The sequence below is a fragment of the Anomaloglossus baeobatrachus genome, chromosome 4 (genome assembly GCF_048569485.1).
Source record: "Anomaloglossus baeobatrachus isolate aAnoBae1 chromosome 4, aAnoBae1.hap1, whole genome shotgun sequence".
In the NCBI taxonomy this organism is placed as follows: Eukaryota; Metazoa; Chordata; class Amphibia; order Anura; family Aromobatidae; genus Anomaloglossus; species Anomaloglossus baeobatrachus.
Window position 1 is genome coordinate 143803837 of NC_134356.1, and position 72089 is coordinate 143875925.

The following is a 72089-nucleotide window of genomic DNA, read 5'->3' on the forward strand; positions in this document are numbered from 1 at the left end:
AGGACTGCCGCGGAAACAGTGTATCTGTCATAGTGAGTACAACAGTGCCCTCGGGCCGCGCAGCGCACCATCTTATCCGCACGTCACAACCACCAGGCCCTGGGACCATCCCCCCTGCCCACGAAGGGGTCAACACCAGGCTGCATAACATCGTCCCCAGGAACCTAGTTAACAGCAGCGGTGGTGTCCACATTCACCACAACCCGTGGGTGGGCGTCACAAACTTACATCACTAAACTCCACGGCCTCGGCTGTGAACCTTCCTCACTGAAATCCCTACACGTAGCGACGTGACCCCCGGGTCCGGGAGGAGCTCGAGGACCTCGAGCCACCCACCGTCGAGCATGGACCTGAGCAGCTCGGCAGCCGGCCAAGCCCCAGGACGGTACATATACATTTTTTTACCTTTCCTTCTATATATTTGTTGAGTACAAAGTTAAAAGACAGCTAAGCATGAGGAATCACAACAGATTTATTACAGCAAACTCCTTTATTAACGTGATGCAGTCTATTCAATAAAGAGTTACTTAGCCCAGTTTGCATATACCAAGAGTAAATATGACTATGATGTGCACTTTATAATAGATAGAAAAAAGACTATAGACTAGTTAGCTACATTTGTCAGATAACATGAATATTGCTTTGTAGCTTTGCAGCTAACTATTTTCAATACAACCAACAACTAACTACAATTTTCTTATATCAAACCCTATAGGATTTTTCGTGCAGTTAATTTAACAGCATAATCACAGATCTAAAATAGTCATGCTGCTTCAAGCATGGTTTCACACCTACGTGTATGACACTCTATTCTAGGTCCACATTGCATAGACTGGCCGCAGGTCTCCTGACCTAAAGTCATCAAGCCACATAGTCTGAAACCTATTTATTGCAAAATTCTAAAAGATACCAAATTCATAAATGTATTTTCAACACCACAATGTTTTGGGTCACAGACAATTTATCAAGCAAGAGGCAAGATAAATCATATGTAGTGTGAGACAGGGGATATAGCTCAGCTGGGATCTTTGCTTTGGTCCAAGCGAGTGGCTATAAATTTACAGATGACAGCAGCAGACTGGCAGGTTCCACACAGGTAAGGCCACTGCCGTGCTTATTATGTACACTTATCACTCAGTGTTACACATGCAAAAACAAGAAAATAAATGTCTAAGACCGTCTGGCCACTAACAACAGAATGCTAACTACAAAATAAACCTATGTAACAAACAAAACAGCATTCTCTTACTGTGTTGGTTCCTCAGCACAACAAGCGGAGGTATGGAGTCTCAGCACCAGCAGCCATGAGCCTGTACTGCTCTCCTCAGCAGTCTCCTTGTAATGAATGCCTCCTGATTATTTCAGCTGATCCAGTGAGGAATCAAAACCTGGATTGAATGTGGAGAAGGGAGCAATCAGTCCCACTACCATTCCTACTGATTGCTCCAGGAAAAACCGAGCCCAAAATTAAACTGAAATAAGTAGGTGTCATGGGAGGAGAAGGGGACGCTGCGCTCTCCCACTGCTCGGGTCTGGCTGCTGCTGCCGCTGCTCTGTGGTGGCTCGAGTGGTGGGCCGGATTCCGGGAACTCGAGCGGCGTTCCTCGCCCGTGAGTGAAAAGGGTGGGAATTTGATTGTGGGGATTTGGTATTGTCCGTGACGCCACCCACGGTTGTGGTGATATTGGTGACACCACCGCTGCTCTAGACGGGGATCCCGGGAGCGGTGACAGGGAGCAGCTTTGTTGTTAGTTCTCCCCTCTGTGGGTAGGGGGTTGGTTGTCCCGGGGCCCGGTGATGGGGTAGGGATGGATGGCAGGCGGGTTATGGGGCCTGGTGATGTGCAGGGTCGCGGGGGCAACGCTGTGCCGTACGGCACGGTGGTACTCACTCAGCCAATGATGAGAACACAGTTCTCGGTAAAACACACGGCTGGATGGACGGGTCCCACAGACGGCTGCGGTGTTGTTTCTCCCGGCAGGTTGATGGTGACTGCCTTTCCCTGCACCTGTGTTGTGTTTCCCACAGGCTCTGGCCCTGGGAACGGTAGCCTTGGCGGTGGCTGTGTTTCCCTCTCACGGTTGGACTGTTGCCTTCTGTCGGGACTTGGCTGCTGGGAAACCCAGGAGGTTCACTTCGCTGACGGATGTGGCAAATTCACGGCAACTCCTAGCCTTGCCGGGGTCCGTAAGCCCCTGCCAGATGGTGCTGACTTCTCTTTGTGTATCGGTCCGGTACCGCCGGGCCACCACCCGTCCACGGTCCTTACGGTAGACTCCGATAGGCCACTCCTGCAGACGGTCACCACCGTCTGCCAATCTTGCTGTACCACCCGGGCCACACACCCGGACGCTGTCAGTTAGTTGCTCCACTACATAGAACACAACACATGGGAAAGAGTGGGCACAACTACACCAAACATGTACTGGAAAATCCAGAATAATGGAATGAAGCAAGAGGAGTCCCTTGTTGCATGCAAAAAGTGTGAAAAAGTTTATTAATAACACAGAGAAATATTATTAAGAATAACCGTGTTGGTAGAGGAACCATTTTGAAGGGATCTTTTCCATGTGGACAGTGCTCCATTTGCCAATTCATTCCTCCTTTATCCAATTTTTTGAACCATCGTGACCAGAAATCGTATATATTACGGCATTATGTGAACTGTAGGTCCCAAAATGTAGTATACGCTCTTACCTGCCCTTGCCGACTCACTTACGTTGGACAGACCTCGCAGGAGCTGCGCCATCACATTCAGAAGCATTTCTCGGACATAGCGTTGGCATCTAAACATCTAAAACAGGGACGAACGATTTCTACAGTGGCACAACACTATCTCAGGCACCATGGTAGCAGAATTGGAAACACAACCGTGGTTGGCTTGGATAGAGTTTTGAGCAATATACGAGGTGGTAATCCTACTCCGGCACTCCTGAGAACTGAGTCTTGGTGGATCTTTCAGCTGGACACAGTTATGCCCAATGGCATCAACGAGAATCTTCTATTTACTGGCTACTATAAAAAATAGATACTTGTGTCCTGCAATTTGAATGGGCTTCCCTTCCCTCTTTCCTCTTTGGTTCACTATACACATGAGAATTCCATATAAAATCTCTTAAGGATGTTTTACTGTGTCTGTTATTAACTCACTCTCTGTTCTATTTGCATACCTGCTTGTTTGTTTACCCTTGTTGTTTTGCATCTATGCATTACATTGTATTTAAATGTGTATTGTCTTTGCAGAGAACTTATCAAGTCTTCCCATTGTTTTATTATATACTGTGGTGACCAGTTTCCTGTTTTGCACTAAAGGATTACATTACTATGGAACCAATAGATGTGCACATCTGCTATTCAGGGTCTTATCTGTGGTATCCTTAGTGATACCAGACTCTGAATGACTCTGAGATCTGCTTCCGCACTCCACAGGAGCTGAGGGGCGGGGCTTGACGTCACTCTGGTCACATGACCGGACCACATGGTGCTGCATTACACTGCTGAATGCACGCCCACAACCTGGTTCCAGCTTACATGGAGGTTACAGAGGATTCCACCCTCCTTGTTTGTTTGGTGAGCGGTATATTCAACACACCGGTCAGTAATTATCTATGGTCCTTTTGTATATATATATCTAGGCTCTGGTCACTACTTCATTTACCCCTGATGAAGCCACACATGGTGGCGTAATGCGTGGGGCAGGCGCACCCACACCTCCTCTCTCACTATTTACTCATCTGGTATTGTATTGGCTCTCTCTGATCTGTACCATAATTATGTTAGTCCTACATTTGGTGACTATGTATTGCTGTATTCTGTTCTCTGGTACTGTTATTTTTGAGCCTATGTGATTTATTCCATCTGTATTATTCCATGAAGTTTCAGTGGTGATGTGCTAAACTGTTCATGGGTGGATCACCCCTTTGATCTTTCCCAGTTTTAAGTGTTCTTAATAATATTTCTCTGTGTTATTAATAAACTTTTTCACACTTTTTGCATGCAACAAGGGACTCCTCTTGCTTCATTCCATTATTCTGGATTTTCCAGTACATGTTTGGTGTAGTTGTGCCCACTCTTTCCCATGTGTTGAGTTCTATGTTCTAATTATGGGTTGGAGCACACTTCCATAATCTATTTATTTAAGGTGGTGCCGTCCCCATTTGTTTCTTAGTTGCTCCACTACCACTGTCCTTCCTTCCACTTTCACCTCCAAAACTAATCTGCCTGCTTTTCCCGCCTCCAGGACTGTGAACTCCTCAGTGGGTGGGGCCAACTGCCTGGCCCACTCCCTGGTGTGGACATCAGCCCCTGGAGGAAGGCAACAAGGGTTTGTGTCTGACTTCGGTTTGCCTGACCGGGAGTGTGGGGTGTGTGGGTGTTGTTTTCTGTGGCCCCTGGCTTGTCCAGGGCGCCACATAGGCTTCAGTGACTAACTTATTGCTGAGCCAGATATAACTTTCTCAGCCTTTCCCAGCCCATTTGCATGGGCTGACCGCTCCACAATTAGTACATGGAGGCATATTAAATTAACTGAGGGGAAACATACCTGTTCTCTAGTACTTCTCCCTTCGGCATCTCACAGTAGAGATTAATTTATTTTGGAGGAATTGAACTTGAATATATTAAAAAAAATCAGCATGTCTCAGAATTCTGATTTTTGTGAATTCGCTTAAGGCCTCTATCACACGTCCGTGAAAATCACGCACATTTTTCACGGACGTGTCAAAGGTGCATATTGCCCTCCGTGTGCCGTGTTTATGGCACACATGTGTTCTCCGTGTGTTATCCGTGATAACACACGGAGAACGGGAACTTTGTTTTACTTGTCCCTGGTGTTGCTGGCCGTGGTGCTGATCTTCGGTCTCCAGTCCTGCTGACCCCCCGCTACTGCTGCATCTGGCCCGCAGTGGAGTGAATATGTGATGAGCATAATCAGCGGGGGTCAGAAGTAAGTGACAACAGCAGCAGAGATAGCAGGGCTGGAGAAGGTGAGTATATAAATTATTTTTATTTCACAGGTACGTGTGTTTTCTCCGGTGCGTGTCACATGGATCACATCCGTGCAGTCCGTGTGCGGTCCATGGGACACCCGTGATGCCGGAGAAAAACGGACATGTCTACGTATGGAGCACATGGGCACACGTATGCTCCACATGGACACACGGTCCATGGCAAAACACGCACGTGAGCGCAGACCCATTGATTTTAATGGGTCTACGTGTGCCCGTGTCTCCGGCACGTGAGGAAACGGACCAAACATGTACCGGAGACACGGACGGGTGAAGGAGGCCTTACACAGATTCAGCAAAAAGGTGTGCAGCAGGATGCCACTTTTCTGAATCGTAACCAGCTGACAGCAGCATGATGTAAGCACTAACACTTTGATTCCAATGATATATCACTCACTGGTCTGTTTTATCTGCTGCAAATCTAGCAGTGCTCACAATACTGAGACTTATATAACCCCATTCACAACGCTGATTGGCAGGTTTTTGTGTATACTATACATTTAAAGAAAATTATTAGTGGTGAAGATGATGATGGGGTTATACACCAATCCGTATGACATTTGACTAAGAAGCATGAGGTAGCTTGTCCTGAAGTGATAATTTCTTGCTGATAATACACTGAAATTGAAACAGCAACACACAGCATAGTAAGTGATACATTGCTGGAATTAGGCTCTCAGCCCCAATATTAAACTGCTCTCAGATTACACAGCAAACAACTGCTGACAGATCAGTAGTGAGGAGCGATTGAACTACTTTGCACCAAGCCACATAGTCCTGTAATGACAATCTGCTGATAAAACAATGATTTTTATAAAAACTACACTAAGCAAATCAGTAAGTGACACATCACTTGGATTGGCTAGCAAAAATCGGATGACTTTTGACGGATTACCTTGAACCGATTCATGATCAATGACATTCCGTTACTTCCCTTTGATGTGGGCTCACAAAGTGAATCCACGTTTCCTTGCACATGTAAGCTAATCTGATCAAATGATTTGCTTCTAACAGAGATCTGCCCACCTCCGTTAATTTGCTAAAACCCGCTGACAAACTCTGACAGTGGGATTTAACATGCGCTGGTGGGAAGTGCATAAATCCCCACCTCACTACCACCGTCAGCCCCATGATGTAATTGCAGGGCGCTGATTGGTTGTCATGACAACCGGAGGTCTGGTGATGATTCCTGTGTCTGTCATGACATTTTAGAAATGTCCAATCTATCAAAATCTAAAATAAATCTGATCAGTAAACAACATAATCAAAAAAATCAGAAGGCCAGAATAACGCCCTTTTGGCCATCGTAACATTGCAATAAAATGCAATAAAAGGCGATCAAAACATTGCATCAACCCAGATATGGTATTTATTAAAATGTCAGCTCAGGACAGAAGAAAGTCATCACTTAACCCCGTATCTCGAAAAATAAAAATGGTACAGTTCTCAGAAAATGGCACCAAAGTCGCCCCCTTTTTTTCACAGATTTCTGAAATTAAGAAATTTATTTATTTTTTTTAAAAAGCTATACGTTTTTGGTGTCTGCAACTTAAACTGACTTAGTAAATCTACTGCCAGGTCATTTTTACCATATAGTGAACATGGTAAATTAAAAAAAAAAAAAAAAGAATTTTGCAATTGCATTTTTTTTTGCAATTTCACCGCACTTGGAATTGTTTCCCTTTTTTTCTAGTACAATATATGGTAAAATTAATGGTTTCTTTTAAAAGCACAACACACCCTGCAAAAAAGCAAGCCCTCATATGGCTATATAGATGGAAAAATAAAAAAGTCATGGCTCTTGGAAGAAGGGGACTAGAAAACGAAAAATGATAAATTGCCGGTTAGTGACGGGGTTAATACTTAGACCATTGTGGTATAACCAGGAAGTATGTGTCTTATATGGTGATTGGTTTGCTAATTTTTTTGTAGTCCTGATGTGTGATGAAGGGGAGTATGTAAATGCTTGCTTTATTTAGAAGGCTTTTTTATATATTTGTTATATTAGCACAAATTTTCCCCTCCCACATTAGGCTCTCAGTAGACATTGTACATTAAGAATGAGGTGTCAATCACAGCAGGTGGTGTGTCACTCTGGCATGCAGGTAAGTTTCTAGTCCTGTAATTATAAGGGTATGTGCGCACGTTGCTTTTTACCTGCTTTTTACCTGCTTTTTTGCTGCTTTTTCTTCTGCGCTGTTTAATGCCAAAATGGATGTGTTCTTCTATTCAAGCAAAGTCTATGGGAATTTGGGTTTCTTGTTCACACTATGTTGTTCAAAATGCTGCCTTTTTGTGGCAGAACTTTGGTCAAAAACTCAGCTTTTCAAAGAAGCAACATGTCAATTGTTTTTGCCATTTGGGTTTTGCACTGCAAAGCTGAGTTTTTGACCAAAGTTCTGCCACAAAAAGGCAGCATTTTGAACAACATAGTGTGAACAAGAAACCCAAATTCCCATAGACTTTGCTTGAATAGAAGAACACATCCATTTTGGCATTAAACAGCGCAGAAGAAAAAGCAGCAAAAAAGCAGGTAAAAAGCAGGTAAAAAGCAACGTGCGCACATACCCTCACTGTGCTGCTGCTTAAACAAACATACCAAATAAACAAAATATCAGACTGTGACAACACAGGCTTCCCTGAAATTCATATATCAACCCTTGCAGCATGCTTACTGTAGCTGACATAGCAAAAACCTCCTGACAGATTCCCTTTAATTCTACTTCTATTGAAGGATTTTCTCTGACGTGCCTGTCATAGCTCTGTCCAAACTGTATAATTTGTCTGATGCCTGTTTTACAGCAGATGCTCAGATTTGATCACATAATTATGGCATCCACGATATGAGCTGATATATCTGTATTAGTTTTATTTATTGACTGATGCGATTATTACTGAATTATAAAACGTTATGGATATACATAATGTTATATCTACAGTATACATAGAATAGTTTTCTAGATCAGACATGTGATATATCGTTGACATAATAGTTTTGCTGATATTTAATTTGTAAGAACCTTTTAGAAGGTAAAAAAGTGCATCATTATCCATCGATGGACAAACTCTAGCGCCCTAAGGTGCTCTGTTTACATGAATAGGTTTTAATCTACTTGGCTGAGTTCTGTGAGTGGTCTGAATTAAACACATCATAACAAGCAGTAAATGTGAAGCAAATTTCATACAGCATGTTTCTTAATTACTCAGAGCATGTAAATGAAAGCCTAATGCTCTTACATTAAAAGCTTTTTTTGGCCTTGTTTTGAATATTCTGCATACAGGTCTATAATAAAACATCAGTGTCCAAGCACAACTTTGAGCTGATATTCATCTTTTAATTGCAGTAAAAGTAGAACGCATTATAATGGCTCAGGAAAAAAAGATTTTTTTTAATTGTATTCTCCAAGTCAAAAAAAGACCGAGGCCAGAGAAAACTCAACGTGCAATTTTATCTGACGCTACAAGTCCTTCTCAATAAATTAGAATATCATCAAAAAGTTAATTTATTTCAGTAATTCAATGCAAAAAGGGAAACGTATATATTGTATAGAGTTATTCCAGAGTTATCTACTGTATTTCAAGTGTTTATTTCTGTTAATGGTGATGATTAAGGCTTAAAGTCAATGAAAACCCAAATGTCATTATCATTATCTGAAAAAATGATTTTTAACTAAGAAATGTTGGCCTACTGAAAAGTATGTACACTAAATACACTCAATTATTGGTTGAGTCTCCTTTTACATGAATCACTACATCAATGGGGCATGACATGGAGGCGATCCACCTGTGGCACAGCTGAGGTGTTAGGGAAGTCCAGGTTGCTTTGATAGCAGCCTTCAGCTCATCTGCACTGTTGGGTCTGCTATCTCTTATCTTCCTCTTGACAATATCTTATAGATGAGGTTTAGGTCAGGAAAGTTTGCCGGCCAATCAAGCAAAGTGATACTGTGTTTAATAAACTGGGTATTGGTACTTTTGGCAGTGTGGACAGGTGCCAAGTCCTGCTGGAAAATGAAATTTCCATCTACAAAAAGCTAATTGGCAGAGGAAAGCATGAAGTGGTCTAAAATTTCCTGCACTGACTTTGGTCTTGTTAAAACACAGTGGACCTACACCAGCAGATGACATGGCTCCCTAAACCATCACTGATTGTGGTAACTTCACACTAGAGCTCAAGCCGCTTGGATTGTGGCCTCTCGACTCTTCCTTCAGACTCTGGGACCTTGATTTCCAAATGAAATGCAAAATTTACTTTCATCTGAAAACAACACCTTGGACTACTGAGCAATACTGTAGTCCAGTTCTTTATCTCCTTGGCCCAGGTAAAACGCTTCTGGCATTGTCTATTGGTTATGAGTGGCTTGACACAAGGAATGCGGCACCTGTAGCCCATGTCCTGAATACGTGTCTGTGTGGTGGCTCTTGAGGCACTGAATCCAGCAGCAGTCCACTCCTTGTGCATCTTCCCCAAATTTTGGAATGGCCTCTTCTTAACAATCCTATCAAAGCTGCGGTTATCCCAGTTGCTTGTGCATCTTTTTCTACCACACTTTTTCCTTCCACTCAACTTCCCATTAATATGGTTGGATACCACACTCCGTCAACAGCCAGCTTCTTTGGCAATTTTCTGCTATAACAACTTTTGGATTTTCATTGGCTGTAAGCCATAATCATCAACATTAACAGAAATAAACACTTGAAATAGATCATTCTGTTTGTAATGACTCTATATAATATATGCATTTCTCTTTTGGTATGGAATAACTGAAATAAATTAACTTTTTGATGAAATTATAAGTTATTGAGATGCACTTTTATTCATGTGAGGAATGTAGAGCCCCTTAACAACTGAGGGGACTAAAATGATGTCCTAGCAGTCATAGTATTAATCCCGCATAGTGCGCAATCCGCGCATATGTCAGCTAATTTGTACAGCTGACATGTGTGCATTGCAGTAGATATGAAAATCCGCCCATGCTTGTTAACCACCTTAAATAGTGCTGTTAAAATGTGACAGGGCCATTTAAATCAAGATCGTGGTAAAACGTTACTCACCGGCCGCCATCGGACATGATCACATGGAGTCGATGGTTGTCATGTAAGCACAGGGTCATGTGATAACTCTTGTAGCTCACAGGACTCACTTCGTGTTTCACCTGGCCGAGTGCTGGCAGTAACAGGAGATATTTCTGCAGATCTCAGTTGTGTAGCTGTGATCTGGAGAAATAAATGAGGCATCAGACAGCAGATCGTTATAGCCCCCTAGTGGGACTAGTAAAATTTAAAAAAAGTTTTGAAAAATTGAAAAAAATAAAAGTTCAAATGACCCCTATTTGCCCCATTGAAAAGTAAAGGGTTAATTTTTTTTAAAATATGCACACATTTGGTGTCGCCGCATTCAGAAAATTCCCAATATATCAGAATATAAAATCAGTTAATTTAATTGTTAAATGGTGTAGCAGAAAAGAAATTCCAAATGCCAAAATTACAGTTTTTTTTGTCACCGCAAATTTTGCACAAAACGCAATAACAGGCGATCAAAACATAGCATCTGCACAGAAATGGTACAATTAAAAATGTCAGCTCGAGATGCAAAAAATAATCTATCATTGAGCCATAGATCCCAAAAAATGAGAACGTTACAGGTAGCGGAAAATGGCGTAAAAACGTACTCCACTTTTTTGGGACAAACTTCTGAATTTTTTTAACCCCTTAACGACCCATGACGTACTAGATACGTCATGGATCGTTTTCCGGTAAGCCCCGCCCCCTGCCGCCGGCGGGCGGCGGCGATCGGCGCACATATCAGCTGTTATCAACAGCTGATATGTGTGCCTGCTAGCCGCGTGTGGAATCGCTTCCACCCGCGGCCATTAACCCCTTACATTTCGCTGCCAAAGTCTTGGCAGCGATATGTATATGGGCGCCGCCATTACAGTGACTTACCCCGCCCCCGCCGGAAGTCACGTGACATGATCACGTGACTTTCGGCGGTTGCCATGGTAGCACAGGGTCATGTGATGACGCCTGTGGCTAACATGAGTCACTTCCTCTCAATGCCGGAATACAGCCGGCATTGAAAGTGAAGCAGCAAATCTGCAGTTCTCAGCTCTGTAGCTGAGATCTGCAGATTGTGCAAAGCGATCAGATTGCTGATCGCAATAGCCCCCTAGGGGGACTAGTAAAATAAAAAAAAAAAGTAAAAAAAAAAGTTTTAAAAAATTAAAAAAGAATAAAAAAACCTAAAAGTTCAAATCACCCCCCTTTCACCCCATTGAAAATTAAAGGGTTAAAAAAATAAAAAATACACACATATTTGGTATCGCCGCGTTCAGAAATGCCCGATCTATCAAAATATAAAATCAATGAATCTGATCAGTAAACGGCGTAGCGGCAAAAAAATTCCAAACGCCAAAATTACGTTTTTTGGTCGCTGCAAATTTTGCGCAAAATGCAATAACAGGCGATCAAAACGTAGCATCTGCGCAAAAATGGTACCGTTAAGAACGTCAGGTCAAGACACAAAAAATAAGCCATCACTGAGCCTCAGATCCTGAAAAATGAGAACGCTACGGGTTTTGGAAAATGGCGCAAAACGTGCGCCACGTTTTTCGGACAAGCTTGTGAATTTTTTTTAACCCCTTAGATACAAGTAAACCTATACATGTTTGGTGTCTACAAACTCGCACCGACCTGAGGCATCATACCCACACATCAGTTTTACCATATAGTGAACACGGTGAATAAAATATCCCAAAAACTATTGTACAATCCCAGTTTTTTTGCAATTTTTCCGCACTTGGAATTTTTTTGCCATTTTCCAGTACACTATATGGTAAAACTTATGGTTTCATTTAAAAGTACAACTCGTCCCGCAAAAAACAAGCCCTCATATGGCAAGATTGATGGAAAAATAAAAAAGTTACGCCTCTCGGAAGAAGGGGAGCAAAAAACAAAAACGCAAAAACGGAAAGTGCCCGGGGGGCTGAAGGGGTTAATCTCTTAGATAAAAGTAAACCTATACATGTTTGGTGTCTATGAACTTGCACTGATCTGAGGCATCACACTGACACATCAATTTTACCATATATTGAACACAGTGAATAAAATATCTTAAAACTAATCTCGCAATCACACTTTTTTGTAATTTTTCCGCATTTGGAATTTTTTTTGCCATTTTCCAGTACACTATATTCGTTACACAAAAACAAGCCTTTACAATGGCAAGATTGACTGAAAAATAGAACCATGCTAAATTGAAAACTGTATGAACGTTTTAACAAAAATATCAGTACTACTTAACAATCAAATTGTAAGTGTAACTTAACATAGAAACACATTTTTGCTTCAGTTGTGCGGTTGTTTCAACAATGCAACATTACTTTCCTGGCACTACTAATCCAGAACCAGACAATATGTTTTATGCAGTGGGGATCAGAGAATTATAATACAAATGTTTAAATTAAGTCATAATATGAATGATTGAAACTTAAAGGGGGTTGCTCATGACATTGATATTAAAAATCCCTTTATCCTATATAAAAAGGCTAATGCTATTAAAGACCTGCAATAATTGGGGTCCCCATTGGAGGTTTTGCTTTGGGGCCCATGTGCTTCAAGTTGCGGCACTATGGAAGTCAAAATTCAGCAACTCTACACATCAAGTGTTGTATCTTTCTCGTGGTGGCCGAAAGTACACAACAGGAACATCACAGCTCTGTGCATTCTGTAGTGGTCATTAATGGGTTCTCAGCTCAGTCTCAACTGAAGTGAATAGCAGTTTTGTATCCTAGAATTTCCACTAAAAGATGAATGGAACTGTGGTGGTCCTGCTCTGTTTACTGTTTACTTACAACCACCATGGGAAATGTTGAAAGTTAATTGGTTAATGTACCTTGTGCTATTTATGAGATATTCAGAGAAGAAACCATCAATGTCAAAAGGTGGGACAAATCCATATTATGATAGATATTTGCCGTTAAATGTACAATATTAGGACACAGTATCATATTTAAAATATACTGTTGAGTTCCAGCTGAAAAAAAAATATATTTTCAGACATGACAAAACAAATCTGTTGCGGACTCTGTCTTGGATTTTGTTGCTGATTTAGGCCCCCTTCACACGTCCATGATACATGTGCGTGTTTGTTCTGTTTCCGTATATACCGGAGACACGGACAAACATGCACCAATGTTAATCTATGTTTGATGTCACACGTGCGTTATTTCATAATGTCCATGTGTGCGTGTCCGTGATCCGTATGTGTTTCCGTGTTGAGCGGAAGCATGTCCGTTTTCTGCACGGAGCACGCACACATGGACCCAATGAAAGTCTATGGGTATGTGCGCACACGTTAGTAAACACGCATGCATCTCCCTATGGTCCGTGTCCATTTGGTGGTTTTTTTCTAGCGATGGCGGTCATTCTTTCTATTTCTGTGTATGTCGGTCAATCTCCCTCAGTCCGTCGGTCGGTCTCTCTGTCTGTCTGTCGGTCAGTCTCTCTCTCTGTCTGTCCCTCTCTCACAGTCTGTCGGTCAGTCTCCCCCCTCTCTCATACTTACCGTTCCCCGATCACCGGCGTGGCGCTGCACAGCTGTAAAATAAACTCAGGCGGCTTTTACTATTTTGAAAAAGCCAACCGCTCATTAAACAATCACGTATTCCCTGCTTTCCCTGCCCACCGGCGCCTATGATTGGTTGCAGTGAGACACGCCCCCACGCTGAGTGACGGCTGTCTCACTGCAACCAATCACAGCAGCCGGTGGACGGGTCTGCAGTTAAAAAAATAAATAATTAAAAAAAAACGACGTGCGGTTCCCCCCCATTTTGATACCAGCCAGGGTAAAGCCACACGGCTGAAGGCTGGTATTCTCAGGATGGGGAGCTCCACATTATGGGGAGCACCCCAGCCTAACAATATCAGCCAGCAGCCACCCAGAATTGTCGCATCCATTCGATGCGACAGTTCTGGAACTCTACCCGGCTCTTCCCGATTTGCCCTGGTGCGGTGGCAATTGGGGTAATAAGGAGTTATTGGCAGCCCATAGCTGCCACTAAGTCCAAGATTAATCATTGCAGGCGTCTATGAGACACCCCCAATGATTAATCTGTAAGTTACAGTAAATAAACACACACAGTGGAAAAAAAACCTTTATTTGAAATAATAAACACTACAAAAAACCCGCGTTCACCAATTTATTATGCCCCAAATACCCATCCATGTCCGGCGTAATCCACAGAGGTCCCTCGTCGCTTACAGGTCTGCTACATGAAGGGGACAGGAGCTGCAGAAGAACACCGCCACTCCTGTCACCTCCACGCAGCAACTGAGGTGAGTATCGCGATCAGCTGTGCTGTCACTCAGGTTACTGGATCCTCCACCTGTGCAAGAAAGTCGCCCGAGTGACAGCGATGAAGTCACAGGTGAGTTGCGGTCACGAGTGGAGGATCCAGCTAGCCGCGGGTAACCTGAGTGACGGCAGTACTGATCGCGCTGCTCACTTCTGTCACTCAGGGGATTAGCGGTCACCAGTGAGTCCTTCACGGGTGACCGTTAATCAGGACACAACACAGACAGAGCCGTGGTATGACAACGAAGTCGGGTGAAGTTCACCCGAGTTCATTCTCAGCGCGCGACTCTGTCTGCTGTCAGCGGGTATGTAGCAACGACATGTTACATCACACACGGAACATTACACTCACATGTCCGTTATGTTTCACACGCACCCACAGACATTACACACGCACACACGGCTAGCATACGCCATTCACACAGATGCCACACGGACCATAAAAACGGACACAAAAACGGGACATGAACTCGAAAAATGACCCGTAACACACTTGCATGTATTTTCACGGACGTGTGAAGGGGGCCTTACTGTGTACTTCACTTTATTAGTTTTAAACGGTGAAATATGACAGTATAAAAGAAGTAGCGCAGATTAGTTTCCACATAAAAATTATTCACATCACGTTGATTAAAATCTTATTCACTTTGGTAATATTGATATCTGCTGTCTATTTTCCATCCAGGCTTGTAAGAAATACACCACGTCCTTAGGCTTTTCTCATATATGTTTTTTTTTACAGCATTTCTTTCCTTCATAAAAAACAAAAGAATATTACATTTTTTTGTGTCTTTTTTAATAATGTATGTGTTTATTTTTTCTAAGACCCATAACATTTTTATTTTTGGTTATTGGAGCCATGTGAAGGCTTATTTTTGCAAGACAAAACAACTTTTTTATTGATTCCATTTTGGGATATATATAATATCTTGATCGTTTGTTACAGCATTTTTTGTGGTATTACAGCCAGCCAAAAAACTTAATTTTGGTGTTCTTAAATTTATTTTGTTTACAGTGTTTACCGATCAAGTTAATTATTTTTATATTTTGATAGATTAGACTATTCTGAATGCAGTGATAGCACAAATGTATATTTTATTATTATTATTATTATTATTATTATTATTATTATTATTGCAAAAGGGTGGTGATTTGAACTTTGACATCTTTTTTATTTTTTTCATACTTTTTAAAAAAATTTTTTACTTATTACTATTTTTAATAGTCTTCTTAGGTTATTTTTAGCTGCAATCATCTGCTTACTTGTGCTAGACACAGCAATGTCACAGCATTGCTGCATATAGTGAAAATCAGAGTCTTCTATGAAGCCTCACCACAGGAAGGGGTACTTTGCACGCTGCGACATCGCAGGCCGATGCTGCGATGCCGAGCGCGATAGTACCCGCCCCCGTCGCAGCAGCGATTTCCTTGTGATAGCTGCCGTAGCGAACATTATCGCTACGGCAGCTTCACATGGACTCACCTGTCCTGCGACCGTCGCTCTGGCCGGCGACCCGCCTCCTTGTTAAGGGGGCGGGTAGTGCGGCGTCATAGCGACGTCACACGCCAGGCGGCCAATCGGAGCGGAGGGGCGGAGATGAGTGGGATGTAAACATCCCGCCCATCTCCTTCCTTCCGCATATCCTACGGAAGCCGCAGTGATGCCGATAGGAGATGTTCCTCGCTCCTGCGGCTTCACACACAGCGATGTGTGCTGCCGCAGGAGCGAGGAACAACATCGGACTGTCGCGTCAGCGTAATCATGGATTACGCCGACGCTGCACCGATGATACGATTATGACGCTTTTGCGCTCGTTAATCGTATCATCGAGCCTTTACACACTACGATGTCGCATGCGATGCCGGAAGTGCGTCATTTTCAATTTGACCCCACCGACATCGCACCTGCGATGTCGTAGTGTGCAAAGCCCGCCGAAGAGTTTGAGAGGAGTACTGCTAAGACAAGCACAGAGGTATTTCCTAGACACTCTGTTGTAAGAGCAACCCATCGGCGAACCACAATCATGTCATGGGTGCACCAATAGAAGCTTAGAATGGCTTATATTCCGGTGCCTGTTAGATTCTAATGTCAGAGTTTGACAGAAAGATTTAACAGGTTAACAATTGTGGGCAGAGCTCCACTCCATCTGCAATTTTTAGCAGCAGGTCTATGTTGTCATCCACAGCTATTACCTGCCGAGTATGGGATAAGCTCAGCCCATGAGCCCACTCAATTCACCTGCTTTGGTACTTTCACTGTTCATCTATGGCGCATGTAATGAAAAGTTTAAAGAGGCTATTTTTCTATTGTATTTTATGTTCTCCACTTATTTCATTAGCACCCCAAATGTTGTTTTTTTCATCAGCATAGCCATATGGGGATTTATTTTTTTTGGAATAAGTTTTAGTTTTGAATGAAATCAAAGACTTTACCATACTAAGTATAAAAACAAGGACAAAGATGTCAAGTGGAGCAAAACTGGGAGAAATATTACTGTTTAGGGGTAATTTTCGACAGTGGCAAACTTTGGTTTTGAACACAAATATAGAACTTATCTAATTCATAATCCTTAGCCTGCCAGAATAGCATTTTGCTTGAAATCTAACATATGATTGCAGAAAAGCTTCAATTACTACAAGAACTGTTCATAATTTTAATGAATTCCATACTCCAATCACATTATTTAAAACAAATAATCTAATTGTCCTATAGAAAACTTTAACATTTTTTTCTGTACTATTTTATGTCCAGTTGTATATAAATATGTGACTCTTCAGATTTTGTATTATACTGAGCTTGATGAAGAGAACTAAGTAGTCTCGAAAGCTTGCTATATATTACCATCTTTTCAGTTATCCATTAAAAGGTATCAACCACTGAGGACTTTCGTTTTTTTTAACAATTTTTTTCTATCTATTGGCTAACTGTCACATCCCCACCGGAGTCTGCTACTGCGATTTCTGCTCTGATCGCCAGACGATGCAATGTTCCCACCATGGATAGTGCTGATGATGGGAGAGGAGTCGGTGCCCATGGCTCTGCGGAGAGCAGGCTCCGCTCATCCACTAGGCTGGGTTTCCCTGGAATCTGCAGTACCACTGGCTGACTGTAGGTGGCGTGTGTCTTCCAGCTGAAGTGGCCAACATTCACCTGCAGCCAATGGGAAGACACGACACTCTTCTTATTCTGTACTGTACATGTTTGGCATTGCCATATCCGTAACAACCTGATCTATAAAACTTTAAAACTAATTAATCCCCTCAGTGAACACGGTAAAAAAAAAAAAAAAAAGTATAGTAAAAACTGTCTTTTCAACATACAGTTCACTAAAAAAGTGGAGTAAAATGCAATCAAAAAGCATATATAAATATAAAAGGTACCACTAAAAATCTCATCTTGCCCTGCAAAAAACAAGCCACCTTACAGATCAGTCAGCAGAAAAATAAAAAGAGCTATAGCTCTCAGAATACAGCAATGCTAAAACTATTTTTTCTAGAAAATTGTTTTTATAGTGTAAAAGCGTCAAAAGATAAAAAAAACCCCTATATAAATGTGGTATCTCAGTTATCATACTGACCGAAAGAAAAAAGCAGTCAGGGTTAATTGGTGCCTCAAAAACAAACAAAACATAATTCCTGAATTAACCCCTTCACCCCCGGGCGATTTTCCATTTTTCATTTGTAATTTTTGCTCCCTTTCTTCTGAGAGCCCTAACTTTTATATTTTTCTGTCAATTTTACAATATCAGGGCATGTTTTTTGTGGTATGAGTTGTGCTTTTGAAAGAGATGACTAGTTTTACCATATAGTGTACTGGAAAAGAAGATAAGAAGATAAAAATTCAAACTGAGCTTAAATTTCAAACAAAGGGCTATATTTTTGGATATTTTATTCACCGTGTTCATTATATGGTAAAACTGATGTGTCCATATGATGCTTAACGTCAGTGTAAGTTTGTAGATACCAAAGATGTATACTTTTACTTTTATCTAAGGGGTTAAAAAAAAATCAGAAGATTGGTCCAAAAAAGAATAGCGTGTTTTTGCACCATTTTCCGAAACCTGTAGTATTCTCATTTTTTGGGATCTGAGGCTCAGTAGTGGCTTATTTTTTGCATCCTAAGCTGATATTTTTAGTGATAATATTTTTGTGCAGATTCCACGTTTTATCGCTCACTATTGGATTTTTAAAAAAATGGTGGCGACCAAAAAGAACGTAATTTTGGCGTTTGTACCAATCAGATTAACTGATTTTATATTTTGATAGTTCGGGCACTTCTGAATGTGGCAATACCAAATATGTGTATATATATTTTTTTACCTGTTTTATTTTCAATGGGGTGAATTTGAACTTTTAGGTTTTTTTATTTTTTCATATTGTTTTCACTTTATTCTTTATTTTACTAGTCCTCCTAGGGAACTTTATCACTGCAGTGTCTGACAGTGTCTGATCGCTTGTGCAGTTCTGTTGATCAGAGCTGCACTGCTCTGATCAGGAAAAATGTTTATTTTCTGTGAGTGGCGGCACTCTGTTGGCTCTGACTGCAAATACATCATGATAGCGACAGAGGTCATGTCATGACTTGTCACTACAATGTCAATCATTGGCTCCCCATGCTCGTGCCATGAGTTCCCGCCGCGGCCATTTAAATCGCGTTGTCCCATTTTGAAAGCGTGGTCTAAGTGGTTAACAAGTGCGTGTGGATCGTATATCCACCTCCGCCTTTAAGCCACACATGTCTGCTGTTCAAATCAGCAATAATAATGCAATAACAGGCAATAAAAACATAGCAGCCACACAAAAAATGGAATGAGCAAAGACAACAGATCAAGATGCAAAAAATAAGCCATCACTGAGCCCCAGAATCTTAAAAATGAGAACACTATGGATCACAAAATATGGCGTCAAAAGTGCAATTCCTTTTTTGGACATGTGGTGAATTTTTTTTAACCCTTTAAAAAAAATTAAAAGTATACATGTTTGGTATCTAAGAACTTGTACCAACATGAGGCATTATTGCATATTTGTATCAGATTAATTAATTTTACAATCTGAAAGATCGGGCATTTCTGAATGCGGCGATACATAATGTGTATATATATATATATTTTTTTTTTAACTGTTTTATTTTCAATGGGTGGGGATTTGAACTTTTAGTTTTTTTTATTTTGTCCTTTTTTTAAAAACATTTTTTTTTACATTTTTTATTTAGTATGCTAGTCCCCCTAGGGGATTTAATAGATTAGCAGTTTGATTGTTTGTGCATTTCTGTTGATCAAAGCTGCACAGCTCTGATCAGCAAAGATGCACTGTTCTTATTTTTCCATCAATATTGACATATGGGGCTTATTTTTTGTGGGACAAGTTGTACTTGAATGAAATCATTAGTTTTACCATATAATGTACTGAAAAATGGGGGGAAAAATCCAAGTGCTGTGAAATTGCAAACAAAAAATGCATTGCACAATTGGTTTTGGGATATTTTATTCACCGTGTTCACTATATGGTAAAACAGATGTGTAGATGTGATGCCTCAGGTTGGTACGCATTTGTAGATACCAAACATGTATACTTTTACTTTTATCTAAGAGGTTAAAAAAGTTTGTCCAAAAAAAATGCGATTTTTGTGCCATTTTCTGAAAGCTAAAGCGTTTTCATTTTTCAGGTTCTGAACCTCCGTGATGACTTATTTTTTGGATCATGAGCTGACATTTTTAATTATTACATTTTTCTTCGGATGATACATTTTAATCGCCTTTAATTGCATTTTAAAACATTTTTGCGACATCAAAAAAACATTTTGGCGTTTGGAATTTTTTTCTTACCATGCCGTGTACTGATCAGATTAATTGATTTTATATTTTGATAAATCAGGCATTTCTGAACTTGGCAATACCAAATATGTGTATATTTTTTTTTGTATAACTGTTTTCTTTTTAATGGGTTGAATGGGGGGTGATTTTAACTATTAGTTTTTCTTTATATTTTCATCTTTTTTATATTTTATTTATTTTACTACTTCCAGTAGGGACCTTATGGATCAGCAGTCTGATTGCTTGTGCATTTTTGTTGCTCAGAGCTGCAGAGCTCGGATCAGCAAAAATTCAGTGTCCGTTTAAGACCCGCTGCTCTGTCCACTCTTACAAGAGGTATGTAATGATAGTGATAGGGGCCATCATATGGCCCACTATCATGGCAGCCATCAGCTGGTGGTGTACGGGGAACGGTGCGATCCCTGCATCCGCCATTTAAATTGCGCTGTCACATTTTGACAGTGCGATGTAAGTGGCTAGCAGGCATGGGTGGATCACAAATCCATGACTGTTAGCCCCACGTCTGCTGTTCAAATCAGCAGACGTGCGAAGATTACAGCTGGCTTACTGCAGCAGCCGACGGTGATCACCGCAACATGACAGATGACTTACCAGTATATCATCGGTCGTGTAGGGTTTAAGGGCATAAAATTCCAAAGTTTAAAAATTGCTAAATTTTAAAAAATGTTGCTAAGTTTGCTATATTTTTACAAACACAATTTTTTTTATTTTAAATTTACACAGTCATAAAGTAGAAAATGTCATAAAAATTAGTCTAATGCGGATGTCACACGAGACGATATATCGTGCGATATGTCAGCGGAGTCACGTCGTAAGTGATGCACATCCGGCATCGTTTGATATATCGTAGCGTGTGGAGCTATGAACGATCAGAAATACTCACCTTCTCGTTCATCGCTGACACGTCGCTCATTTTCTAAAAATCACACATCCTTTTGTTCATCTTTCCCGGGGCAGCACACGTCACTCTGTGTGACGCCCCGGGAACGATGAACACAGCTTACCTGCGTCCTGCCGGCAATGCTGAAGGAAGGAGGTGGGCGGGATGTTTACGTCCCGCTCATCTCCCCCCCTCCGCTTCTATTGGCCGGCCGCTGTGTGATGTCGCTGTGACGCCGAACGTCCCTCCCCCTTCAGGAAGTGGATGTTCGCTGCCCACAGCAACGTCGCTCAGCAGGTAAGTGCGCGTGACGGGGGTTTAACGACTTTGTGCGCCACGGGCAACTAATTGCCCGTGACGCACAAACAACGAGGGCAGGTATGATCGCTCGTGCGATCGCACGAAAGATCGTATCGTGTGACGCCCGCATTAGAATCATCAAGATCCATTGAAGCATTGCAGAGTTATAACCTGTGAAAGTGACACTGGTCAGAATTGCAAAAAATGGACTGGTCATGGAGGTGAAAACCAGGATTAGGAGTAACAAAAAAACCTATACATTTTTGGAATCTGTGCAATTATACTGACCTTTAAAATCATATTGCCAGACATTTTTGTTTTACCAAAAAATGCTGTAAATAAAAAAAAACAAAAACTGCATAATAAAATTTTTCCCTATTTTGCTACGCTTGGAATTTTTTTTCCAGCTTTCCAGTACATCACATGACAAAATGAATGGTGCCAAATGGTGCCATTTAAAATTACAACTCATCCCACAAAAAAAACAAGCCCCATAGGGCTTTGTGGTTGGAAAAATAAAAAAATTATGGCTTTTGGAATAAGGGGAGGAAAAAACAAAAGCGCAAAAATTGAAAATTGCCTGGTCATGAAGGGGTTAAAGAGCAGTAGTTCTTAAAGCCTTACTCTATGTATCATGTAAATACCCTCAAATTAAAATTGAAATTCTGCAATTTAAGCCCATATCTATGATATAACTGTATCTTAAATATGTTTTAGTAAACAGCTAAAATGTCAAAACGTGTTTCACTGTCCAAATGTTTTGTGTTTAACGAAGCTGCTGTACCTGTCGAGTCATTCAGTGTGATTGTGAATTAATAGATATGTGATATACTGCAGTAATAACTACTTAAAGGGGTTGTCCAGTCTAAAATATCAAGTTTGTAGTCAATCCCTGCGACTGCAGACTTATCAATCTCTGGTGTCAGAGCCAGGGAACAAGTCATGTGGCCACAAGTATGCATACTCCCAGATAGAATTAGTAACCAATAAGACCAGAGTTTTGTAATATAAACCATTTTATGCTAACTCCATATAGCCATTAGTTTTCAAAAAAGAGGATGGAGTACTTTCGCATGATATAAATAGTAGAAATTGTACTATATTTGTGAAACAATACACAAAAGTGATGGACAAACTACATGAACATTAAAAAATGCAGTGTTACAGTGTGCAGAAAGACACAATGATGCGGGGGCAGAGCATGCTGATTGGGAAATCAGAGTGACATTAATACATATTGCCGATGTTAGTATGGGATACAATCATATAATCAAGCATTTCCTCCATATCCATAATGTGGATATAATGGCTGAGCAATTATACACCCTGAAGTAAAACCTTCAGAGTGAGGCTGGCCTCAACTACTTATGCCTCAGCGTTTCTAAGCACCTCAATATAAACTGTGTTTATGTACCTTTTTCTCTCTTGCCATGCAGGGTCCAACATGATACCCTGTTCACATTAATACACATGTATATTTATACTAAATTGATGGATGTAATGTGAATTACTGGCATAGCTATAATCATATAGGTGTTTTTGGAGGAAATGCTTGATTTTTATAATTGTATCCCGTACTAACATCGGTAATATGTATTAATGTCACTCTGATTTCCCAATCAGCATGCTCTGCCCCGCATCATTGTGTCTTTCTGCACACTGTAACACTGCTTTTAATGTTCATGTAGTTTGTCCATCACTTTTGTGTATTGTTTCACAAATAAAGTAAAATTTCTACTATTTATATCATGCGAAAGTACTCCGTCCTCTTTTTTGAAAACTAATGGCTATATGGAGTTAGCATAAAATGGTTTATATTACAAAAATCTGGTCTTATTGGTTACTAAGGACTATTTCTATGTCTTTCACAGCATCCAGTAACAACTGTAAAATGGAACTATAAAGCCAGAGAAAAATTATGGCTTACCAAAATGAATGAGGTGTTCAGTGAGGAACCCACAGTGGTGACTATGGAAGGTGGTGGAGAAAATAATTGCTGCGCAAGCGAACGAGAATCTGGTGGAATAGGGCCTTTCTGGAAAAATACTTTCTGGATGTTGATCTCCCTAAGGTCAACCATCCTTGCTCACATAGTCTTTTACTAGGCAATGTCCCACTAGCCAGATTCCTACTCCACACTGATGAGGGGCAAATACCCCGAAACGGCAGTCTGTGGATGGATACCATGTTTGGCATAGGTGGTTTCCTTGACTGGAGACTGCCCTTCCTGTGGTTGTTCCTTCCCGGTGAAAGACCTGGCTAGTTTCCTGCCAGCGTTGAGAAACATGTGATGGTGTCTCCGCAGGCCTTCTTGCTTTGAATATTTCCCAGGGGGCATTGCTCTAGAATCACTGCGTTGAGAAACACGTGATGGTGTCTCCGCAGTGGTGGATGTTGATCTCCCTAAGGTCAACCATCCTTGCTCACATAGTCTTTTACTAGGCAATGTCCCACTAGCCAGATTCCTACTCCACACTGATGAAGGGCAAATACCCCGAAACGGCTGTCTGTGGATGGATACCATGTTTGGCATAGGTGGTTTCCTTGACTGGAGACTGCCCTTCCCGTGGTTGTTCCTTCCCGGTGAAAGACCTGGCTAGTTTCCTGCCAGCGTTGAGAAACATGTGATGGTGTCTCCGCAGGCCTTCTTGCTTTGTATTTTGAGACAAACTTAACCAGCTTTTCTTAAACAAGAAATGTCCACAATCCTGAAACTTAGACACACTCATTTAACTATAATATGTGCATATAGGTTAAAATAGTATTTTAACCTAAACATTGTGGCCAGTTTCAGGTGCTTGTTTTGGGGACATAATTCTATGTAGATTTTATGGCTCCATCCTATTTTGTAAAGGCGTGTGATAGTGTTTTTGTCTTCCACCTTTAATGTAAGAACATAATGGGCAATTCCACCTTCTTTAGAGGTGTAGGTGGGCCTCCTTATCTCTCGGACCCCTGAGCAGCTGTGCAGATGGCACCAATTATATGTCCGCCACTGACACACTTTGCAGCTGCTGGCATTATACTTTTCTCTCTTTCATTGAATTAAATATATGTATTATTCAAAAACTACCACTTTCATTTTCTATCTTCAGTTCTGCAGTAGTACATCACTCCCTGTCTGCTGTAGTTATCCAGTGTTTTAGGCCTTTGTCTTTCCAATCTTTTGTGCACATTTGTCTTTCTTGCCATCTCTCTAGGCTGTAAAACTCTAAAACGGCTGCTGCTTTTTTTCCTCTGCTTTTATATTGGCTCTAATAGTCCCTCCTGATTAGCTGCACTGCACTATGTGATCTGTTAAGTGCAAGGCACTACAGGCAAGCTAGTGACTCTGCTGAGCCTGATATAATGTGAGCCCTCTTCTTCAGCTGATGCAGATTCTGGCAATGTGTTAATGTGCCAAACATTTTTTTTGCAATTTGTGAATTATATCACAAATTGTTTGTGCTTGCTGAGGCCTTCGAATTTCACAAAATTTATCTGTTGATTTCTAGCATTTTACTGTGATTCCCATAAATTAACTGGACTAGTCTTACGTCCTAAATTGCTGACCAAAATACTTTACTTGAACTATCCTTTATTCTGCATGAAGAACTGGCTATCCTGAAGAGATATATACAAAACAATTTGGGATGGTTGACAAAAATCTTTTCAGAATGAGAAATAGATACAAACCGCAGTAAGTTGATACATTGACCTACAAAACCACTAACGATTACCATAAAATCACCATCTTGTTTAGATTCTGTGCTAGTTTGCTAGAAATAAATGATTGTTCACAAGAAGATAGGATGTTTTGATATTAAACTAAGCTGCACTGCCACCTAGCTTCTGCCAATAAAGAATGCTTTTAAAAGACACATCTGCTCCACACATACTGCAGATACCATGAAATATATTGTTACTCAAAGCATTCAGTTGAATGAAATGTTATATCAGGTGTGTTATATAGAAAGTATAACGCTTTTCAAAGGGTACCGAGCACATTGCTGTTTAACAGCATTCCCCTGGAAATGAAATCTAATTTTCAGCTATTGGCAAACCAGTTCAAGCTTAGACACAGAGGTAAAGGGTAAATGTGAGATTCTGCAGCTTTATAGGTAAATGTGTCGCCTTAAATTTATTAGCACAAATTTATTTTGCAAAGAAAATTCAAAATATTTAACTAGTGAGGAGTCTAAACAAAGGCAGCATGCATATGCATAGAATGTATCCCTGAGCACAGAGTTTGTATACTGCTGTATTGCAATGTGCCTTTATATCTGTTTGTTATAGATTCTAAATAGATGAGTGTTTCTTGCACGCAGACATTGTTGCTCCAATGAACCCTCCCAAATTTTTACTTTTATGTAAACATTTATATAGTTAATAGGTGAGCATAAAGTTGTTACATGGCTGCACTTCTATGTACCCTTTTGCGTAACATTGCTGTTGATATCTGTTTTGCCACAGATGCTGGATAGATGGTTGGTTCTTCCATGCAGATGTGGGTGGTCCGATGAGCAAATTCAACTTTTCACTTTAGTGTGGAGCTACACAGTTTCCATGCAGTGCTATAAATGTAGTGCTTCTACAGAAACATACCACTTCATACATGTAGCGTGATTAGTGCATCAAACATCAGAATAGTGGGGGTCCGACATCCAGCACCTCTATTGATAAGCTGTTATCAGGTTTACAGGTGACCAGATCTAAACAATGTATGGTGAAATGAACTGCAAAGGTTCTTACGGTCTAACAGATTTTGTGATTCAGTTTGTATTATATCTATTTAATGCAATTATCAGCAGAGGTTAAAATAATTATTTTAATATAAATTTTAACCTGTTAACCTTTTAAATGACTCTGTCAATCACTGTAAATGGCATCTATTATACACTGGAAGGGCGGTGCGCTCTTCATCAGTGCTTCCACAACGTGATCATGGGACACCATTGACTTGTTATGAGAGATAATTGTCTGCTCATGACCCATGTGTCTGTCATTTCAGTATTCTTGTGAAAACCAGCCCATGGACAGCATTCATAGGAGACTAAAACCTCTTCTATATACACTGTGTGCAGAATTATTAGGCAAATGCGTATTTTGATCACATGATAATTTTTATACATGTTGTCCTACTCCAAGCTGTCTAGGCTTGACAGCCAACTACCAATTAAGTAAATCAGGGGATGTGCATCTCTGTAATGAGGAGGGGTGTGATGTAATGACATCAACACCCGATATAAGGTGTGCTTAATTATTAGGCAACTTCCTTTCCTTTGGCAAAATGGGTCAGAAGAAAGATTTGATGGGCTCTGAAAAGTCTAAAATTGTGAGATGTCTTGCAGAGGGATGCAGCAGTCTTGTGATTGCCAAACTTTTGAAGCATGATCAGCGAACAATCAAGCGTTTTATGACAAATAGCCAACAGGGTCGCAAGAAGTGTGTTGGGCAAAAAAGGCGCAAAATAACTGCCCAAGAAAAACATGATTTTCATACAGGACAATGCTCCATCACATGCATCCAACTACTCCACAGCATGACTGGCCAGTAAAGGTCTAAAAGATGAAAAAACAATGACATGGCCCCCTTGTTCACTTGATCTGAACCCCATAGAGAACCAGTGGTCCCTCAGAAAATGTGAGATCTACTGGGAGGGAAAATAGTACACCTCTCGGAACAGTGTCTGCGAGGCTGTGGTGGCTGCTGTACGCAATGTTGACAGTAAACTGATCAAGCAACTGACAGAATCTATGGATGGTATGCTGTTGAGTGTCATAATAAAGAAAGGTGGCTATATTGGTCAATAATTTTTGGGGTTTTGTTTTTGCATGTCAGAAATGTTTATTTCTAAATTTTGTGCAGTTATATTGGTTTACCTGGTGAAAATAAACAAGTGAGATGGGAATATATTTGGTTTTTATTAAGTTGCCTAATAATTCTGCACAGTAATAGTTACCTGCACAAACATATATCCTCCTAAGATAGCCAAATCTAAAAAAAAAACACTCCAACTTCCAAAAATATTAAGCTTTGATATGTATGAGTCATTTTGGTTGATTGAGAACATAGTTGTTGATCAATAATAAAAAAAATCCTCTAAAATTCAACTTGCCCAATAATTCTGCACACAGTGTACAGCAATTCTCTTGCATTGCTGTGTATAGAACAAGTAATCTGACCATTGTAGGTTTAAGTCCCCTAAGAAGAAGACTACTAAAAAAAGTAAAAAGTAGAAAAAAATATTTAAAAAATATGAAAAAATAAGCATATATTAAACTTCAAATCACTCCCTTTTTATCCCAATAAAAATTAAGAAATTTAAAAAATACCCATATTTGGTTTCGCTGCGTTAGTAAAAGTCCACTCTATCAAAATATAAACTAAACTAATCCGATCAGCAAACAGCATAGAGAAAAAAAAATCAAACTGTTAGGGGTACTTTGCACGCTGTGACATCGCTAGCCGATGATAGCGATGCCGAGCGCAATAGTACCCGCCCCCGTCACACATGCGATATCTTGTGATAGGTGCCGTAGCGAACATTATCGCTCTGGCAGCTTCACACGCACTTACCTGCTCTGCAACGTCGCTCTAGCCGGCGACCCGCCTCCTTCCTAAGGGGGCGGGTCGTGCGGCATCACAGCGACGTCACACAGCAGACGGCCAATAGAAGTGGAGGGGCGGAGATGTGCGGGACGTAAACATCCCGCCCACCTCCTTACTTCCGCATAGCCGGTGGAGACAGGTAAGGAGATGCTCCTCGCTCCTGCAGCTTCACACACAACGATGTGTGCTGCCGCAGGAACGCGGAACAACATCGTATCTCCTATTGGTGTGACATTATGAAAATGACCGACACTACACAGATCACTGATTTTCAACACTTTTGCGATCGTTTACCGGCATATCTAGGCTTTACACGTTGCAACGTCATTACCGGCGCCGCATGTGCGTCCCTTTCGATTTGACCCCGACGATATCACAGTAGCGATGTCACAGCATGCAAAGTACCCCTTAGAGTTGTAGTTTTTTGCCCACCACAATAAAAGAAAACAATTTAATAACAGGCGATCAAATCATTTTAGATACCCCACAATATCAATATAAACATTAGTTGGAGAACATAAATCAATCCATCATACAGCCACAGATCCCAAATATTGAAAACATTACGGCTCTCGAAATGTTGCGACACAAGTAAAGATGAGTGATACTGATTGGTAAAGATGAGAAAATGTAAAAAATTGTACGATCTTTGGCCGGTGCATTTACCTCAAAAGTCAATGATCTTGCCTAGAATCGGTAAATGAATGATGGAAAAAAGATCCTCTCCCTGCCCAACACAGTCGTGTTATATATTGGCATTGCTGTGATTGGCCACTGTAGTAAAAAAAGGAAGCAAAATGGTTAAAGCAGTACAGACTTAATGAGTCCTCATTGCTGCAGTGCTACTTCCAAGCACGACAATTATCACTAATGCATATTCATTGCTTTCCCCTTCTAGCAGCATCTCTGATTGGCTGCCGTTGGACCACGTCCTCACCCTTTAAGGCCCCCTTCACACGTCCGTGAAAAAAACGTTCCGTTTTTTTTATGTACGTGTTAAAAGGGTGGTTTGCTCCCCGTGTGCCGTGTTTGTGGCACATTCCTGTTCACCGTGTGTTATACGTAATAACACACGGAGAACGGAAAACCCCGCCTTACCTGATTCTTCTGGAGCTGTCTGTGGTGCTGAATGACAGCGTCCGGCACAGGCCACGCCCCGCTGACGCTGCTTCCGGCCCCCAGTGAAGAAGACGCGTTATTCAAATTCACTGGGGGACGGATGCAGGTGACAGCCGTGGCAGACACTGCAGGACTCGTGGAGGTGAGTATGTGTTTTTTTATTTTTTACAATGTCACGTGTGTTTCTCCGGCGCGAGTCAGGTGCACCCGCATCCACACTACTTCCGTGTGGTACGTGTGCGGGACCGTGCTGCCGGAGAAACACTGACATGCATCCGTGTGGAGCACATGGCACACATCTGCTCCACACGGAGGCACGGGCCATTAGCAGAACACGTGCATGCACATATACCCATTGATTTTAATGGGTATACATGTGCCCATGTCTCCGGTATATATGGGCACGGACCTAGCACGTACTGGAGACACGGACATGTGAAGGGGGCCTAAGGTAGTGTGTGTGATCAGTTGGAATTACACATGCTGTCTATGTCCTTATACTGCTGATAAATAAATAAAACAGTTGGCGTGCGGTCCCCCATGTATTACTACCAACACAGATTTTAGCACCAAATCTATATCTCTTGACAAAAAAATGCAGTTTTCTACCATCTCACAGCATTCGGTCATGTTCCATGATCGCACTCTGTGTCTTCAGTAATTTAGCAGAGCTGAAATCGTTATGGGACCTTGTGTGGATTATATTGGAACTGGGTGTTTTGAGGGTTAAAGAAGTGGTGATAGAGGGTGCATTTTTGTCTTTTATTTTAAATAAAGGATTTTTTTGTGTTTGTGTATATTCACTTTCACTTACAGATTAGTGATGGGTAAGTCTCATAGATGCTTCCCATTGCTAATCTAGGGCTTATTGGCAACTGTGAGCTGACATTAACCCCTTATTTCCCCAATTGCCATCGCACCAGGGCAATCGGAAAAAAACGGGTAAAGTGCTGGAACTGTCACATCTAATGTACTTGGCAATTTCGGGTGGCTGTAGGCTGCTATTTTTAGGCTGAGTAACCCCGCCCCCAGCTGTCAGGCTTTATATTGGCTGGGTATCAAAATTGGGGGGAAGTGCACGCTGGTTTTTCAATTTATTTATTTAAATAATTTTAAAAAAAGCTGCATGCGGTTCCTCTTGTTTTGATACACAGACAACTTAAGCTCACAGCTACAGCCTATAGCCTATGCTTTATCTGTGCCAATATCAATACAGGGGGAATTATTTTATTTATTTATCACCTGTATAAGGACACAGACAGCATGTTTGATTCCAACCCATCACGGATGCTGTCTTAGAGGGTGGGGGCATGGTCCAATGGCAGCTAATCAAAGATGCCATTGGTAGAGGAAAGCATTGATTATGCATTAGTAATAATTGTCAGGCCTGGAAGTAGCGCTGCAGCCCCGGGAACATGGTAATTATATACTGCTTTAACCATTTTGCTTACTTTTTTTTTTACAGTGGCCAATCACAGCCATGCCAATACATGGCATGGCTGTGTTGGGCATTCCTTTTTTATTTCTTTCTTTTACAGCCTCCCCTTACACCATTTTACAATACATCTCATTTGCCACCCATTGAATTTAATGGCTTCGGTTAGGATTGATGATTTCATTGGCTGGGATCGTTAATCCGATCGCGATCTCAGGCTTCATCGGTGATCCTTAACCGATCCACTCCTTGGCCGGATCGCTCATATCTAGACACAAACAAGATTTACTTTTTAAATTTTTGAATTTTATTTTACCAGTTAAATAAAGAAATAACTATACATGGTATCCATGAAATCGGAATGTCCTGGGAAATCATACTGCCTGATCAGACTTATGATAAAATGAACTCTGGAAATAAAAAAATCCAAAAATCAATTGCAGAAATTCATTGTTTTTGCTACATTTGGAATTTTCCCTCATTTACTGTTACATTATTTGATAAAATGTATGTTATAATTCAAAAGTAAAACTCATCGCACAAAAAAATAAACCATCACATGACTATCTTGATGGAAAAATAAAAGTTATAACTTTTGTAATAAGGTAAGGAAAAAATGAAAGTGCAAAAATGAAAAATTGCCTGGTCCTTAAGGGGTTAAGCCAGCGGAATATTTAAATCAACATTTATTTCTCCAGTTTGCAATCTCTGAAATGTAAACACAAATTCTTTGCTATTCTGCCACAAGATAATGTGTCATTAGCAATCCTCCTTCACGCTTTCTTGGTGTGTTTTTCACACAGTGTTAAAACAATTAACTAATATTAAACAGCCATGGAGAAGATGTGAATTGGATTGAAGTATTACACAATGAACTGTTTATGAGGGTTAATAGCAAATGTTAATCAATATACATGGAAGATCTGCTTCCAATAAAGAGGCTTTTTTTTTCTTTTTACTAATGAATCCTTATTACAACTATTGACCTGCTTTGAATGACAGGTCTGAAAGCATTTCAGTCTTTTCTAGGTGGATTGGCTATGATTCTAAAATTATACACAAGAATGCAGTATTCATTTTGTTAACATTAAGGAACCCAGGCTGGAAAGATGCAGTAGTCACAGATTCATCGAAATGAGTAGTAAATGAACCATAGCCAGTCTTTATAATTAGAAACTTCACAAAATGACCTAATATATTCTCACATGGGTGTTCGGTCATACTGTCTCTTTAATTAGATATTGAATAAATGATACACTTTAATCAATGCTACTTTGGATGCTCCAGAAATTAACCCTTGCTGGAATACATGGGTAGAATTACTCCACTGGCGACTATATAATTCAATCCCATGTGGCATTAGAAGTGTTAATTGGTAAATATAGATTAAGTGCAATATTCACTTTATTGTGTAGACCTCAAAGACGATTAAAGGTCCCAAGAGTATCAATAGACTTACCTTTCCTTATTACAGGAATGTGAAAGATAAGAGAAAAAAGAACAAATGGCAGAATTTAATTTCCCTATTAACTAAAATAACAGCATATAGATACACAGATAATGACTCTTGGCAGTATTTGCTTATTAGAATTTTAATGACAGTAATGACCTCTATAGAAGGGTTACCTTTGAGATAAGGGCTGATATCTTTTATGACTGCCAGAAACTCATTCTTTATAGTATTATAATTTTCTGTGTTAAATATTTTTAATAAAATAAAACGACAAAGAAAACTTGTCCTAATATTATCATAAGGGTGTATTCAAATGAATTAATAAAACACAATGTACTGTAGAAATGAATAACTGCAATAACAGTAAGCTTGGATTTTAAAACCTGTGCTAGATGTGAAGATATGTAGCACTGTGGGATGTTTTATAGGTGGTGTTTTATGCATATAGATCCATGTTTGAAATATTACATATCAGATTAAAGTAGATTTACACTAGAAAATGTGTATTAGATTAATGTAGGCCATTCCCCCATCAACCTACATAATTGAATATACACATACACCCAGGTAAAACAAGCTTTCATGTGTATGGGAGGTTGGGATGAATAACTCACCCAACAAGTACCGTATTTTTCGGACTATAAGATGCACCGGACTATAAGACGCACCCTGGTTTTAGAGGAGGAAAATAGGAAAATAAAACTTTAAGCAAAAAAATGTGGTCATGACACACTGTTATGGGGCGAGGATCTGCTGCTGACACTGTTATGGGGGTAATGTCCCCAAATTCTCTACTAAGGTACCCCATCCTGGTAATGATCCTCCTGCCTTGTATATGATCCTGCTATAAACCCCCATCCTGCTAATATACCAGCATCTGCTCATATTCCCTCATCCTGTTCATATACCCCCATCCTATTGATATACCCCCCATCCATCCTATTGATATTTCCCCATCCATCCTGCTCATATACTCCCATCCTGCTCATATACTCCCATCCTGCTCATATACTCCCATCCTGCTCATATACCCCCATCCTGTTCATATACCCCCATCCTGTTCATATACCCCCATCCTGCTCATATACCCCCATCCTGCTCATATACCCCCATCCTGTTCATATACCCCCATCCTGTTCATATACCCCCATCCTGTTCATATACCCCCCATCCTGTTCATATACCCCCCCATCCATCCTGCTCATATACTCCCATCCTGCTATATGCCCCCATTGTGCTCATATACCATCCTGGTATATGGCCTGTATCCTATAGCACAGAGAAAAAAAATAAACGTTTATACTCACCTTTTCCTCACTCCCTGCAGCACCGATCATCTTCCTCTCAGCGGCAATGACCTGTGTGTGTGGAGCCGTTCCCCTGCAGCACGCGATGTCTTCCTGTCTGTGTCGATCAGCTGATCAGCACAGATCAGCTGACCGGCACAGACAGGAAGACATCACGTGCTGCAGGGGGACGGCTCCACACACGGGGACGGGTGAGTGTACTGATTCACTGCTCCCCGCGCTGATGACGCGCGGGGGGCAGTGAATACAGCCGCACATGATCATTCCAGGCTGTAGTTGCCAGGGGTGATCATGCGGAACGGCTCTTTACTAAGCGTGCGTCCCCGCTCGTCCTCCCGCCCACCTGTCAGTGCCGGCTTCAGCGCTGAGAGATGGGCGGGAGGATGGGCATGCATATGTAATGAGCGGGCCCACGTGGTCACGGCAGGCGCTGCTACTGCCTGCTCGTGCCCCCGATGACCCGCTCCACCGCAGCACCCTCGTTCCCGGCCGCAGCCCTATAGTCAGACCATAAGACGCACCCCCAACTTTCCCCCAACATTTGGGGGAAAAAAGTGCGTCTTATGGTCCGAAAAATACGGTATTTGACCAAGTGCCATATAAAATATATCGACATCTTGGTTTCAGCTCAAAATCAAGAGAGAAAATTCGAGTAAAACAATATTGAATAAGAAAGTCGCACATAACCCCTATGGAATTTCTTTTACCTTTCATAAAACAGGTTTTTTTTTTATTAAGTTAGAGTGAAACATGTCTTTTCAAAATACTGTATATAACTGCCATAACTAGATAATAAGTAGATGTACAATGCTCAGTGAAAATAAGCTTTGGGGCTAAGGGTAATTGTCCCAGATGTCCTAACAGCTTTTACTATGACAAATCCACCATCGTAAGCACTAGATGTGAATAAGTATATTGTCAGACTAAAGATCACTGCTCATGGCTATTATAATCAAATGCTAAAGAAAACTTGTTATGGTTTTGAGAAATATAATGGAAAAGAAATCCTCTTCGAACCTTTTTGGTTCATTTATTCTTTCACTTAAACATTGTAAGTACAGCAAGAAAAATCCATATAAAGGACAAGTGTAGAACAGGCTTGATTTCTCCTTTGCTTTTTCTAGTAATCTCACTTTGCATGATTGTATTCTTACCACTGGAAACAATGAAATGTGTAAACAAGAAGGATTATGATTATGATAATAAACTCCGTAATTGTGTTATAAGGTAGCCCTGAAGTTGTGAAAGCTGCTTCTGTTTTAACCTCGAGGAGTGTAGAGTTAATTGAGCAATCTATTGAATTATATGCAGCCATTCTGTTTTGTAGTATACATAAGTACGTGGGCATGCTTTTTATGGAGCAGAGAGGAGGAGGTTAGACTCCATTTCTAAACACTTCACATTTTATTTTTATTCAACATGATATTCTTATTCTGTTTCTGATAATAAACTACTAATAATTTGCCATAATCATAAATATACTGTATGCGTGCTTTCACATGAACATATATGCATCTGACATAATCATGTGTCTTGGCTGGACATATTACAGTAAGTGTAAATGCTCTGAGAGGTGTCTCAAGGGCAGTAATAAAAGTATGAAAGGATAACAAGTGTTTGCATTTACCATTTCCTATCTAGTTGTATGGATTTCTATATGAGTGCATGTGTTCACTGTCAATGGAGTAGTTTATTTTATCCAGTTTATGGCAAAACAGGGAATAGCAGCACTTTTATGACAGAGCTTAATTTTATTCAATTGCAATAAAGGTTATTTATGGATGGCTGAGTACAACAAAGTGTAAATAACCCAATTTACAGCAGATGTGGGGATATTTCATTGTGTTTATCTCTATTTAGCTGAGACCCTTGAAAGCCAAGGTATTTTCTTACTGCTCAATGCTAACAAGTGCTACTTTTTATTTTCGATGGGCATAACACAAGCATGCAAAAATATACCAGAGATAGAGTAAGACACATATCCAAACCATGCTATCCAATGTTTCAATATGTTATGTAGTGTACAAAAGTTTTAAGCAGATTTGGAAAAAAAATTCTGCAAAGTAAAAATAGAAGTGTTAATAGTTTATTTTTATCAATTATCAAAATGCAAAGTTAATGAACAAAATAAAAATACAAATAAAAATATTTCATATGACTACCCTTTTCCTATAAAACAGCATCAAAGTATTTATTCTAGGTATTTTTGCTCTGGGTTTGTGAAGCAGCTAAGCATGGATGTAGTTCCAAACATTTTGGAAAATGAACCACAAATCTTCTGTAGATATACGCTTAAACAAATTCATTTTTCTTTTCATGGAATTGCAGAATAACTTGAATTTGTTGAGATCAAGTCTTTTGTGGGGGACATTTCATCCATTTCAGGACTCCTTATTGGTATACACAAAGCAGAAGGAAAGGGTTAACCCACGCTGCCGTTTGAAATGAGGAGATCTCTCGGGAATAGATTTATGATTTTATTATTCATTATTTTATTTTCAGTGTCTTGAAGAGTCCTTCTTCAGGATCAAAATCACTGATGTATAACTTGTTCATCAGTGATTTTGATTCCTGAAGGAGTCCTCAAGACTCTGAAACACACTGAATAATGAAATCACAAATCTATTCCCAAGTGATCTCCTCACTCCACACAGCAACAAGGGCTCACCCTTTCCTCCTGCTTTGCAAATACCAATTCATCTTCAGAGTCTGCAGCAGCCATCGTGGTATTGATTCTGGCTCCTATAGTAGTTGTGACTTTCACAATTACCTCATGTAAGGGAGTCCCTGTTATTTTATTCTGGTTCCACCAGGATAAGACCCTATTTGCACCTTTGTCTCTGACAGCAACCTGTACAGGATTCCTTGTTGCTCTTTAGGTTGGAGATAGTTCTTTATGACCTGTGTCACAGGGCATGAAATGACTGCAAAGGGGCTCCTAAACTAGCCCTCAGACTAGACACTCTGCCCCCTCCCTTATCTTAAAGCTATGTTTCATGGTAGTGAGGTCTGAGCCCCAAGCATGACACTAACTCCTGTCTGAGCACTGATCTTACACCCTCTCTCCTCCTCCCTTGGGGAAGACTGGGAAACAATAAAAATAAACTTACAAATGACATAGACAAGGGAGAACAAAAACACAAACACATATACATGCACTCAAACACGAAGGAGAGACTATACGTGTATAGAGGGAATAAAGAAAACAGAAAGTAAGTAAATGCACAAAGCGGAACTTCCACACCACTCAAAATAGCAAACTACAGGTCACCATGAACAGGACCACTACAAAGACTGGAATCGCTGGAGCTATGCTGAAGCTATTATCATCTCAGAGAAAAAGACTCCCATTAAAAAAGAAGGAGGCAGCTAAGGGTGGTAATAAGCAACCTGAGCTCTCAGGAGTCCACATGAATTAACTCCTGCAGGGCTGGGGAGGTATTGAAATGAATCAGCCAACTCTCTTCTCTGGCTGAGCAACTAGGAGACATCATGTTGCCTCTTAGACACTACAATGGGAACAGAGACTGATGCTATTGTGGCACCCTGCAAATGTGGAGCCGAACACCGTATGACAACTTGGCTGTATGTTTGGAGTATTGTTTTCCTGCTGAATAATTTTGGAGACAATAAGATGCCTCCATAATGGGATTGCACGATGGAGGAGTATCAGCCTGCATTGAGAACATAATTAATCTTCACCAGATCCCAACTCCATTTGCTTTTTTGCAGCCCCCAACTTGCAAAAAACCTCCACTATAACTTGTTTTTTTCTACAGGCATTATTTTGAGCAAAAAATAAGAAGAAATATTTCTGGAATGACCTTCCAATTTTCACTTATATGCAGAATGTTGGGAAGTTATTAGCGTTGAGCAAGTCTGTTGAAATTCAGCAGTTTATTAACACTTGACCAGGAAATATAACTTGGATTGAAGTTATTTGATGAAAATCTACTATTCTTTATTATGCTTTGGATGAAAAAAATATATAACACAGTCTTCACTGTTCCCCTTTCCTTCTGCCACAGTCCACTGAAATCATGTTTATTCACTCTGTTTCAGGGATTTTGAGACTAAGCGCACCATTGAAATCAAATCATTGGTCAGCTAAGGTTTGGACAGCACTTCAGGCGACACACATTGTCATGTCACGAGGGATGTCAGAGTCAGAAGCCCTAGGGCAGAGTGGAGATTCCGAACATCAGGCACCCGAAGAAAAGAAAGGCCAGATGAAGCTTGTAAACTCTTCTTGGCCTTGTAATCTAGCAAAATTGTGGCAAGCTGACAGCTTTCTGAATTCGCACAAAACAAATTGTATAAAATTTGTATTCACTTGAATCCACAAACTTTATAAAACTATAAACAATCTCTAGCAGGTATGCATATAATGAATCGTCATACACTTTAGTATATCCATATTAATTAGACCCAAACAAAAAATTGTCAATTTATAGTCACTTTTATAGCAACTGTTTGTTATATTACTGATTACGTCATTTTGGGTGTTGTTACTTTGTGGACACAACTTTAAAACGATTATACAAACAACCATATACAAATACAATACTTATAGGATGTCAGACATGGGATACAACAGTTTGATAGATGGAATGTCTATTTGTGTACATTGATTTACAGTATTGCTAATATACCACGTTTAAGTGTAAGGTTTATACACATAAATAAATAAAAAATGTCTTTGTCCCTAACTCCCCAATCATACCCGAAACGTAGACATCTAGACACAAAAAATATAATAAATTAATTTTATTGACAACTCAGTAAAACCCCTTTTAAATCCAAGGAACATCACCGGTGTGGGAGAGAAATACAGTTCAATGTAAATGAGTATACTAAAAAATTCCAATACACAATAATTAAAGGGCCTGAAATATATTTTCCAATGGTAAACAACCAAAATAATGTTATGTATCAAAGTAAACAGACTTTTTGTTGTTTTATGTTAAAAGATCTTTAACCTTTTCTGCATGAGATACTTGTTGAGTGGCAAGATATTTTTTTTTGAAGGTGAGAAATGCTGTTAGCAAGTTCCTTGGGGATATCAAACTATATAATCTCATGGACTCTACACAATGCTTCCTGATGTTTTGAAAAAGACTGGAAATTGGCTTAGTAAAAAAATAGCCAAATAATTGTACTTGAAAACTAGAGAATCAACACAAATACAATCGTACATATTCTGGATATTTTTTATACTTTTTTATTATTTCTCACGTTATCTTAAATCTGGTATTCTTATAAATTGATACTATTTTATTAGCAATATTCAAAATTATAAATGATTAACCATATTATAATGGAGTTTTGTTCTGCTTAGATTTTACAAAATAAATCAGCATTCACCAAAATACAGATTTTTTTTTTAAATTCTCTTCTGTACAGATTCAGCAAAAGGGCAGCTGCTAGCCACCTTTTTTTAACCACAAAGATATGAAAAAGTTGTAAAAAACAAACAAAACAACTTACTTAAAGTGGAAAGGAATTCCCAGCACTCACCGGTAAAAGAACCTCCTTCATATCATATAGTTAAAAAAGTCTCACCAAAGAGACTGCAGTATTGAGGAAGGGAGGACATGAAGTGCAGGGGTGCAAAACTCAGACGATCGCCATTTTGCACTTGTGTGCACTTCTATGGGTCTAAATAGAGAGTGACATTTTCAGGTGTATTAAATACCCATTTTAAAAAAAAAAAAAAATCCTCTACAGGTCACCTCCCATGCAATCACACTGAAAAAATGCAGTGCATACAAACTTGAATCAAGTTAAAAGCAAACTTATTGCACAAAATTAAAAGGACTGCCTTATAGTGTTGAGCCACCCCCTTGGTGTTCAAGTTTGGTTCGGTTCGTCGAACGGCGGCTCAGATCTGGACGAGTAAAAAGAGGAGGAGACACAAATATAGGCATGTCATGCCCTTCTAAAATCATGTAAAGCACAGCAAGGGGACTCCAAGCAGAGAATCCCTTTTTTCCAAAAATTGGGCCACACACACCACTTCAGTGGCATCACTTGTCCCCCAGTTGCAAACTTGACATGTTGATTTGCATCAAGCACATTCAAAAATATGCCAGAGTTTACTCTCCCCAGGTTGACACAGGGTTAGAAAAGTCCTTGCGGATCCATGACTTGTTCATCTTGATGAACGTTAGTCTGTCTACATTGTCACTTGGCAGACCCGTGCGCTTATCTGTCAGCACACACCCAGCAGCACTGAAGACTAGAGTTGAGCGCGGTTCGAAGTTCTCCAGTTCGCGGCTCGAGTGATTTTGGGGGCTGTTCTAGATAGAACTAGAACTCGAGCTTTTTGCTAAAGCTCGATAGTTCTAGATACGTTCGAGAACAGTTCTAGCAGCAAAAAGACAAGCTAATTACTAGCTGGATTTCTGCTGTAAAAGTGTAAGTCACTCTGTGACTCACACTATTATGAAATTTCAGTGTATAGTGTGCGGGAACAGCGCATTCAGATCACTGCTGTTTGGATAAAGGCGATCGCCATTTTTTTTTCCCCTTGTTTTCCTTCCCTAAGCGCGCACGTGTAGTGTGGCGGGCCAGAATGTGAGCCAATCCCAGACACACACACAGCTAAGTGGACTTTTAGCCCAGAGAAGCAACAGCATGTGTGATAGGATGTCCATGTCACATGTCCCTGCATTATAAAAATGAGTATCTGCCCATCCAGATGCCATTATCTCTTCTGCGTCTGGGTGTCAGTCACCGCTGGCGTAGCTCCTGTCTCCGATACTGCTGTGTACGCTCTATACACAGCGCTATACAGAATAGGGATAGAAGTTTCTTTCAGCCCTTGTAAGGGCTAATACCGGCAGGCTCAGAACCATAGGTGACAGTCAGGGCCGTGAAAACAGATTTTAACAGCTAAACAAGATGACAGCGTCTGTGTAGCTAAGGTCAGGGATTTCTTCGCTGCATTTCCCCATTAGGAAGGATAGAAAGGGAGGCTTCCTTTCCTCTACCCAGACCCACAACCCTGCCACTGTACCCTCCTGACCTTTGCACACTCAAACTCATTGTTACTAAGTCATTATACTAGCAAATACTGAGGAAACTTAGTGGCATCCTAAACGTGGCTGTTGGACTTCTGTATTGTCCCACTAGTGCAAAGATATTTGCAGCACGTCTGCCTGCATTGCACACTCCAAACTCATTGTTACTAAGCCATTATACAAGCAAACACTGAGGAAACTTAGTGGCATCCTAAACGTGGCTGTTGGACTTCTGTATTGTCCCACTAGTGCAAAGATATTTGCAGCACGTCTGCCTGCATTGCACACTCAAACTCATTCCTACTAAGCCATTATACAAGCAAACACTGAGGAAACTTAGTGACATCCTAAACGTGGCTGTTGGACTTCTGTATTGTCCCACTAGTGCAAAGATATTTGCAGCACGTCTGCCTGCATTGCACACTCAAACTCATTTGTTACTAAGCCATTATACTAGCAAACACTGAGGAAACTTAGTGGCATCCTAAAAGTGGCTGTTGAACTTCTGTATTGTCCCACTAGTGCAAAGATATTTGCAGCACGTCTGCCTGCATTGCACATTCAAACTCATTTGTTACTAAGCCATTATACTAGCAAACACTGAGGAAACTTAGTGGCATCCTAAAAGTGGCTGTTGGACTTCTGTATTGTCCCAATAGTGCAAAGATATTTGCAGCACGTCTGCCTGCATTGCACACTCAAACTCATTTGTTACTAAGACATTATACTAGTAAACACTGAGGAAACTTATTGGCATCCTAAAAGTGGCTGTTGGACCTCTGTATTGTCCCACTAGTGCAAAGATATTTGCAGCATGTCTGCCTGCATTGCACACTCAAACTCATTTGTTACTAAGCCATTATACTAGCAAACACTGAGGAAACTTAGTGGCATCCTAAAAGTGGCTGTTGGACTTCTGTATTGTCCCACTAGTGCAAAGATATTTGCAGCACGTCTGCCTGCATTGCACACTCAAACTCATTGTTACTAAGCCATTATACTAGCAAACACTGAGGAAACTTAGTGGCATCCTAAAAGTGGCTGTTGGACTTCTGTATTGTCCCACTAGTGCAAAGATATTTGCAGCACGTCTGGCTGCATTGCACACTCAAGCTCATTGTTACTAAGCCATTATACTAGCAAACACTGAGGAAACTTAGTGGCATCCTAAAAGTGGCTGTTGGACTTCTGTATTGTCCCACTAGTGCAAAGATATTTGCAGCACGTCTGCCTGCGTTGCACACTCAAACTCATTGTTACTAAGCCATTATACTAGCAAACACTGAGGAAACTTAGTGGCATCCTAAATGTGGCTGTTGGACTTCTGTATTGCCCCACTAGTGCAAAGACATTTGCAGCACGTCTGCCCGCATTGCACACTCAAACTCATTGTTACTAAGCCATTATACTAGCAAACACTGAGGAAACTTAGTGGCATCCTAAAAGTGGCTGTTGGACTTCTGTATTGTCCCACTAGTGCAAAGATATTTGCAGCACGTCTGCCTGCATTGCACACTCAAACTCATTGTTACTAAGCCATTATACTAGCAAACACTGAGGAAACTTAGTGGCATCCTAAAAGTGGCTGTTGGACTTCTGTATTGTCCCACTAGTACAAAGATATTTGCAGCACGTCTGCCTGCATTGCACACTCAAACTCATTTGTTACTAAGCCATTATACTAGCAAACACTAAGGAAACTTAGTGGCATCCTAAAAGTGGCTGTTGGGCTTCTGTATTGTCCCACTAGTGCAAAGATATTTGCAGCACGTCTGCCTGCATTGCACACTCAAACTCATTGTTACTAAGCCATTATACTAGCAAACACTGAGGAAACTTAGTGGCATCCTAAATGTGGCTGTTGGACTTCTGTATTGTCCCACTAGTGCAAAGACATTTGCAGCACGTCTGCCTGCATAGCACACTCAAACTCATTTGTTACTAAGCCATTATACTAGAAAACACTAAGGAAACTTAGTGGCATCCTAAAAGTGGCTGTTGGACTTCTGTATTGTCCCACCAGTGCAAAGATATTTGCAGCACGTCTGCCTGCATTGCACACTCAAACTCATTGTTACTAAGCCATTATACTAGCAAACACTGAGGAAACTTAGTGGCATCCTAAAAGTGGCTGTTGGACTTCTGTATTGTCCCACTAGTGCAAAGATATTTGCAGCACGTCTGCCTCTATGCACACTCAAACTCATTTGTTACTAAGCCATTATACTAGCAAACACTGAGGAAACTTAGTGGCATCCTATACGTGGCTGTTGGACTTCTGTATTGTCCCACTAGTGCAAAGATATTTGCAGCACGTCTGCCTGCATAGCACACTCAAACTCATTTGTTACTAAGCCATTATACTAGCAAACACTGAGGAAACTTAGTTGCATCCTAAAAGTGGCTGTTGGATTTCTGTATTGTCCCACCAGTGCAAAGATATTTGCAGCACGTCTGCCTGCATTGCACACTCAAACTCATTGTTACTAAGCCGTTATACTAGCAAACACTGAGGAAACTTAGTGGCATCCTAAAAGTGGCTGTTGGACTTCTGTGTTGTCCCACTAGTGCAAAGAAATTTGCAGCACGTCTGCCTGCATTGCACACTCAAACTCATTGTTACTAAGCCATTATACTAGCAAACACTGAGGAAACTTAGTGGCATCCTAAATGTGGCTGTTGGACTTCTGTATTGTCCCACTAGTGCAAAGACATTTGCAGCACGTCTGCCTGCATTGCACACTCAAACTCATTGTTACTAAGCCATTATACTAGCAAATACTGAGGAAACTTAGTGGCATCCTAAAAGTGGCTGTTGGACTTCTGTATTGTCCCACTAGTGCAAAGATATTTGCAGCACGTCTGCCTGCATTGCACACTCAAACTCATTGTTACTAAGCCATTATACTAGCAAACACTGAGGAAACTTAGTGGCATCCTAAAAGTGGCTGTTGGACTTCTGTATTGTCCCACTAGTGCAAAGATATTTGCAGCACGTCTGCCTGCATTGCACACTCAAACTCATTGTTACTAAGCCATTATACTAGCAAACACTGAGGAAACTTAGTGGCATCCTAAAAGTGGCTGTTGGACTTCTGTATTGTCCCACTAGTGCAAAGATATTTGCAGCACGTCTGCCTGCATTGCACACTCAAACTCATTGTTACTAAGCCATTATACTAGCAAACACTGAAGAAACTTAGTGGCATCCTAAATGTGGCTGTTGGACTTCTGTATTGTCCCACTAGTGCAAAGATATTTGCAGCACCTCTGCCTGCATTGCACACTCAAACTCATTTGTTACTAAGCCATTATACTAGCAAACACTGAGGAAACTTAGTGGCATCCTATACGTGGCTGTTGGACTTCTGTATTGTCCCACTAGTGCAAAGACATTTGCAGCACGTCTGCCTGCATTGCACACTCAAACTCATTGTTACTAAGCCATTATACTAGCAAATACTGAGGAAACTTAGTGGCATCCTAAAAGTGGCTGTTGGACTTCTGTATTGTCCCACTAGTGCAAAGATATTTGCAGCACGTCTGCCTGCATTGCACACTCAAACTCATTGTTACTAAGCCATTATACTAGCAAACACTGAGGAAACTTAGTGGCATCCTAAAAGTGGCTGTTGGACTTCTGTATTGTCCCACTAGTGCAAAGATATTTGCAGCACGTCTGCCTGCATTGCACACTCAAACTCATTGTTACTAAGCCATTATACTAGCAAACACTGAGGAAACTTAGTGGCATCCTAAAAGTGGCTGTTGGACTTCTGTATTGTCCCACTAGTGCAAAGATATTTGCAGCACGTCTGCCTGCATTGCACACTCAAACTCATTGTTACTAAGCCATTATACTAGCAAACACTGAGGAAACTTAGTGGCATCCTAAAAGTGGCTGTTGGACTTCTGTATTGTCCCACTAGTGCAAAGATATTTGCAGCACGTCTGCCTGCATTGCATACTCAAACTCACTGTTACTAAGCCATTATACTAGCAAACACTGAGGAAACTTAGTGGCATCCTAAAAGTGGCTGTTGGACTTCTGTATTGTCCCACTAGTGCAAAGATATTTGCAGCACGTCTGCCTGCATTGCACACTCAAACTCATTGTTACTAAGCCATTATACAAGCAAACACTGAGGAAACTTAGTGGCATCCTAAAAGTGGCTGTTGGACTTCTGTATTGTCCCACTAGTGCAAAGATATTTGCAGCACGTCTGCCTGCATTGAACACTCAAACTCATTGTTACTAAGCCATTATACTAGCAAACACTGAGGAAACTTAGTGGCATCCTAAAAGTGGCTGTTGGACTTCTGTATTGTCCCACTAGTGCAAAGATATTTGCAGCACGTCTGCCTGCATTGCACACTCAAACTCATTGTTACTAAGCCATTATACTAGCAAACACTGAAGAAACTTAGTGGCATCCTAAATGTGGCTGTTGGACTTCTGTATTGTCTCACTAGTGCAAAGATATTTGCAGCATATCTGCCTCTATGCACACTCAAACTCATTTGTTACTTAGCCATTATACTAGCAAACACTGAGGAAACTTAGTGGCATCCTATACGTGGCTGTTGGACTTCTGTATTGTCCCACTAGTGCAAAGATATTTGCAGCACGTCTGCCTGCATAGCACACTCAAACTCATTTGTTACTAAGCCATTATACTAGCAAACACTGAGGAAACTTAGTTGCATCCTAAATGTGGCTGTTGGACTTCTGTATTGTCCCACTAGTGCAAAGACATTTGCAGCACGTCTGCCTGCATTGCACACTCAAACTCATTGTTACTAAGCCATTATACTAGCAAATACTGAGGAAACTTAGTGGCATCCTAAAAGTGGCTGTTGGACTTCTGTATTGTCCCACTAGTGCAAAGATATTTGCAGCACGTCTGCCTGCATTGCACACTCAAACTCATTGTTACTAAGCCATTATACAAGCAAGCACTGAGGAAACTTAGTGGCATCCTAAAAGTGGCTGTTGGACTTCTGTATTGTCCCACTAGTGCAAAGATATTTGCAGCACGTCTGCCTGCATTGCACACTCAAACTCATTGTTACTAAGCCTTTATACAAGCAAACACTGAGGAAACTTAGTGGCATCCTAAACGTGGCTGTTGGACTTCTGTATTGTCCCACTAGTGCAAAGATATTTGCAGCATGTCTGCCTGCATTGCACACTCAAATTCATTGTTACTAAGCCATTATACTAGCAAACACTGAGGAAACTTAGTGGCATCCTAAAAGTGGCTGTTGGACTTCTGTATTGTCCCACTAGTGCAAAGATATTTGCAGCACGTCTGGCTGCATTGCACACTCAAACTCATTGTTACTAAGCCATTATACTAGCAAACACTGAGGAAACTTAGTGGCATCCTAAAAGTGGCTGTTGGACTTCTGTATTGTCCCACTAGTGCAAAGATATTTGCAGCACGTCTGCCTGCATTGCACACTCAAACTCATTTGTTACTAAGCCATTATACTAGCAAACACTGAGGAAACTTAGTGGCATCCTAAAAGTGGCTGTTGGACTTCTGTATTGTCCCACTAGTGCAAAGATATTTGCAGCACGTCTGCCTGCATTGCACACTCAAACTCATTGTTACTAAGCCATTATACTAGCAAACACTGAGGAAACTTAGTGGCATCCTAAAAGTGGCTGTTGGACTTCTGTATTGTCCCACTAGTGCAAAGATATTTGCAGCACGTCTGCCTGCATTGCATACTCAAACTCACTGTTACTAAGCCATTATACTAGCAAACACTGAGGAAACTTAGTGGCATCCTAAAAGTGGCTGTTGTACTTCTGTATTGTCCCACTAGTGCAAAGATATTTGCAGCACGTCTGCCTGCATTGCACACTCAAACTCATTGTTACTAAGCCATTATACAAGCAAACACTGAGGAAACTTAGTGGCATCCTAAAAGTGGCTGTTGGACTTTTGTATTGTCCCACTAGTGCAAAGATATTTGCAGCACGTCTGCCTGCATTGCACACTCAAACTCATTGTTACTAAGCCATTATACTAGCAAACACTGAGGAAACTTAGTGGCATCCTAAAAGTGGTTGTTGGACTTCTGTATTGTCCCACTAGTGCAAAGATATTTGCAGCACGTCTGCCTGCATTGCACACTCAAACTAATTGTTATTAAGCCTTTATACAAGCAAACACTGAGGAAACTTAGTGGCATCCTAAACGTGGCTGTTGGACTTCTGTATTGTCCCACTAGTGCAAAGATATTTGCAGCACGTCTGCCTGCATTGCACACTCAAACTCATTGTTACTAAGCCATTATACTAGCAAACTGTTACGGTTGCTGCGAGCACTGGAGACTATGTCCAGATTTCTTGCTACTGCACATGTGCGAGCGCTGGAGACTAAGTCCAGATTTCTTGCTACTGCACATGTGCGAGCGCTGGAGACTAAGTCCAGATTTCTTGCTACTGCACATGTGCGAGCGCCGGAGACTAAGTCCTATCTTGGAGCCATTGCACATGTGCGGGTGACATCATCGCTGACACGAGGTCACATGTCTCTGACACCTTCTATGCCGATTGGTCGCTTGTCATGTGCTTGTGATGCGTTGCTCGGTGATAGGCCAGCATGACGTCACTCCTGTCGTTCTGGCAGCGGATTGGCTCTGGTGTCCTCCATCTTGGATGAGGCACAGAGTCTATATAAGACCCTGACACACGCCGCATGGCGCTCAGTCCTCTTGATTCATGCATAAGAGTAGACGCTCTGTGCGCGTTCCTCTAGGCATTCCTCTGTCTATGCTAGGTGAGCGCTACCGGCAGGGTAGCGTTCTTATACCTTACAGCTTCGGCTGCTGTCCATATCCTTACCTCTTAGGGGAGCGGACATAGGCAGGTGCCTGAGGCACATGGTCTGGCTGGGCCTTGTGGTTCGACTCGTAGGTGGACGTTGCCGCTAGGGTAACGTTCCTTATACTGCGTCTGGCAGTTGTTCGTATCCTCGCACACTAGGGGAGCGAACAGAGGTAGGCGCTTTGTGCGGCTTACGCTGCTGTTCGTCTGTTTTGCACCACTAGAAGAGCGGACCTAGGCAGGTGCCATATCTAGTGGTTCGTGTCCTCGCACACTAGTGGAGCGAACGCAGGTAGGAGCTTTGTGCGGCTTACGCTGCTGTTCGTCTCTTTTGCACCACTAGAAGAGCGGACCTAGGTAGGTGCCATTTCGCACACATTGCCTTTGTCTCTGTGATTATTAACAGAGATCATTCCACACACCCTCCAAGTAAGGGAGGAATTGCTTTACTTACTTATTATATCCTTCTGTGAGTTAACAGAGGTATTGCACTCTGCCATAGTCTGCAGCAGAGTCTTTGCACGGTGGACCCTGACTGTCTGATACTCCTTTAAGTTATTATCAGGCAGCCCCCCGTAACATTAGGACTGAGCCAAGGGTCTGGCAGTTATGGCAGAATATCAGCAGTTACACCGTTACATACAAGTACTTGAGTCACGGCTCAAGAGTATAGAAGATAAACCTCAGACCATGGTGACATCTGCACATGATCCTCGACTTGCTCTGCCAAACAGATATTCTGGCGATGCCAGATCATGTCGTGGTTTTATTAGTCAGTGTCAGATACACCTAGAGGTCAACTCTTCTCGCTTCTCTACGGAGAGGTCCAGAGTAGGCTTTATCATCTCCTTACTTCAGGACAAAGCCTTAGAATGGGCGACTCCCCTATGGGAGCGCTCTGATGTGGTTACTCTGAGACATCAAGACTTTCTTGATGCTCTTAAGGCGGTATTCATGGGTCCGCAGGTTACCCATGATGCGGCCCTGAGACTGTTAGATCTATCTCAGGGTTCGTTATCCACTAGTTCTTATGCCATTGCTTTTAGAACTCTGGTGGCAGAACTAGATTGGCCAGAGAAGGTGTTGATTCCTATCTTCTGGAGAGGGTTGGCAGGCTATGTCAAGGATGCTCTTGCTACTCGTGAGGTCCCTGCTTCTCTGGAGGACTTGATCACAGTAGCAACGAGGATCGATGTACGCCATAAGGAACGTAGACTCGAGGTCTCTTCCTCACGCCCTAAGCATCGGCCTATTCCAGTTGTTGAGGGTCCACTACCATCTTCCTCAGCATCTGAAACATCTCCCACTCCTATGGAGTTAGGTCATACGTTCTCCAGACTACGCAAGTCTGGTCCTCCTATATGTTACGTATGTCGTCAGGCTGGGCACTATGCCAACAAGTGTCCTAGTCGTCAGGGAAACTCCCTGGCCTAGTAACCATTAGAGGGGGGTTACTAGAGACGTCTTCTGCACCCTCTAAGTGTTGTATCCCAGGTCAGCTCTCGTTATCTGAGAATACATGGCCTATTATGGCTTTTGTGGGTTCCGGAGCTGACGGGACTTTTGTGTCCTCAGGATTTGTAAAGGGACACAATATTCCCTCTATCATGTTAGAGGCGCCTATTCCTGTCCGTGTTGTTAATGGAACTATGTTGTCTGACTCCATTACATTGAGGACAGTTCCCTTGCGCCTTTCCCTGTCTCAGGGTCACATAGAGGAGATTTCTTTTCTTGTTTTGCCTGAGGGTATAGACGACGTCCTTCTGGGTCTCCCATGGCTTCGGACTCATGCTCCTCACATTGACTGGGAGTCTGACAGCATTATTAGTTGGGGTTCGAAATGTCAGTCCCGATGTCTTCCCTTACCACCTAAGGTCATTGCGGTTGCATCTACTGATCTCTCTCCCATACCTACACCCTATCTGGATTTCGCTGACGTGTTCTTTAAACAGGGTGCTGAGGTTCTTCCACCCCATAGGCCATATGACTGTGCCATAGACCTTATCCCAGGTTCGGTTCCACCTAAAGGCAGGGTTTACCCCCTGTTGATACCTGAGTCGGAGGCCATGTCGACCTATATAAGAGAGAGTTTAGAGAAGGGGTTCATTCGTAAGTCTGTCTCTCCCGCGGGAGCTGGGTTTTTCTTTGTTCGGAAGAAAGAGGGTGATTTGCGTCCCTGCATAGATTACAGGGGTCTCAACGCAATCACAATAAAGAACAAATACCCATTACCTTTAATTTCGGAGCTCTTTGACAGACTGAGAGGAGCTCAAGTTTTTACGAAGTTGGATCTGCGGGGTGCGTATAACTTGGTACGAATTCGAAAGGGTGACGAATGGAAGACCGCTTTTAACACCCGAGACGGTCACTATGAATACCTCGTCATGCCTTTTGGGTTATGTAATGCACCCGCAGTACTTCAGGACTTCGTAAACGATGTGTTTAGGGATTTACTGTTATCCTCAGTAGTGGTGTATCTGGACGACATCCTGATTTTTTCTCCTGATCTGGAGACTCATCGTCAGGATGTCGTTCGTGTCCTTTCCCGTTTAAGGGAGCACTCATTGTTTGCTAAACTCGAGAAATGTGTATTCGAGCAGTCCTCATTGCCTTTTTTGGGTTACATTATCTCACAAGAGGGCCTGGCTATGGATCCTGCGAAGCTCTCTGCTGTCCTGCAATGGTCCGAACCTCATTCCTTGAAGGCGGTGCAACGCTTCTTAGGGTTCATAAATTATTACAGGCAGTTCATACCCCATTTTTCTACTTTGGTGGCCCCTTTGGTGGCCTTGACTAAGAAAGGTGCTAATCCCAAAGCCTGGTCTACTGAGACATCTCAGGCTTTTGAGGCAGTAAAAAGACCCTTTTCAACTGCACCCGTTCTTCAAAGACCCGATGAGAGTAGGCCCTTCCTCTTAGAGGTTGATGCCTCTTCAGTGGGTGCTGGTGCGGTCTTGTATCAAAAGAACGGTGCAGGTAGAAAAAGGCCGTGTTTCTTCTTTGCGAAAACCTTTTCACCGGCAGAGAGAAACTATACCATTGGGGATAGGGAACTGCTCGCCTTGAGATTAGCCTTGGAGGAGTGGCGTCACTTGCTGGAAGGAGCGAAACATCCTTTCCAGGTCTATACAGACCATAAGAATCTGACGTACTTACAAACCGCTCAGCGTCTGAATCCTCGCCAAGCCCGCTGGTCCTTATTTTTCTCCCGCTTTCACTTCTCCATCAACTATCTGTCTGGGAGTAAGAATAACAAGGCAGACGCCCTGTCTCGCTCTATGCTTTCTACCCAGGAAGAGATTGACGAACCTCGTCTTATCCTTCCCTCCAGGGTTTTTCATACACTCTCCCCTGTGACGTTAGACCAAATCCCACCGGGCAAGACCTTTGTTCCGCCTGATCGACAGAATGATATACTGTCATGGGCCCACACCTCAAAGGTGGGTGGGCATTTTGGTATTAGGCAGACACGAGAGTTACTGGAGAGGTGGTATTGGTGGCCACACTTAGCCAGCCACGTCAAGAGATATGTCGGTTCCTGCTACTCGTGTGCTCGCAACCGTCCATTACGGCAGAGACCGGCTGGGCTCTTGCATCCTTTACCAGTGCCAGATAGACCATGGGAGGTGGTAGGCATGGACTTTGTGGGTGATCTTCCATGTTCACAGGGACATAGATTTGTGTGGGTCATTACGGACCATTTCTCCCGGATGGTTCATCTCGTACCGTTATCGAGAATCCCATCTTCCAGGGTACTAGCCAAACTATTCCTCAAGCATGTCTTTAGGCTTCACGGGATGCCAGATCGTATCATTTGTGATAGAGGCCCGCAATTTACTTCCCGTTTCTGGCGAGATCTTTGTAGCCTTCTGCAAATTGAGTTGAATCTCTCTTCGGCATACCATCCGGAGACCAATGGTTTGGTTGAACGTACCTATCAATCTATGATTATATACCTTCGACACTTTGTTGCTGAGAACCACGATAACTGGTCCTCCCTCCTACCCTGGGCAGAATTTGCCCTTAACAATTCGCTGGCTGAGGCCACTGGGCAGACACCGTTCGTACTCAATAATGGGCAACACCCTAGGGTACCGGTACCGTTTCCCGCTGCTGCACCTCCTCCTCTTGTGGCCGACTGGGCAACTAATGCCAGAGAGGTTTGGGATCGGACTCAAGAGTCGATCCAAGCAGCTAAGGACCGTATGAAGACGTTGTCCGATCGGTTTCGTCGCCCGGCTCCTGTCTTTTCTCCAGGGGACTTTGTGTGGCTCTCTGCAAAACACGTGAGACTTAGAGTGAGCTCTGTCAAATTTGCTCCTCGCTTCCTGGGTCCTTATCAGGTTCTTCGACAGGTAAATCCTGTAGTCTACCAATTGAAGTTACCCGTCCATCTTAGGATTCATGACAAATTCCATGTTTCACTGCTAAAGCCGGCAATTTTACCTCACGCTCGTGAAGTGCACTCTCCTGCCTCTGATTCCTCTCGCTCTAGCTATGAGGTACGAGCCATAGTTGGTTCTAAGATGGTTAGAGGGCGCAGGTTCTTCTTGATAGATTGGGAGGGTTACGGCCCGGAACATCGCTGTTGGGAGCCTGAGGAGGCTGTCCATGCTCCCGACTTAGTTGCCGATTACCTGCGTCGCCGGGAGGGGGGCCCTTGAGGGGGAGGTACTGTTACGGTTGCTGCGAGCACTGGAGACTATGTCCAGATTTCTTGCTACTGCACATGTGCGAGCGCTGGAGACTAAGTCCAGATTTCTTGCTACTGCACATGTGCGAGCGCTGGAGACTAAGTCCAGATTTCTTGCTACTGCACATGTGCGAGCGCCGGAGACTAAGTCCTATCTTGGAGCCATTGCACATGTGCGGGTGACATCATCGCTGACACGAGGTCACATGTCTCTGACACCTTCTATGCCGATTGGTCGCTGGTCATGTGCTTGTGATGCCTTGCTCGGTGATAGGCCAGCATGACGTCACTCCTGTCGTTCTGGCAGCGGATTGGCTCTGGTGTCCTCCATCTTGGATGAGGCACAGAGTCTATATAAGACCCTGACACACGCCGCATGGCGCTCAGTCCTCTTGGTTCATGCATAAGAGTAGACGCTCTGTGCGCGTTCCTCTAGGCATTCCTCTGTCTATGCTAGGTGAGCGCTACTGGCAGGGTAGCGTTCTTATACCTTACAGCTTCGGCTGCTGTCCGTATCCTTACCTCTTAGGGGAGCGGACATAGGCAGGTGCCTGAGGCACATGGTCTGGCTGGGCCTTGTGGTTCGACTCGTAGGTGGACGTTGCCGCTAGGGTAACGTTCCTTATACTGCGTCTGGCAGTTGTTCATATCCTCGCACACTAGGGGAGCGAACAGAGGTAGGAGCTTTGTGCGGCTTACGCTGCTGTTCGTCTCTTTTGCACCACTAGAAGAGCGGACCTAGGCAGGTGCCATATCTAGTGGTTCGTGTCCTCGCACACTAGTGGAGCGAACGCAGGTAGGAGCTTTGTGCGGCTTACGCTGCTGTTCGTCTCTTTTGCACCACTAGAAGAGCGGACCTAGGTAGGTGCCATTTCCCACACATTGCCTTTGTCTCTGTGATTATTAACAGAGATCATTCCACACACCCTCCAAGTAAGGGAGGAATTGCTTTACTTACTTATTATATCCTTCTGTGAGTTAACAGAGGTATTGCACTCTGCCATAGTCTGCAGCAGAGTCTTTGCACGGTGGACCCTGACTGTCTGATACTCCTTTAAGTTATTATCAGGCAGCCCCCCGTAACACAAATACTGAAGAAACTTAGTGGCATCCTAAAAGTGGCTGTTGGACTTCTCTATTGTCCCACTAGTGCAAAGATATTTGCAGCATGTCTGCCTGCATTGCATACTCAAACTCACTGTTACTAAGCCATTATACTAGCAAACAATGAGGAAACTTAGTGGCATCCTAAAAGTGGCTGTTGTACTTCTGTATTGTCCCACTAGTGCAAAGATATTTGCAGCACGTCTGCCTGCATTGCACACTCAAACTCATTTGTTACTAAGCCATTATACTAGCAAACACTGAGGAAACTTATTGGCATCCTAAAAGTGGCTGTTGGACTTCTGTATTGTCCCACTAGTGCAAAGATATTTGCAGCACGTCTGCCTGCATTGGACACTCAAACTCATTGTTACTAAGCCATTATACTAGCAAACACTGAGGAAACTTAGTGGCATCCTAAAAGTGGCTGTTGGACTTCTGTATTGTCCCACTAGTGCAAAGATATTTGCAGCACGTCTGCCTGCATTGCACACTCAAACTCATTGTTACTAAGCCTTTATACAAGCAAACACTGAGGAAACTTAGTGGCATCCTAAACGTGGCTGATGGACTTCTGTATTGTCCCACTAGTGCAAAGATATTTGCAGCACGTCTGCCTGCATAGCACACTTAAACTCATTTTTACTAAGCCATTATACAAGCAAACACTGAGGAAACTTAGTGGCATCCTAAACGTGGCTGTTGGACTTCTGAATTGTCCCACTAGTGCAAAGATATTTGCAGCACGTCTGCCTGCATAGCACACTTAAACTCATTGTTACTAAGCCATTATACAAGCAAACACTGAGGAAACTTAGTGGCATCCTAAACGTGGCTGTTGGACTTCTGAATCGTCCCACTAGTGCAAAGATATTTGCAGCACGTCTGCCTGCATAGCACACTTAAACTCATTGTTACTAAGCCATTATACAAGCAAACACTGAGGAAACTTTTTTTTTTTTTTTTTTTTTTTTTTAAATCAGGTTCATTTTTATTTAACATCAAAATTATACAACACATAAAATAATTCCCTCCATAGAAATATCACAGAAAGGGAAAAAACCTTTAGTCAATAAGAAAAACCACACAAATAACATAATAAACAATGCACCCGCAGTCCACGTTTCATTTCAATATGGGTCTCAAAGTGCATATTATTTCCCAATATATTCTCCATAGTATAGCTTACCCAGCATCATTATGACATTATATATATATACACATATACATACACGCACGCACGCACGCACACACATATACATGCACACACATATACATGCACACACATATACATGCACACACCTTCCAGCAGTACGCATATCACCCTATTTGAGGAAATTTGTTAACCGGTCAGAAGGAGAAGGACCTGGTCGCTCGCACTGTCCTGCAGTAACGCCGAGGAGGGAAGGCCTGGGGTATCCAACCATGCCGCCCAGATCTTATAGAACTTTTTCAATGCATTTCTTTTAAGGTATACTCCTCTCTCCAGTCGAAGTATAGCGTTTACTCTTTCCCTAAAATCCCCGATGACCGGAGGCGCTGGGTCCAACCAGTGGTAGGCCAACAGTTTCCTAGCCTGGTACAAGAGACGTGTAATACCGACCATTACCGGCGAACTCAAGTCCACCCCCCCCTCCAGTAGACCCAGGATACATATAATAGGTCTTGGCTGTAGACGGATATTGAAAACTTGTCTAACCAAATCTAGTACTGCCCTCCAGTAATCTTCAATGTTCCCACAGGACCACATCATATGCATCAGATTCGCACCTTCCTGTCCGCACCTAGGACACAGATCATCCATCCTAACTCCCATCTTATGCAATAGACTAGGTGTCCTATATACTCTATGTAACAGGAATAGCTGCGACAGTCGTTGGCCTTCAGATACAGCAAGGCTTGGAGTCTGAGACAGGACCTCACCCCACTGTTCCTCTGTCATAGGGCCTAGGTCCCTCTCCCACTTCTCTCTAGCCTGCAAAGGGAATTTGTCGAGGTGTCTAGATAACATCACTGTATACAACCTAGAAATAATACCATAGGAGCGATCAGATGTCAACAATTCAGTAAGAGTGTGATTCCGCTCTATCCTAATGTCCATACGACGTGTCTGTGTCTCATAGGCATGACGGAGCTGCAGGTATTGGTAAAAGGAACTGTGCGGTATCCCAAACTCAGCTTGAAGCTGGTCAAATCTTTTAAGTATATTATTCTGAAGAATCTGAGACACCTGATGCACCCCCCTGCTCACCCACATTCTCCAACCCGGGAGTCTCTGCAGCTCCGCCAGTCCACGATTATGCCATAAGGGCCAGTACTCAGTCATTCCTGATATTCCCAGCAACTGCTTCCCTCTATCCCACACCTTGTACATCAATGATAATGTTGGATATAATGTTCCTCCTATGGGTGAGTATCCTGCATCTAAAAAAGCCACTGGGTGTCCCCATTCTGCAAGGCCCCTCACCAATTTGCCCCCAGCGTCATATGCCTCATCCTTTCCCCACCCCCTGAAGTGCTGCATCTGTGCCGCAACATAATAAACCCACGGGTTGGGGACTGCCAGACCCCCATCCTCCTTCCCTCTCTGCAGGGTCTCAAGGCGGATTCTAGCCTGCTGCTTTTGCCACAAGAGTTCCCGAAACAAAGTGTTGATTTTACGGAAAAATTTCCAGTGGATCCATATTGGGGCGTTGTGGAGAAGATACAGAAGTTTGGGCATCAGTACCATTTTTAGTAGATTAGCACGGCCAATAAGGGACAGTGGGAGTCGACACCAGGCATCTATCTTGTTCCTAAACTGAGCCAACACTGGTTCCAGATTTTGAGAGTAGTAATCACGCGGTCGGGCACTAACCACAATCCCCAGGTATTTAAATTTATCCACCGTCGGAATTGGCAGCCCCAGAGTACTAAAATTAGATGGGAGTGGATCTATAGGGAGCAGGGCCGATTTCTTCCAGTTTATTAGGAGTCCCGAGCGCCTACCAAATTCTATAATAATATTTATTGCTGGGCCCACCGATGTCCCCACCTCCCTGAGATACAGCAACAAATCGTCCGCATAGAGGGAAACCTTATGCTCCAGACCGCCTATCTCAAACCCCTTTACGCCAGCGGATGCACGAAGCATAGCCGCCAATGGTTCAATTGCCGCTGCAAATAGTAATGGAGAGAGAGGACAGCCCTGTCTCGTGCCCCTGGCCAAATTAAAAGACGAGGAGGTACAACGATTAACTCGAATCCTGGCCCGCGGAGAGGCATATAACAATTTGACCCAGCCAATAAATCTGGAGCCAAGACCCAATTTCTCCAAAACTACCCATAGGAAATTCCATTCAATACTGTCAAAGGCTTTGGCTGCATCTAATGACAGGACTGCTCTCTCCTTGTTTCTCCCCTCAGAACTTAGCTGTATCCCCAGGAATAAACGTCGCAAATTAATGGAAGTAGATTTATTGGGGATGAATCCAGTCTGATCCTCGTGGATCACTGACGTGATCACCCGGGACAACCTGTTAGCTAGAATTTTAGCGATTAATTTAATATCTAATGTAAGCAGCGAGATTGGGCGATAGGAGTCAGGCGCGGTCGGATCTTTCCCGGGTTTTAAAATCAGAACAATAATAGCCTCCCTCATGGATGCAGGGAGGGATCCCTTCTCCTCAGCATCTCTGAACACATCCAAGAGTCTTGGCAGCAGCAGATGGGTATATAATTTGTAGAATTCACCCGGGAGTCCGTCCGCACCTGGGGCCTTTTCATTTTGGATTTGACCAAGCGCCTCCTCCAGCTCCTCCAGGTCTATATCTCTATTCAGGGAATCTCTCTCACTATCTGACAGACTGGGGAGAGTGATCTCCTCCACAAAGTCCCGCAGTTCCTCATCCCCATAATGCGATTTAGAGGAGTATAATTGGGTGTAATACTGTTGCATGACCTCCACAATCCTCCCGCTGTCCCTCACCTCCTCTCCAGTGTCAAGTTTCAATTTGGTGATATAGGTCAATCCCTCCTGCGCCCTAGCAATTGTAGCCAAGAGATGTCCCACACTCTCCCCCTCCGTAAAGTACCGCTGCTTAAGGAAAAAGCGTTTGTTAGTGGCCAAGGAAGTCATATGGTCTCTCAGAGCTCTCTGTGCCCTCTCTAAGTCCCGCTTGGCATCATCTGTAGGGTTAGATATAAGAAGTCGTTCTGCATCACCTAAAGTGTCCGTCAGATACTTAGTGCGCTCTCTTGTTTTCGCCTTTCGGGTGCAAATTTCCCTAATATATGTCCCACGAACATACGCCTTCATTGCGTCCCACACTATATGTTTAGATGCCGTACCGTCATTTGTCACAAAATATTCCCGTATAGTGTCAGTCAGAGTGCCCCCTATCAGTTGTATCCAAAAAGGGTTGAGCCGCCAAGGTATCCCCGCCAGCCGGTCCGGGTCCCCAAGCCTTAGACGGACCTGTAGTGGGGAGTGGTCAGACCCCCCCCTGGCCAGGTACGTGACTGAAGCTACACAAGGCAGCAGCTGAGCATTTCCAATGGCCAGGTCAATCCGGGACAGTGAATGATGAGAACTAGAATAGCATGAATACTGCCGGACCTGCGGGTTTCTAATACGCCAAATATCTACATATCCCACCTCCTCCATCAGTCTGGCAAGGGATGTAGCTGCCGCCCCCACTGAGATATTCCCTGTATGTAACTTATCCCAATACGGGTGCAAGTAATTATTATAGTCTCCTACTAATAGGGTGGGGACCTCAGGGAGGGAAGCAACAAAATTGAGAATACGTTTCAATGGTTCCCCTGTGTATGGCGGCGGAATATAAATTGCAACTAGAACACAGCGCACATTATGAAGGACACAGTAAAGACATACAAATCTACCCTCCTGATCCACAGAAGCTTTAAGACACTCAAACGGCACTGTCCTGTGTATCAGGACACTCACCCCCCTGGAATGTGTGGTATATACAGAGTGATACTCATGGGCTATCCATTTTTTGTGGAGCAAGTGGAGCCGCTCCTTCACCAAGTGCGTTTCTGATAAGAATATTATGTCTGGCTTAAGCTGCTGTAGAAACAGAAAAACTGCACATCTTTTAGTGGCTTCACCCAATCCTCGCACATTCCAGGCCACTATATTAACCTCCTTCGCCATAAGGGTGAGTACACATATGTAACAGCAGGGGGCAGCAAGCGGGGACCTCCGGACCCATCTGCAGCAGTTCCCATAGATGAGCATAGACCAAACAGGTGCATAAAACGAAAAGGTCAAACAACATAAAAACATACACAGTAAACCAGGACATTCCTCTCAAACAGAGGGAAGTGGGGCTAAACATAACCCTAAGAGCACATAACGGTTTAAATTCCTGAACAGTCATCAACTGCATAGTAACCTATCTGGGTGGCTCCTGCCAACCGTCCATAAGTGTTCCAGCTGGGAAACATAGCACGTTCACCTCAGCAAGTCCAACAGCAAGGAATCCGCAATAATCCTCAGCGGTGATTTCTGCGCAGTCCTTTTTCATTGGTATCGAGCCATGCGGCTGCATCCTTTGGAGTGTCAAAAAACTTTGTCCCACCATCCGCCACCACTCGCAGCCTGGCAGGGTATAGCATTGAGTAAGAGATCTGCAGCTGCCTCAGGCGTTTTTTGACATCAATAAATTGCGCTCTCCTCTGCTGGATTTCAGTGGAAAAATCCGGGTACAGTGAGACCTTATGGCCGTCAATAGCCAGATCCTTAATCTCCCGGGCTCTGCGGAGCGCAGTGTCCCTGTCCCTGAAGTGCAGTAGCTTGAGGAGGATAGGACGAGGGGGTGCCCCTGGTGGTGGGGGTCTAGTGGGGACCCTATGTGCCCGCTCAATAGTGAAGAAAGGAGAAAACAGATCCATACCCAAAGTCTTGGGGAGCCACATTTCAAAAAAAGCTACTGGATTATTGCCTTCTGCCTTTTCTGGGACCCCGACCAGTCGGAGATTGCTTCTGCGGGATCTGTTTTCTAGATCGTCCACCTTAGCCCTAAGCAATGAGATATTGTGGATTGCTCTGCCAAGGTCCCGAGTCAGAGGGGGAAGCTTATCCTCTGTGGCACTGACCCGGTCTTCCAGGGCCCCCACCCGTACATTGACCCCCTGCAACTCGTGCCTGATAGATGAAATGTCCATTTTAATTCCTCCCATCTGTATGTTCAAAGTGGCTAGCATATTGTTGCAGGTATTTACTGCTGCAAGCACATCACTGAGGGTGGGCTCTGCTCTCCCAGGATCTGTGTTTTCATCTGTAGCTCTAAGGTTGTCCCCCTGCTCCACATTATTGGCAGCAGCCAACATACTCACAGCTCCCTGCTGCTCTTCCTCCTCCATCAGTTCTTGTCCTGGGATCTCCTCCACGCTGAGGGCACACTGCTTAACAGCTCCAGGTATCTCAGGCTGATCTCGTGCAAACTTGCTGAGGCGAGCTATTGCATCAGACGCCCTGCCCCCACCTGAAGCTCCAGCGTCCATGAGTGTGGCCTGTGTCCCGCGCTTCTTATCAGCCCGAGTTCTGGTCATATCACTCAGGTCTTTGAAGCCCCCTCAGTCTAGGAGAGGTCACCACTCCAGGAAAGCAGTAAAACAAACTTTAACCCCAGCTGGACAGGATTATACAGGAGTTTTTTGCAGGAGCTGTCTCTACACAGGTCTTCCTCACATGCTGCTCAGGCCACGCCCCCCAAACACTGAGGAAACTTAGTGACATCCTAAACGTGGCTGTTGGACTTCTGAATTGTCCCACTAGTGCAAAGATATTTGCAGCACGTCTGCCTGCATTGCACACTCAAACTCATTTGTTACTAAGCCATTATACTAGCAAACACTGAGGAAACTTAGTGGCATCCTAAAAGTGGCTGTTGGACTTCTGTATTGTCACACTAGTGCAAAGATATTTGCAGCACTTCTGCCTGCATTGCACACTCAAACTCATTTGTTAAAAGCCATTATACTAACAAACACTGAGGAAACTTAGTGGCATCCTATACGTGGCTGTTGGACTTCTGTATTGTCCCACTAGTGCAAAGATATTTGCAGCTCGTCTGCCTGCATTGCACACTCAAACTCATTGTTACTAAGCCATTATACGAGCAAACACTGAGGAAACTTAGTGGCATCCTAAAAGTGTCTGTTGGACTTCTGTATTGTCCCACTAGTGCAAAGATATTTGCAGCACGTCTGCCTGCATTGCACACTCAAACTCATTTGTTACTAAGCCATTATACTAGCAAACACTGAGGAAACTTAGTGGCATCCTAAAAGTGGCTGTTGGACTTCTGTATTGTCCCACTAGTGCAAAGATATTTGCAGCACGTCTGCCTGCATTGCACACTCAAACTCATTGCTACTAAGCCATTATACTAGCAAACACTGAGGAAACTTAGTGGCATCCTAAAAGTGGCTGTTGGACTTCTGTATTGTCCCACTAGTGCAAAGATATTTGCAGCACGTCTGCCTGCATTGCACACTCAAACTCATTGTTACTAAGCCATTATACTAGCAAACACTGAGGAAACTTAGTGGCATCCTAAAAGTGGCTGTTGGACTTCTGTATTGTCCCACTAGTGCAAAGATATTTGCAGCACGTCTGGCTGCATTGCACACTTAAACTCATTTGTTACTAAGCCATTATACTAGCAAACACTGAGGAAACTTAGAGGCATCCTAAAAGTGGCTGTTGGACTTCTGTATTGTCCCACTAGTGCAAAGATATTTGCAGCACGTCTGCCTGCATTGCACACTCAAACTCATTGTTACTAAGCCATTATACTAGCAAACACTGAGGAAACTTATTGGCATCCTAAAAGTGGCTGTTGTACTTCTGTATTGTCCCACTAGTGCAAATATATTTGCAGCACGTCTGCCTGCATTGCACACTCAAACTCATTGTTACTAAGCCATTATACTAGCAAACACTGAGGAAACTTAGTGGCATCCTAAAAGTGGCTGTTGGACTTCTGTATTGTCCCACTAGTGCAAAGATATTTGCAGCACGTCTGCCTGCATTGCACACTCAAACTCATTTGTTAAAAGCCATTATACTAGCAAACACTGAGGAAACTTAGTGGCATCCTAAAAGTGGCTGTTGGACTTCTGTATTGTCCCACTAGTGCAAAGATATTTGCAGCACGTCTGCCTGCATTGCACACTCAAACTCATTGTTACTAAGCCATTATACTAGCAAACACTGAGGAAACTTAGTGGCATCCTAAAAGTGGCTGTTGGACTTCTGTATTGTCCCACTAGTGCAAAGATATTTGCAGCACGTCTGCTGCATTGCACACTCAAACTCATTGTTACTAAGCTATTATACTAGCAAACACTGAGGAAACTTCGAGGCATCCAAAAAGTGGCTGTTGGACTTCTGTATTGTCCCACTAGTGCAAAGATATTTGCAGCACGTCTGCCTGCATTGCACACTCAAACTCATTGTTACTAAGCCATTTTACTAGCAAACACTGAGGAAACTTAGTGGCATCCTAAAAGTGGCTGTTGGACTTCTGTATTGTCCCACTAGTGCAAAGATATTTGCAGCACGTCTGCTGCATTGCACACTCAAACTCATTGTTACTAAGCCTTTATACAAGCAAACACTGAGGAAACTTAGTGGCATCCTAAACGTGGCTGTTGGACTTCTGTATTGTCCCACTAGTGCAAAGATATTTGCAGCACGTCTGCCTGCATAGCACACTCAAACTCATTGTTACTAAGCCATTATACAAGCAAACACTGAGGAAACTTAGTGACATCCTAAACGTGGCTGTTGGACTTCTGTATTGTCCCACTAGTGCAAAGATATTTGCAGCACGTCTGCCTCCATTGCACACTCAAACTAATTTGTTACTAAGCCATTATACTAGCAAACACTGAGGAAACTTAGTGGCATCCTAAAAGTGGCTGTTGGACTTCTGTATTGTCCCACTAGTGCAAAGATATTTGCAGCACGTCTGCCTGCATTGCACACTCAAACTCATTTGTTACTAAGCCATTATACTAGCAAACACTGAGGAAACTTAGTGGCATCCTAAAAGTGGCTGTTGGACTTCTGTATTGTCCCACTAGTCTAAAGATATTTGCAGCACGTCTGCCTGCATTGCACACTCAAACTCATTTGTTACTAAGCCATTATACTAGCAAACACTGAGGAAACTTAGTGGCATCCTAAAAGTGGCTGTTGGACTTCTGTATTGTCCCACCAGTGCAAAGATATTTGCAGCACGTCTGCCTGCATTGCACACTCTAACTCATTGTTACTAAGCCATTATACTAGCAAACACTGAGGAAACTTAGTGGCATCCTAAATGTGGCTGTTGGACTTCTGTATTGTCCCACTAGTGGAAAGATATTTGCAGCACGTCTGCCTGCATTGCACACTCAAACTCATTGTTACTAAGCCATTATACTAGCAAACACTGAGGAAATTTAGTGGCATCCTAAAAGAGGCTGTTGGACTTCTGTATTGTCCAACTAGTGCAAAGATATTTGCAGCACGTCTGCCTGCATTGCACACTCAAACTCATTGTTACTAAGCCATTATACTAGCAAACACTGAGGATACTTAGTGGCATCCTAAAAGTGGCTGTTGGACTTCTGTATTGTCCCACTAGTGCAAAGATATTTGCAGCACTTCTGCCTGCATTGCACACTCAAACTCATTTGGTAAAAGCCATTATACTAGCAAACACTGAGGAAACTTAGTGGCATCCTATACGTGGCTGTTGGACTTCTGTATTGTCCCACTAGTGCAAAGATATTTGCAGCACGTCTGCATGCATTGCGCACTCAAACTCATTGTTACTAAGCCATTATACGAGCAAACACTGAGGAAACTTAGTGGCATCCTAAAAGTGTCTGTTGGACTTCTGTATTGTCCCACTAGTGCAAAGATATTTGCAGCACGTCTGCCTGCATTGCACACTCTAACTCATTTGTTACTAAGCCATTATACTAGCAAACACTGAGGAAACTTAGTGGCATCCTAAAAGTGGCTGTTGGACTTCTGTATTGTCCCACTAGTGCAAAGATATTTGCAGCACGTCTGCCTGCATTGCACACTCAAACTCATTGTTTCTAAGCCATTATACTAGCAAACACTGAGGAAACTTAGTGGCATCCTAAAAGTGGCTGTTGGACTTCTGTATTGTCCCACTAGTGCAAAGATATTTGCAGCACGTCTGCCTGCATTGCACACTGAAACTCATTGTTACTAAGCCTTATTACAAGCAAACACTGAGGAAACTTAGTGGCATCCTAAACGTGGCTGTTGGACTTCTGTATTGTCCCACTAGTGCAAAGATATTTGCAGCACGTCTGCCTGCATAGCACACTCAAACTCATTGTTACTAAGCCATTATACAAGCAAACACTGAGGAAACTTAGTGACATCCTAAACGTGGCTGTTGGACTTCTGTATTGTCCCACTAGTGCAGAGATATTTGCAGCACGTCTGCCTGCATTGCACACTCAAACTCATTTGTTAAAAGCCATTATACTAACAAACACTGAGGAAACTTAGTGGCATCCTAACAGTGGCTGTTGGACTTCTGTATTGTCCCACTAGTGCAAAGATATTTGCAGCACGTCTGCCTGCATTGCACACTCAAACTCATTGTTACTAAGCCATTTTACTAGCAAACACTGAGGAAACTTAGTGGCATCCTAAAAGTGGCTGTTGGACTTCTGTATTGTCCCACTAGTGCAAAGATATTTGCAGCACGTCTGGCTGCATTGCACACTTAAACTCATTTGTTACTAAGCCATTATACTAGCAAACACTGAGGAAACTTAGTGGCATCCTAAAAGTGGCTGTTGGACTTCTGTATTGTCCCACTAGTGCCAAGATATTTGCAGCCCGTCTGCCTGCATTGCACACTCAAACTCATTGTTACTAAGCCATTATACTAGCAAACACTGAGGAAACTTAGTGGCATCCTAAAAGTGGCTGTTGGACTTCTGTATTGTCCCACTAGTGCAAAGATATTTGCAGCCCGTCTGCCTGCATTGCACACTCAAACTCATTGTTACTAAGCCATTATACTAGCAAACACTGAGGAAACTTAGTGGCATCCTAAAAGTGGCTGTTGGACTTCTGTATTGTCCCACTAGTGCAAAGATATTTGCAGCACGTCTGCCTGCATTGCACACTCAAACTCATTGTTACTAAGCCATTATACTAGCAAACACTGAGGAAACTTAGTGGCATCCTAAAAGTGGCTGTTGGAATTCTGTATTGTCCCACTAGTGCAAAGATATTTGCAGCACGTCTGCTGCATTGCACACTCAAACTCATTGTTACTAAGCTATTATACTAGCAAACATTGAGGAAACTTCGAGGCATCCAAAAAGTGGCTGTTGGACTTCTGTATTGTCCCACTAGTGCAAAGATATTTGCAGCACGTCTGCCTGCATTGCACACTCAAACTCATTGTTACTAAGCCATTTTACTAGCAAACACTGAGGAAACTTAGTGGCATCCTAAAAGTGGCTGTTGGACTTCTGTATTGTCCCACTAGTGCAAAGATATTTGCAGCACGTCTGCTGCATTGCACACTCAAACTCATTGTTACTAAGCCTTTATACAAGCAAACACTGAGGAAACTAAGTGGCATCCTAAACGTGGCTGTTGGACTTCTGTATTGTCCCACTAGTGCAAAGATATTTGCAGCACGTCTGCCTGCATTGCACACTCAAACTCATTTGTTACTAAGCCACTATACTAGCAAACACTGAGGAAACTTAGTGCAATCCTAAAAGTGGCTGTTGGACTTCTGTATTGTCCCACTAGTGCAAAGATATTTGCAGCACGTCTGCCTGCATTGCACACTCAAACTCATTTGTTACTAAGCCATTATACTAGCAAACACTGAGGAAACTTAGTGGCATCCTAAAAGTGGCTGTTGGACTTCTGTATTGTCCCACTAGTCCAAAGATATTTGCAGCACGTCTGCCTGCATTGCACACTCAAACTCATTTGTTACTAAGCCATTATACTAGCAAACACTGAGGAAACTTAGTGGCATCCTAAAAGTGGCTGTTGGACTTCTGTATTGTCCCACCAGTGCAAAGATATTTGTAGCACGTCTGCCTGCATTGCACACTCAAACTAATTGTTACTAAGCCATTATACAAGCAAACACTGAGGAAACTTAGTGACATCCTAAACGTGGCTGTTGGACTTCTGTATTGTCCCACTAGTGCTGAGATATTTGCAGCACGTCTGCCTGCATTGCACACTCAAACTCATTTGTTAAAAGCCATTATACTAACAAACACTGTGGAAACTTAGTGGCATCCTAACAGTGGCTGTTGGACTTCTGTATTGTCCCACTAGTGCAAAGATATTTGCAGCACGTCTGCCTGCATTGCACACTCAAACTCATTGTTACTAAGCCATTTTACTAGCAAACACTGAGGAAACTTAGTGGCATCCTAAATGTGGCTGTTGGACTTCTGTATTGTCCCACTAGTGCAAAGATATCTGCAGCACGTCTGGCTGCATTGCACACTTAAACTCATTTGTTACTAAGCCATTATACTAGCAAACACTGAGGAAACTTAGTGGCATCCTAAAAGTGGCTTTTGGACTTCTGTATTGTCCCACTAGTGCCAAGATATTTGCAGCCCGTCTGCCTGCATTGCACACTCAAACTCATTGTTACTAAGCCATTATACTAGCAAACACTGAGGAAACTTAGTGGCATCCTAAAAGTGGCTGTTGGACTTCTGTAATGTCCCACTAGTGCAAAGATATTTGCAGCCCGTCTGCCTGCATTGCACACTCAAACTCATTGTTACTAAGCCATTATACTAGCAAACACTGAGGAAACTTAGTGGCATCCTAAAAGTGGCTGTTGGACTTCTGTATTGTCCCACTAGTGCAAAGATATTTGCAGCACGTCTGCCTGCATTGCACACTCAAACTCATTGTTACTAAGCCATTATACTAGCAAACACTGAGGAAACTTAGTGGCATCCTAAAAGTGGCTGTTGGACTTCTGTATTGTCCCACTAGTGCAAAGATATTTGCAGCACGTCTGCTGCATTGCACACTCAAACTCATTGTTACTAAGCTATTATACTAGCAAACATTGAGGAAACTTCGAGGCATCCAAAAAGTGGCTGTTGGACTTCTGTATTGTCCCACTAGTGCAAAGATATTTGCAGCACGTCTGCCTGCATTGCACACTCAAACTCATTGTTACTAAGCCATTTTACTAGCAAACACTGAGGAAACTTAGTGGCATCCTAAAAGTGGCTGTTGGACTTCTGTATTGTCCCACTAGTGCAAAGATATTTGCAGCACGTCTGCTGCATTGCACACTCAAACTCATTGTTACTAAGCCTTTATACAAGCAAACACTGAGGAAACTAAGTGGCATCCTAAACGTGGCTGTTGGACTTCTGTATTGTCCCACTAGTGCAAAGATATTTGCAGCACGTCTGCCTGCATTGCACACTCAAACTCATTTGTTACTAAGCCACTATACTAGCAAACACTGAGGAAACTTAGTGCAATCCTAAAAGTGGCTGTTGGACTTCTGTATTGTCCCACTAGTGCAAAGATATTTGCAGCACGTCTGCCTGCATTGCACACTCAAACTCATTTGTTACTAAGCCATTATACTAGCAAACACTGAGGAAACTTAGTGGCATCCTAAAAGTGGCTGTTGGACTTCTGTATTGTCCCACTAGTCCAAAGATATTTGCAGCACGTCTGCCTGCATTGCACACTCAAACTCATTTGTTACTAAGCCATTATACTAGCAAACACTGAGGAAACTTAGTGGCATCCTAAAAGTGGCTGTTGGACTTCTGTATTGTCCCACCAGTGCAAAGATATTTGTAGCACGTCTGCCTGCATTGCACACTCAAACTAATTGTTACTAAGCCATTATACTAGCAAACACTGAGGAAACTTAGTGGCATCCTAAATGTGGCTGTTGGACTTCTGTATTGTCCCACTAGTGGAAAGAGATTTGCAGCACGTCTGCCTGCATTGCACACTCAAACTCATTGTTACTAAGCTATTATACTAGCAAACACTGAGGAAACTTAGTGGCATCCTAAAAGTGGCTGTTGGACTTCTGTATTGTCCAACTAGTGCAAAGATATTTGCAGCACGTCTGCCTGCATTGCACACTCAAACTCATTGTTACTAAGCCATTATACTAGCAAACACTGAGGATACTTAGTGGCATCCTAAAAGTGGCTGTTGGACTTCTGTATTGTCCCACTAGTGCAAAGATATTTGCAGCACTTCTGCCTGCATTGCACACTCAAACTCATTTGGTAAAAGCCATTATACTAGCAAACACTGAGGAAACTTAGTGGCATCCTATACGTGGCTGTTGGACTTCTGTATTGTCCCACTAGTGCAAAGATATTTGCAGCACGTCTGCCTGCATTGCGCACTCAAACTCATTGTTACTAAGCCATTATACGAGCAAACACTGAGGAAACTTAGTGGCATCCTAAAAGTGTCTGTTGGACTTCTGTATTGTCCCACTAGTGCAAAGATATTTGCAGCACGTCTGCCTGCATTGCACACTCTAACTCATTTGTTACTAAGCCATTATACTAGCAAACACTGAGGAAACTTAGTGGCATCCTAAAAGTGGCTGTTGGACTTCTGTATTGTCCCACTAGTGCAAAGATATTTGCAGCACGTCTGCCTGCATTGCACACTCAAACTCATTGTTTCTAAGCCATTATACTAGCAAACACTGAGGAAACTTAGTGGCATCCTAAAAGTGGCTGTTGGACTTCTGTATTGTCCCACTAGTGCAAAGATATTTGCAGCACGTCTGCCTGCATTGCACACTGAAACTCATTGTTACTAAGCCTTATTACAAGCAAACACTGAGGAAACTTAGTGGCATCCTAAACGTGGCTGTTGGACTTCTGTATTGTCCCACTAGTGCAAAGATATTTGCAGCACGTCTGCCTGCATAGCACACTCAAACTCATTGTTACTAAGCCATTATACAAGCAAACACTGAGGAAACTTAGTGACATCCTAAACGTGGATGTTGGACTTCTGTATTGTCCCACTAGTGCAGAGATATTTGCAGCACGTCTGCCTGCATTGCACACTCAAACTCATTTGTTAAAAGCCATTATACTAACAAACACTGAGGAAACTTAGTGGCATCCTAACAGTGGCTGTTGGACTTCTGTATTGTCCCACTAGTGCAAAGATATTTGCAGCACGTCTGCCTGCATTGCACACTCAAACTCATTGTTACTAAGCCATTTTACTAGCAAACACTGAGGAAACTTAGTGGCATCCTAAAAGTGGCTGTTGGACTTCTGTATTGTCCCACTAGTGCAAAGATATTTGCAGCACGTCTGGCTGCATTGCACACTTAAACTCATTTGTTACTAAGCCATTATACTAGCAAACACTGAGGAAACTTAGTGGCATCCTAAAAGTGGCTGTTGGACTTCTGTATTGTCCCACTAGTGCAAAGATATTTGCAGCACGTCTGCCTGCATTGCACACTCAAACTCATTTGTTAAAAGCCATTATACTAGCAAACACTGAGGAAACTTAGTGGCATCCTAAAAGTGGCTGTTGGACTTCTGTATTGTCCCACTAGTGCAAAGATATTTGCAGCACGTCTGCCTGCATTGCACACTCAAACTCATTGTTACTAAGCCATTATACTAGCAAACACTGAGGAAACTTAGTGGCATCCTAAAAGTGGCTGTTGGACTTCTGTATTGTCCCACTAGTGCAAAGATATTTGCAGCACGTCTGCTGCATTGCACACTCAAACTCATTGTTACTAAGCTATTATACTAGCAAACATTGAGGAAACTTCGAGGCATCCAAAAAGTGGCTGTTGGACTTCTGTATTGTCCCACTAGTGCAAAGATATTTGCAGCACGTCTGCCTGCATTGCACACTCAAACTCATTGTTACTAAGCCATTTTACTAGCAAACACTGAGGAAACTTAGTGGCATCCTAAAAGTGGCTGTTGGACTTCTGTATTGTCCCATTAGTGCAAAGATATTTGCAGCACGTCTGCTGCATTGCACACTCAAACTCATTGTTACTAAGCCTTTATACAAGCAAACACTGAGGAAACTAAGTGGCATCCTAAACGTGGCTGTTGGACTTCTGTATTGTCCCACTAGTGCAAAGATATTTGCAGCACGTCTGCCTGCATTGCACACTCAAACTCATTTGTTACTAAGCCACTATACTAGCAAACACTGAGGAAACTTAGTGCAATCCTAAAAGTGGCTGTTGGACTTCTGTATTGTCCCACTAGTGCAAAGATATTTGCAGCACGTCTGCCTGCATTGCACACTCAAACTCATTTGTTACTAAGCCATTATACTAGCAAACACTGAGGAAACTTAGTGGCATCCTAAAAGTGGCTGTTGGACTTCTGTATTGTCCCACTAGTCCAAAGATATTTGCAGCACGTCTGCCTGCATTGCACACTCAAACTCATTTGTTACTAAGCCATTATACTAGCAAACACTGAGGAAACTTAGTGGCATCCTAAAAGTGGCTGTTGGACTTCTGTATTGTCCCACCAGTGCAAAGATATTTGTAGCACGTCTGCCTGCATTGCACACTCAAACTATTTGTTACTAAGCCATTATACTAGCAAACACTGAGGAAACTTAGTGGCATTCTAAATGTGGCTGTTGGACTTCTGTATTGTCCCACTAGTGGAAAGAGATTTGCAGCACGTCTGCCTGCATTGCACACTCAAACTCATTGTTACTAAGCTATTATACTAGCAAACACTGAGGAAACTTAGTGGCATCCTAAAAGTGGCTGTTGGACTTCTGTATTGTCCCACTAGTGCAAAGATATTTGCAGCACGTCTGGCTGCATTGCACACTTAAACTCATTTGTTACTAAGCCATTATACTAGCAAACACTGAGGAAACTTAGTGGCATCCTAAAAGTGGCTGTTGGACTTCTGTATTGTCCCACTAGTGCAAAGATATTTGCAGCACGTCTGCCTGCATTGCACACTCAAACTCATTTGTTAAAAGCCATTATACTAGCAAACACTGAGGAAACTTAGTGGCATCCTAAAAGTGGCTGTTGGACTTCTGTATTGTCCCACTAGTGCAAAGATATTTGCAGCACGTCTGCCTGCATTGCACACTCAAACTCATTGTTACTAAGCCATTATACTAGCAAACACTGAGGAAACTTAGTGGCATCCTAAAAGTGGCTGTTGGACTTCTGTATTGTCCCACTAGTGCAAAGATATTTGCAGCACGTCTGCTGCATTGCACACTCAAACTCATTGTTACTAAGCTATTATACTAGCAAACATTGAGGAAACTTCGAGGCATCCAAAAAGTGGCTGTTGGACTTCTGTATTGTCCCACTAGTGCAAAGATATTTGCAGCACGTCTGCCTGCATTGCACACTCAAACTCATTGTTACTAAGCCATTTTACTAGCAAACACTGAGGAAACTTAGTGGCATCCTAAAAGTGGCTGTTGGACTTCTGTATTGTCCCACTAGTGCAAAGATATTTGCAGCACGTCTGCTGCATTGCACACTCAAACTCATTGTTACTAAGCCTTTATACAAGCAAACACTGAGGAAACTAAGTGGCATCCTAAACGTGGCTGTTGGACTTCTGTATTGTCCCACTAGTGCAAAGATATTTGCAGCACGTCTGCCTGCATTGCACACTCAAACTCATTTGTTACTAAGCCATTATACTAGCAAACACTGAGGAAACTTAGTGGCATCCTAAAAGTGGCTGTTGGACTTCTGTATTGTCCCACTAGTCCAAAGATATTTGCAGCACGTCTGCCTGCATTGCACACTCAAACTCATTTGTTACTAAGCCATTATACTAGCAAACACTGAGGAAACTTAGTGGCATCCTAAAAGTGGCTGTTGGACTTCTGTATTGTCCCACCAGTGCAAAGATATTTGTAGCACGTCTGCCTGCATTGCACACTCAAACTAATTGTTACTAAGCCATTATACTAGCAAACACTGAGGAAACTTAGTGGCATCCTAAATGTGGCTGTTGGACTTCTGTATTGTCCCACTAGTGGAAAGAGATTTGCAGCACGTCTGCCTGCATTGCACACTCAAACTCATTGTTACTAAGCTATTATACTAGCAAACACTGAGGAAACTTAGTGGCATCCTAAGAGTGGCTGTTGGACTTCTGTATTGTCCCACTAGTGCAAAAATGTTTGCAGCACGTCTGCCTGCATTGCATACTCAAACTCACTGTTACTAAGCCATTATACTAGCAAATACTGAGGAAACTTAGTGGCATCCTAAAAGTGGCTGTTGGACTTCTGTATTGTCCCACTAGTGCAAGGATGTTTGCAGCACGTCTGCCTGCATTGCACACTCAAACTCATTGTTACTAAGCCATTATACTAGCAAACACTGAGGAAACTTAGTGGCATCCTAAAAGTGGCTGTTGGACTTCTGTATTGTCCCACTAGTGCAAAGATATTTGCAGCACGTCTGCTGCATTGCACACTCAAACTCATTGTTACTAAGCCTTTATACAAGCAAACACTGAGGAAACTTAGTGGCATCCTAAACGTGGCTGTTGGACTTCTGTATTGTCCCACTAGTGCAAAGATATTTGCAGCACGTCTGCCTGCATAGCACACTCAAACTCATTGTTACTAAGCCATTATAGAAGCAAACACTGAGGAAACTTAGTGACATCCTAAACGTGGCTGTTGGACTTCTGTATTGTCCCACTAGTGCAAAGATATTTGCAGCACGTCTGCCTCCATTGCACACTCAAACTCATTTGTTACTAAGCCATTATACTAGCAAACACTGAGGAAACTTAGTGGCATCCTAAAAGTGGCTGTTGGACTTCTGTATTGTCCCACTAGTGCAAAGATATTTGCAGCACGTCTGCCTGCATTGCACACTCAAACTCATTTGTTACTAAGCCATTATACTAGCAAACACTGAGGAAACTTAGTGGCATCCTAAAAGTGGCTGTTGGACTTCTGTATTGTCCCACTAGTCTAAAGATATTTGCAGCACGTGTGCCTGCATTGCACACTCAAACTCATTTGTTACTAAGCCATTATACTAGCAAACACTGAGAAAACTTAGTGGCATCCTAAAAGTGGCT